The following is a 72089-nucleotide window of genomic DNA, read 5'->3' on the forward strand; positions in this document are numbered from 1 at the left end:
GGTCACAGACCCAGTACCATGACAGTTATTTTTAATTTTCTTCAGAACCATTCTTTTTTCACAGTGTAATGATTTTACAGCATTCGTCTTTAATGAGTGGAACTGGGTGCACAAATTTGAATTTATTTTGGGTTTTTATTCTAATCTAAACAGGATACCTAGTATACATGTAGGTCCCAAATATACACATACATAAGTAAATTTCAGTTTACTTATTTAAAAGGGACAATTGGTTTAAAATAGATTTCCAGTATGGAGCATGAAACTGATGTGCTGCACATAAAGTTTATAGCTGTTCCTAATTTCCAAGCCTTGTCTTCTGTTGGGCTTTTACACTCACATGTAAAATTTTACATTCACATCATCATTTAATAATTGGTGCTGGAGAGTCTGAAATTTCTTTTAACTTGACAGGCCAAAGGGCTATTAACTTCTTGTTGTCATTATCATCATCATCATCAACCTGCTACAGCTTTAAACAGTCATCGCGAGTGATGAGATGGAGGCAAAACTATACATTTGGTGGCCACAAAATCAAAGCAAAGAACTTAGATATTCTGAGGGCTGCAACACGTTCTCACTCCCAAAGCATAACATTTTACGCTAGGTGACAAATCGTCACCATATTACGTTTTCGTCTACCCACCACGTTCCTAGATGACGACCTCGGAAAAAAGAGGAAATATGAGAACCGTCTGGACTGAATCTACACATGTTTGCTCTTTTTCTTCAAATCGCTTAGAAACACGCTATTTAACATCATTAAAGTCCTGGTTAAGGTCAGGAATAAGGTTATGGTCAGGGCTAGGGATAAGGTTACCGCGGGAGCGTCATTGCACTGGATTCCAGCCATAGCCCGCCGCGTACCATAAGAATGCCGAAGGTCTCCTTTCGTGTTCCTCAGGAATGCCGCAGGACGTGACAAAACGTCGACATGTTACTCCTCGGGAGTGAGAACGGGCTGTCTGAGGGAATTAGGAGATTTGACAGCCGATAACTCTCATTGAGTAAACCGCTATGCATGGCACCATTTTACATATATATTTGGGTGATGTGCTCTTAATTTATTGGCCATACCAGCTTTAAATATGATGAAATACATTCTCTGACAATTTCCCCCTTCCAATTACAATACGAGCTGCCAACTCTTGAGCCACGATCGCCCACGATTGATTATAGCGGTGTAACATTTTATTCAACTAGAAACTAATATAGGTAGATCAAAGAAGCTATTTAACATTTTCTATTTAGCTTTAGCTATAAGGACTTGTCCTTTGGGTCACTTGTCTGTCTTTCACTTATCTTGACAATTACTGTGCTGCTAACACTAAACACTCCAAATTAAAGTTTGCCTGGCAAGGAGCATACATTCATCAGTGAAGCTGGATGAAACGTGCTGCACTTTCAAGAGTGAATAATGCCAAAGCAATGAAGCTCTAAGTGGATTTTCTGCCTGCTCCCCTGCATGGCACTCACATCAGAGAGCCCATTTGAAGTGTTTAGTCTTGGAAACATTAATCCCTATAATTTCAACTATGGTGTGCCTCCTCTGTCAGGTACATTAGGTCTGCATTAAAGAATCAGGTAAAAAAAAGCAAAGGAGCCCTGGTGTTGTCTACCAGTAATTAGAATGCCATGCGTTATTCCTTATGAGGTAAAATGGCACTTATTATAAATGAAGGCCTGTCACACTTTAAATGTCTCCACTGAGAAAAACGGGGGTAGACTGGCAGAGACAATGACTAGAGGGAGTGAGAGAAAAGAGAGAGAGGAGGGATTAGCCTTGTAATGTCGCAAATGTCATTGGTTCAAGTCATAAAGACAGGATGGGTAAAATTCCTGTAATATCTGAAATGCATCATTGTATGGGTACTTTTGAAATGGATCAAGTTGTGTCAGTGGTACAATTTGTTTTTTTGTCTGTTTGTTAGTTAGTCAAACAATACTTAATTGACTGTAATTGAATTTGGTGGAAAGCCTGGCCACAAGCCGGAAATGGGACTAGTCATCTGCTGGTGGTGTGGATTTATATCAATTTGTATGTAAAGGCTTTTTAAAAATAATTATTATTTCACTCTCAAGTTCTTATGGCTAAAATGTTAAAAAAAAAAAAAAAAAAAAGCAGATACACAAGTAATTGTGACAGTACTAAGAGAGAAAATAATGAACTTTGTGTGTTGTACATGTGGATGTAGCAATGAGAATTGGTTACAAAACAATTATCAACACAACTGTGTTGTAACCGATTAACATTTGGAGAACCCTAACAACAGCACAAGGAGCCAGAAACAAAAGGGATGAACTGAGTCTTGCTAAGGGGAATAGTGATGTGTCAGTCGCGAACGAAATGGCTCTTAGAGCCGGATCTTTGACGTGAACGACGCGAGCCGGCTCCTTATCGCGAGCCGGCTCCTTATCGCGAGCCGTTGGGTTTTTTCTTGATCGTTGGGGAGGGGCGGTATAGTTCCACTCACAGTAGCACAGGAACAGAGCAGGAGAGAGAGAGAGAAAGAGAGCCAGGGACAACAACGTCACATTAGAAAGGTATAGTAATCATCCACAACTATTTTCAGTTGCGGATGATAAAGGATTCAGAAAGTTTATTCATGCAGGTCCATATGACAGAGAATTTGCATCTTCTTTTTGTTTTCATATTTCAATTTATATTTAATTGTGTTGTGGTTTGCAGTGTTTTGTGTTGTTTCACTTTAAATTTGTTTAAAAGGAAAAAGCTGAAAATTTTAATTGTTAAAAGTTGAAATGTGAATAGTTGGTTTTAGTATTATATGATTTATTTATTACATTTTATGTGGAGTGAATAAATAAAAGTATATTTACGGTGGCCCCTACAGACAAAGCACATACAAACCCCGAAGCATGTACAAACTCCAAAACATGTAAAAACTCCAAAACACGTACAAAAGACAACAGAAGTGCTCCAGGATGCTAGGGGCAGTGTTGAGCTTTTGTTACCTAGTGGCAACACAAGCCAGGAAGTACCAACGACCGGATTTGGTGTGTGGTAGTAACAGGTAAAGGAACATTTTTTTTCAATTATTTTAATATACATGAGTGCTTGTGTATAAATATGCAAACAATACACATATGCTTTCAATTGTGTAATTTAAGAGATCTAGGTAGCTCTGTTAAGGAAGTTCAGTTAACGCTAGAAATGTGTTTTGGAGTTTGTATGTGCTTTGGACTTTGTGCATGCTTTGTCTCTAGGGGCCACCGCATATATTTATATATAAACATATATAAATAAAACCACTTTTTTTACATTAGTAATTCCTTTGTGCTTAATTTTATATTATTGTTAATAATAAATTAATTAAAGCAACAAAACAACCTGAAGAGCCGGTTTGGAGCCGAAAGAGCCGGCTCTTTTTAGTGAGCCGAGCCGAAAGAGCCGGTTCTCTAAAAAGAGCCGGAAATCCCATCACTAAAGGAGAATACAGGGGCATCAGAAAAAGTACAGCCGTCACATGCAGCCCAGTGCCAAGCTACACATGAGCTGGACAGCTCCAGAAAACTGCAGAAGCCGAGCAAAGGAAAGGTATGTGAAGAGGGGCAACCTAGTCCTGAGCTTAGATTGCACCTTATTTGTTGTTTTCTACCAAGTCACTGCAACATGCAGGAAGAGTGGACAAGAAAGTTTAGCTTAAAGCAGGCCTGCAATAAGTAGTTACCAGAGGTGGGACCAAGTCATTGTTTTGCAAGTCTCAAGTAAGTCTCAAGTCTTTATCCTCAAGTCTCAAGTCAAGTCTCAAGTAATGTCAGGCAAGTCAGAGTCGAGTCTCAAGTCACTGGTGTAAAAGTCCGAGTCAAGTCACAAGTCTGAAACTTTGAATTTCAAGTCCTTTCGAGTCTTTAAAAAAAACAAACGAAAAAATAATGTTGCAGTTATATGCTAAATGTAAATATTAGACCATGTAATTTTAAAATCTGTGTTTTTCTCAACACATACAAAATAGTGAACTTAGAAAATATACACAAATTGTGAAATTGCACCTCTTTAAAATGCAGCTCAATTAAACTTAGCTCCAAGAATAATTTTCACCGACAGTTCTGAGATAAGCTGCATGTTATTCTTGGATGCGGTTGTAGGACCAGCTTTAAAATCGCATGACAAAAATATCATACACATTAAAAAAAACTGTATCACCAACGTAGCCTGGAAAACATTTGCTAGTTAGATGAAGTCAGCTATCTCATCTTAGCATATTTATATGCATATTTATAATTATACGATTATACGGTTCTTGGAGTGAGTGCATACACTCATGAAGTTTAGTAACTTCCGGTCACTGCAACAAGCCCAGGTACAGTTTACCGCCGGATGGGTGCAGGACCTTGAAATGCACCGTGTAGAAAGTAAAGACCATCGTACGTATCATAAGTTTACCAGTCTCACAAATCGTCTTCATAAATACACATTCGTTAACCGTTTATTAATATAACCTTTGAGCTCAACGGTAATTAATTAGTAGTGGAAATAATTTCTGGTAGCATCACAGAAATGTAGCAGTGACAATAATATTGTATGCTGTAATCGTACTGGGCAATTAGTGATACAAAAAACCTGTTTTATCCTGTGAATAAAAGTATGTGTTTTTGTCAGTGTACCATAATAACAGAAGCGAAACGCAATATTGTGTCAGGATAATTTACTATTTATGCACAATAAATAAAGGAGCATAGCGCGACAATTTCTGTTCAGCGCCAGACTTGCTTGTAACCTATATCACCAATTATGTTAAGAAAAATGACGCATTAACTACAACAGCAGACTGACCTTTGTGTAAATGCTTGGAGCAGACTAACCTGTGAGCTGGAGTGTTCTGGGACGTTATATTTGATCTTTGAATGGCTGCAATCCAGTCGCCTCTTTGTTACTTCGGAAACATGGCTCGAACAATTTCTCTTCCACGACGTAATCCGATAACAACCGATCTCTTTACCCGTCGGCTTCCCGTGGCTGTCATGCGACCGGCTATTGCAGTTAATAATACAACAGCTTCTTGACATTTTTGTGTTTCTTTTTATCGCTGTGTGACTGATTTTAATTGAAAGCCTGCGTGCGCTAGTACCGCTTGCCACGAGTTCCCAGAATCCTTTGCGGTTCTACCCGTGAATGACGTCACATTTTCAATCTCTATATAATATGCATGTTAAATTTTATATTTGGGGTGAAATATCAAGTCTTTTCAAGTAAACCGGTTCAAGTCCAATTCAAGTCCCAAGTCATTGGTGTAAAAGTCCAAGTCAAGTCACAAGTCTTAGAACATTTTTTCAAGTCAAGTCTAAAGTCATAAAATTAATGACTCGAGTCTGACTCGAGTCCAAGTCATGTGACTCGAGTCCACACCTCTGGTAGTTACTCAAGATTCTCATGGTTCCTCTTCCTGATGTTGCTTTCACTTGGTATAGCTACATCTATCACTATGGCTGTCTTCCTTTGCTTGTCCCTAGACGCTCTCAGGTGGCACTGTTAAAAAAAAAAAAGAAAGAAAGAAAAAAGAAAGAAAACAACTAACAACCAAGCGACAGATGTCAAACAACACACTGTTCAACTATAAAACACAAGTGACACCCGACAGTTATCATTACTGTTGTTTGTAATCTGGACCATTTGGTAGATAATATTCAGTTGGGATGAGACTTCCCTGTTTTCATAATCTGAACAACTGCTGTTAGATTTATGTCAATGTACTTGCGACAAAAATTCTAGAATGTGTTCCACCCATAATGTTTGGCAGTGCACTAGTTTATCAGGTAGAGGTCAGACTCAAAAGATGGACCACATACTACCACAATGATAATCTCTTAGCTCTCAACACATTTCATTTAACCTTCCTCTATTTCTAGAATCCTAGAATTTCTCTTTGCTCTCTTTGCATTGAATGGATCAATTGAATGGCCACTTGGTAGACATCGCATTGAATCTAAGCACAAATGTTACACTAAGACCTTTGAACATCTCAAAACCAACCACTGGAGTTATGTTTTTAAAGGAGTATGTAGCCCATATTTAATTTTAATATTGCTATTCTTTTCTTTTACGTCCTTTAGTCATGCAAAATATACACTCTGCGGGACTTAGATTTACTCCTTGCTTCAACATAGATATATATGAATCTTCTACAAAACATGCATACGATACTACAAAAAATGTATTTTCTCTCACAACCAAAGCATCCTTATGTTGGCTACAGAAGAGCATGAGAGTGCTAAGAAAGAGCGATCTAAGGTCTGTAAAGTGAAAGAGTGTAATAGAGCAGCTTGACAGTGTGAATGTCTTCATTTTCCCTGTATTGAAGTTTAAAAAATGGAACCAATCCTTGCCACCTGGGTGTACCTTGAGCTGTCTGAAAGAAGCAATTACCTGCTCAGGGTGTGTTGAGGAGGCCTTGGGGTTTTGGTCATCAATTAATCACAAAACTGCAAAAGGTGCTATTCATCAAAACCTAAGATTTCTTTTGGTGATGAATAATTATACTAAAAATACAACAAAATACCTGATACCTCCAAATAATCAGCTATAGCACTGTACTCATCTAAGGTGTAGGTTACCAACAAAAGTGTAGGTTACCAACCTTATATTACCAACATAACTGTTTTCTGATCTGCTTGCATTGTGCTTAAAGATAATTTGTGTTAAGGCATTATGAGGTTTGGGGAATTTTTCTGATAGTTACGTTCCCCTAAAAGGTCCAGGGGATGAGGGAAAGTAACAAAAGGTGTCCAGGTCAAAAAAAAAGGAGACAGGGAGGCACAATGGAACTAAAAGAGATGGTCAAGCTGCTGTTACCATTCAAAGAAACAAACCAAAACATCGGTCACTAAACTGAAAAGTAAGTAAAAAAAGGATTTGTCACCAAGCACTTCTCAATGTGTGTGGTGACAATCAGTCACCACACACAGCTCACTAGCTGCAACCACCAGCATGGCTCTCTGGAACTAGAGCTCACTTTTCTCTGGCCTTAAATACTTCTAATTGCTAATGGGAGTCAGCTGTATAAAAAAGGTGGCACCTAAGGCAGGAGATATGGCAGGACACACCGACATGAGGGCAACTTCATGAGGAGGCCCTGCAAGGGCCACAACAGTGACCATCTATAAAGTCATATTTTATCCAAATGTCTTCACTATGATGCTGAACAGCTTAAGGTAAGACATGCATTGTACCTCTAACACTGCTGCTGATCAAATATAATGAAATCTTTATTTTCTTGCTTACACACACACACACACACACACATATGTATATGTATATACACAGCAAATCCAGCATGTCCAAATTAACACTGTCGGATTTGATTTCAACACTATTAAAGTGTCTATATGGGTCCACACCAGAGAGTGTTAATTTAACTCTTTTTGGAGAGTTGGTACGTTAACTCTGATTTAGTGTTAAACACCAAATCTGTCTGGAGTTGATAATTTAACACTTGGTGTTAAGAGTTTATATATTAACTCTCAAAGAGTATTTTAGTTTAACTACGTAAGAGTTATCTTCTAATTCATTCTAAAAAGCGGGAATTTTACTGTTCTGAACTTCTAGACATTTCTTTTGGAAATAAACATTTACTAAAAAGATGCAATGGTTCTTGAAAAACATTTATTCTGAACTGTGCACCACAATTTCAAAACATTTTCTGAAAGATGTAACAGTATACATGTTCTCACTTTCATTAGAATTTTGTTTATCAAAAGGTCTGACATAAGATAAGATAGAACTTTATTAATCCCTCGGGTGGGTTCCTCTGGGAAATTCGATTTCCAAAAAGCACAGCACCGACAGAAGTTACAGTTAAAGAATATTATATATATACACACACACACATACACACACATATATAAATACAGAGACAAATATAAATAAAATATACAAAGGGGATAAATAGAATAAATAGGAATAAAAATAAAAATACAAGTGAATTGCACATTTCAAGTATTGAGGTCTATTGCACCATTGACTATTTACAAAAAGTATTGCACAAGGTATTGTACAGTGAGGTGAAGAGGCACTACAGCTTAGTTGTTCCCTCCTCCTTTGTCCTCCTGTTTCCCCTCCCTCTCCCCTCCAGAGAGGAGTTAAACAGTTTGATGGCGTGTGGGACAAAGGAGTTTTTAAGTCTGTTAGTTCTTGTCTTGGGGAGAAGCAACCTGTCACTGAACAGACTCTTCTGATTGTTTATGGCCGTGTGCAGAGGATGCCCAGCATTGTCCATAATGTCCAGCAGTTTCTTTAATGTCCTTTTCTCTGCCACTGTCACCAGAGTGTCCAGCTTCATGCCGACCACAGAGCTAGCCTTCCTGATCAGTTTCTCCAGCCTGGATGAGTCCTTCTTTGCTGTGCTGCTCCCCCAGCACACCACAGCATAGAAAAGTACTCCAGCAACCACTGACTGGTAAAACATCCTCAGGAGCTTCCTGCAGATGTTAAAAGACCTCAGCCTCCTGAGGAAATACAGTCGGCTTTGGGCTTTTTTATACAGGTGCTCTGTGTTGCATGACCAGTCCAGTTTATTGTCCACCCACAGCCCGAGGTACTTGTACTTGTTGACCACCTCCACCTCCTCCCCCTCTATCTGAACCGGCAGTGGACCTTCTCTGGACCTCCCGAAGTCCACAACCAGTTCCTTAGTCTTTGAGGTGTTGAGTTGCAGGTGGTTTGTGTGACTCCATGCGACAAAGTTCCTCACCAGACTTCTGTACTCCTCTTCCTGATCATCCCAGATACACCCCATGATGGCCGTGTCATCTGCAAACTTCTGAATGTGGCATAATTCAGAGTTGTAGCAGAAGTCAGAGGTGTACAGGGTGAAGAGAAGAGGGGACAGCACAGTTCCCTGTGGTGCTCCTGTGCTGCTGACCACAGTGTCAGACGTGATGTCCTTCAGCCTGACGTACTGTGGTCTGTCGGTGAGGTAGTTGGAGATCCAAGCCACCAGGCAGGGGTCCACCTCCATCCTGTTCAGTTTTTCTTGACGCATACAGGGCCAGATGGTATTAAAAGCACTGGAAAAGTCAAGAAACAGGATCCTGACCGTGCCTTTTCCCCCATCCAGGTGTGAGTGGGCTCTGTGTAGGAGGTACAGGATGGCATCCTCCACTCCGACACCCGCCTTGTATGCAAACTGTAGTGGGTCCTGGGCATGTTGTACCTGTGGTCGGAGGAGGTTGAGGAAGAGCCGCTCTAGAGTCTTCATAAGATGTGACGTCAGTGCCACCGGTCGGAAGTCATTCAGCTCATTGGGCCGGTTCTTTTTGGGGACCGGGATGATGCAGGATGTCTTCCATAGGGCGGGCACTCTCCCCAGTCGCAGACTGAGATTGAAGACTTGTTGTAGCGGCTCCCCAAGTTCAGCAGCACACGCCTTTAGCATCCTAGGACACACCTTGTCTGGGCCTGCTGCCTTTCTGGGGCGAAGCTTCCTCAGTTGTCTCCTGACCTGATCCACTGTGACACTGGGAGATGTTTGGGAGGAGGGGAGGGGGGGAGATGTCTTGCTGCTGAGAGAGGGATTGGAGGAGGGGGGTGTCATGGTGTCAGGAAGGGGGGGAAGCGAGGGAGGTAGGAGAGTGGGGAGAGGACTCTGTAGTAAAGGTGAGGGTGAGGGTGGGGGGGGGGGTTGTGGGCTGGTCAAACCTGTTGAAGAAGTTGTTGAGTTCGTTTGCCTTCTCCACAGTCCCCCCCACTGTGCTTTTCTTGGTGTTGTGGCCTGTGATGGTTTTCACACCATTCCAGACCTCCCTCATATTGTTCCTCTCCAACTTCTGCTCCACCTTCCTCCTGTAGGTGTCCTTTGCTTCCCTCAGGCAGCGTTTCACCTCCCGCTGTGCTGCTTTCATCTCCTCCTTCACTTTGCTCCTGAAAGCCTTCTTCTTCATGTTGAGGACAGCTTTGACTTCCTGTGTTACCCACGGTTTGTTATTAGGATAACACCGTACCGTCTTAGCAGGGGCGACTGTGTCCACACAAAAGTTGAGGTAGTCTGTAAGACAGTGTGTCGCCCCCTGTATGTCCTCACCATGTGGGCTCAGGAGCACATCCCAGTCTGTGGTGTCATAAAAGTCCCTCAGAGCATCATCCTTTACTGGGGTCCATCTCCGGATGAAGCGCGTTGTGACAGGCTGCCTTTGGACGAGGGGTGTGTATTGTGGCTGTAGGTAAACCAGGTTGTGGTCTGACTTCCCTAGTGGGGGGAGGGGGGTGGCTCTGTATGCATCTCTCACATTAGCATACAGTAGGTCAATTAACAAAGACTAACACTGAGCAGTGCTGATTTTCTAACACTGGAAAATAACTCAAAATGTTAGAAATATTCCAGTGTTAGAAAATCAGCACTGCTCAGTGTTAGTCTTTGTTAATCCTCAAAACTGACTAGGTTACTTTTAAACATATAACACTGTCAAAAGTGTTAATTTAACACTCAACAGTGTTGTATTTAACACTCAGAGGAGTGGACCCATGTAGACACTCTCTAGTGTTAATTTAACACTGGAGATTTTGCTGTGTATGTATGTGTATGTATGTATATATATGTATATATATGTATATATGTGTGTGTGTGTGTGTGTGTGTGTGTATATATATATATATATATATATATATATATATATATATATATATATATATATATATATATATATATATATATATATATATATATATATATATGTGTGTGTGTGTTGAATACCTTAGGCAGCAGAAACCCAAGAATGACGAGGAAGAATCATATATGTATGGTACCATATATATGCACAATAAGTGCACTCGTATGATCCTCTTAAACTTACAACAGCTATCCTAAAGCCTTACAACTCAGTTAAAGCATATTCTGGTTTAGCAGGGTAAAAGGTTGTATTCAGGTTATATTTGCATAGTCACTTTCAATCATATTCAACTATTGTGGCCTAACAGGACCACTACAGCAGCACCTGTAAGTTAAGTGTGGAGCAGCAGGGAAGCAGAGAGTGTTCCAGAAAAGGAAACAAGAGGCCCGTAGGACCAGTGTTTCTCTATGCAAATGCTGTAGTCCTGAAGGGAACCCCGCCGCTGGAGATTAACTAATCAAGGCACTGGCAGAAAGAGCTGATGTGGGAGGAAAAGTCTTTTTTGATTAGGAGGCTTCCTAACTGAGATAACTCACCTGGAAGAATCCCAGTGGCAGCCATGACAAGGCCTGGTGAAATAAATACTAAAAGAGACAAGTTTCGAGTTTCTTTTGTCTGTCTCCTGTAGAAAAAATAGGGTTATGTCTTTTGTCCTTAGGACACTTATTGGCCTTTTCTAAATCTTTATGACTTTTCCCTTCTCTTTACTCTGATGTGTGCCAGCAAGTCAAAATATATATATAAAAAAAGAAACGACTGAAAAAGAAATAGACATATTTAAGCTATTTTCCAGATATAGAGAGGAGAGCTCACCCACTGATCTCACTTCTGCCTTGTGATCTAGCTCATTTTTTAATGTTATTTTAATGGCACTTTCTCCGAGTGTGCAGGTACTATGACAGTAACGACTTAATAAACAGTTGAAATTAAAATGATGCACTAGGGTAGGACAGCAAACAACTGAAATAACTCAATTACAAAAAAATCTTTAGATTCAGTGTCCGTTTACATTTATAACTGTATAATTATGATAGCAAACAAGCAGCGTACCTATTGGTACAAATGAACCATTAATGCACCTCACTATCAAGGAAATACAAACACACTCCTTTGCATTCAAATTTGCAACTGGGTGTGGATTAGTTCCCGCACTAGCTCTTTACTTGTAGATTTTGTAGTGTTTTCATCTGATCTAATTAACACTGGTAGTAATAATAATAATAATACAAAAAAAAACCTCTCTGTGAGGTTCCTTTAGGTGCTTCACGGAGACTTTGTATGCTATTGCACCGTGTTACACTGCATCTGTAGCTGTATCTTCCCTCATGTGTACGGGGATGAAGGACGGAAAGGACGGGGCAAATCTAAAATCAAAAACACGAAAAATCAAATAAAGAACAAGAGTGGGTAGCTGTTTAACTAGCAGCCTGATCATTACTGCAACACTAGCAAATGGTACGATCTGGCAAAGAACAGGAGAACAGGCTGGTGTTAAAGGGCAGGAGTTAAGCAGAGATTAGTTGCAGATATATCAGCTGGTAGTGCATGGGAACAGACAGGCATGCAAAAATTAAGCAGGGAAGGGTGGGGAATTGTATCACCTTCATTTTAACACTCAAACCCTGCAATAGCTGTGAAGGTATTTCAGTTTAGACCAAATCTGCGTACCAGCTGACAGACCAGCAGGATTTGTCAAGCTGCTAAAATATACTACACTACACTTATGCACTTAATCCTCTCTGAATGTGCACATCCTCTTTAGTTGTGCTTAAAAAATGTTTGTGAATTTTATACAAAGCATTAACACAAGATTCAAGACTATTGAGTAATGTGTTTGTGTCCACAGGTGTGCAAGAAAATTACTCAGGCTGTTATTTTCTTCATTCTGTTCTCCACATCTATTATAATTGTATAATCAGAAGAGCTCACCATGTAACTATCTGTGCAGATGAACAGAACTGCAGTGGAGATATAGCTCCAGTGGAAAAATAATATGAGAAAAATAATGTGACCTGGTGTGTTTGAAAAGTCTGAACATACAGTGAAAAATACATATCTGTTTTCCGTATAGGGGGCGAAAGCCGTTTTTGTCACCAGAAAATGGACTGAGTGTGAGCAGACATCAGAGGATGAGTTCTTGCCTACAATCAACCAGTTTGCATAAAAGCTGTCCAAGGGCAAAACTGTTCTTTCAGCATTTTAATACTGAGAGCACTTGATAACGTTTCTAAAAAAAAAAATAAACAGCATTTAATTAAGTATTGCAGTCATTCTCATCAGTTCATAAAGAAATATTGCTGAGGACAGTGCAAGGATAACATGTAGGTGTTTCATTTAATTTTGCTTTTGTCCTTAATTATATTGGTGCACCTCAATTTAGATATTTTACCATAACTAAATTCAAAAAGACAAAGAGGTTTGTTGCTTAAAGCACATTCAGTGTCTAATGTGCAGCACTGGAAAACAGATGTGAATGGAAACTTCTGGTCAGGAGTCAGGATCTTTTCCCTTAACATTTCCCATCATGACTTTAGAAATTCTTTTAAAGTAGAACATAGGCACAGGTTTGGTTTCTTTAGAAATACATTCATTGTGTAAAGGTGTTTTGAAAAGGCTTATCAAAGTGTTCATTGCCAAATGTCTTTTATACTTTAAAAATGCTTCTATTTGGCATTGAAGTGAACAAGCCCCAAATCTTTGATGTTCCCTTTTATGAGCTCTTCAATATTTATATTTATATCTACAATATATAACTTCAATAGCAAACTTCAAATGAAGGTTTTTTTCTTCATATATTTGTTACTATTGCTGTACTATTCATAATTTCAATGTCTTGTTATTGTTGTACACTATCTAAAATTCTAAAAGAGAAAAAAAAACAATGAGGAGAGACCACTGAATAAGAGTGTTGAAACTTTTGACTCATATAAGGTTGTATAATGTATTCATGCATACTGCTATATGGTACAAATCTTGTGGAAACATGCAAATCCAAGTTTTATATTTGAATAAGATAAATGATAGAATTGCAAGCACAACCACTACAGAAAAGCCATTGTTGGTTACATTACCTTAAATTATTATACTTCAAAAATAAGAATAAATGGTCCTGCAAAGATTTTCAAAACATATTTAAATAAATAAACAAAAGGACATTACTAAGAGAAATCTGCATGTTTAATTTCTGGGAAAAATAGCCCAGTAGATTTGAATTATTTATTACATATAAAGAGACCACACTCTCATGCTAGGGATAGTGTATAATTATCTTCTAGAATACTTTTTCATTCACAAACAAAAATAAATTCAAAAATCAGTCTGAGGTGCATTGGACACACAAAGTTTTTTCTTTCCACAGAGACTAGAGATGTCCTTTTCCACAGCTAAATCCATTTTTATGAGGTGTGCAGTGGGAATCTGTATTGTGATGCAACAGCAGGCTAGCGAAAACAATGCAGCCAATTGTCATCATCCTGCTTGTCCCATGCGAGTGTATTCATTCTTCAGTCCAGACTTATCGCATCTCTCCTCTGCTGGTGGCCCCTGGGCCTAGAGCCACTGGAGTTTATAGGCCTGCAGTCTTAGTGCACCTGATTCCTCTTCATGTCCCTGAAGAACAGAGCCCTCCATTTGTCATTGGTAAACATGCAGAAGAGCTGGTGTGTGCTTCACATGAGGGAGGGGGAGAAACAAAGAGGACACAAATATCAGCACATTTCTATTTTCACATAAGCAGACACACCTCTCCCAAGCAAACCGTGGGTTTTAATTCCATTTCCCGAGTTTATTAAAGGACAGAGTGGTGTGTTGTATTGTATCTCACTTTGAGCTTAGAAACTGAGTGACTTTTGATTTACTGAAAAATAACCTATCATGTACGAAGAGGTGGCACAATATTTATGGCATGACTTTTTACAGAGTCATTAAAAATTAATTGACCAACATTATGTTACATGACCCTCGTGGTACTCCAGACAATACATTAAAAAGGATTTATTTTAAATACCCATGCTGAATGGGAATGCTGATGAATGACCTGTCTCACGCACTGGAATGGTGACAAGGAGGAGGAGGAAGAGATAAGGGAGCTAGGTGTGGAAGAGTGAGGGAGTGATCCTGATGAAATTACAGGATGGATTGATTGATCTCCACGGATGAATGTTGCAATGGAGGAATGCAGTTAAAACTGATGCATCTAGATTAGTGTCAGAGGAGCCACTGAAGGACAATGAAAGTCATCGCCAGGAGATGTGACCTTTTCAGCATATGAAGCCCACAATGCACCAGACCACGCTTCATGGCAATAAACCAAGACTGGGGGAAATTTTGTCACTGCCAAGAGGACCAACAAACAAAAAACAAAAAGAGCATATGAGGCAGGAATAAAAATGCAGATGTTTCAATTCATATTCATTAGCATAGTTTGCCATTATGAAGTGGAAATTAATGGTTTCAAAACAACTGGTAACACAGAAAAGAAGTGTGAATCCAGTGATGCAGGCTGTGCTAAAACATGCACCCGTGCACACAGCAGGGTGATAGTTTCCATAGCTTCCCCATGCTTTCCAAGAGGCATCATATTTACATGCATGTTACAGTTTTGCATGAACAGGGTTGTTTCCTGTTTTAGGCCATAATCTGGTTAAAGTGAAAAAATTTAATCCCCACGGATAAAATAAGGAATCACGTTAATTAAAGAGCCTTCCAAATAATGTAAAAAGAATAAAGCACAACATACAACATGCAACAACAAATTCCCTTTCACAGGAAAAGACTGCTGCTGAGGAAATAAGATTATCTGTGTTTTCACAATGATACACATTGTAATAGAATACGAGGACTGTGTTTAGTATGTCTGTTTTATTCGCTGCCATGCAGATTTTACTTAGTTTCATTTGATGCATTCCTGCAGCTGAAGGTGTTTGGTTGCAAAGAATATAATGAGAATATATGATTTATCATTCCAGATATGTTGTAGGAAAACAACTCAAAGAAAGAAACAGTAGATATGTTGACACAATACAGATACCATTCAATCTGCTCCCAAAGGCAATTTGGGAACAGATTGCATATTGAATATGTATAAAAATTTATTTTAGTATCGTCTAATCTAATTTCTTGTTGTCTAAGTACAGTCTTAAGCCACAACTTGATGTGAAAAGGAACTACAGGTATTACAGTTAAACGTCATCATCATAATTATTCTAGCTTCTAATTAGCTTCTAACTTTTTTCTTTATGTTATATTATTTTTCTTTATATATATACAGTATATATATATCTTAAAATGACATATTGTTAAAAATAATTCAGCATTTATTTTCTGTATGAAGAACAGACATTACAAATAATAATGATATACACTGCCTTCTGCAACTCAACAAAGATTTAGCCTGCATGGCATTTTGGTATTAAGTTTCTCTTCATACATGTCTTGAAAATAGACCCGAGGCCTGAAGCATAAACTAGGATCTGAGGCTTAACAAACCTCAGGTTAACTCAAGGTTTTCAGGGTTTTCAGAGGTTTGCTTCTGACCAAAGTTTATTCTCTAAATGTCTGTGGAGCAGATTTTGCCCCAGAAAAGAGATCCCCAGGGGTGAAATCTATTCTCCTTAAAACAGCATTACCACTAGTGAAAGAGTCTGTTGCCCTCAGTGGATTGATAGTAATCGGGTCTAAATCTTTGTCTTGCTCTGTTGAGCATGATTTTTTTTTTAACTGTGTGTTTATTGAGTTTTAAACTTTACACTGACACCAAGATTAAACAAACAACCAAAAAACAACAACACAAAAACCAACAAAAAAACAACAAAAAAACAACAACAACAACATAGCAGTGAGCATCATTAAGAAATACAGATTTTTAGAAGCAAATTGTCTTGTTCTCTTAGCATTAATACGTGACCCTTAAATAGGATATCAGTTTACAGTTGTTAATCTAACATTATAATTTGTATGAAGGTTAACCCTGAGTTAGATTTTCTTACTACAATGCAACAGTATTGAATACCACAAAAGGTTTTCTTGGATAACACATGTAGGATCTAACCCCCTACTTGCCTGGAAAATGCAATATTCATTACTGCATTAATTTGTCTGCTGCAAAATGCTTTGAATTCACCTTCTTCTATATGCTAGGGAGAGAATAATGAAGAGTGAGGTTGGAGTAAATATGCTGATTCAGTGTTTTTCATATTGCCTCCGAGTGAAAATCCTGGCCACTCCCCTTTCCTGTGCCCCTACTGTGAGTGGTCTTACACAACTAAAACAGCCAATTAGCTCCTGTGGAAGTGGTATATAAAGGCCACAAATACAGCATGACTAATTAGGTGTTTTGGTATTATTGTATGGACATAACAGGGTACTGGATAATCACATTTGATAATTTGTTAAGTATCCCTTTTGGTGGGAATTAGTAGCTATCCAATATTATATTAATGTGAGCAAGGGAATATTATCAAAAATCTCTTAGAAGTACACTGCTTTAAACTATGTTTCTCGTAATCCTTTGATCCACTGTATCTCATCAGCTCTAAAAATAAAATGTAAAAAAAATAAGCCATTGGACAGCCCTTAGCTTACAATCAAAGCAGTCCTTCTGAGAAAAGCTATATGACACAAGATAAGGACCTTTGGAATATCCAGCCTGTAGTTAATTCTTAGGGCTTACCTATCCACTGTTTGAAGCACGATATTTGACGCGCACCTGATAATCTCTCTTACAGCATTAGCCAGTGTTTTTTTTTTTTTTTAGAGTGCTCTCTCCATCCTCCTCTCACTTCCCTTGAACATTTCTTTGCTCATTTTCACACAGATCCCAAGGCTGATGTCTGCCACTGATAAAGCCTGATCCACAGTAATTACACAGGGTAAGGGAATTGAATCTGTCTTTGGCTCTAAACTGTGATTTCTACTGTGCCTTGTCCCCCATGCTGCGCCTTTTCTGGTGATGAGACTCATTACAATGCCTGATGCACGTCCCCTTTTGTCCTAAGCAGCACTGTAATCACACAGCCTCTTACATTTCTGATTCTATTCATGTGCTGGGGGTTACATTTCATGAGCTCTAAATTTTCAGAAGCTTGCAACTGACAACTATGGTAAGCAGAGAAAGAATAGTCAAGTTAAAAAAAGCAAAAGGAGAAATCCTATTTTTTTAAATGATCAATAATTCTAGCATCCCACCATTTGTAATAAGTAGTAAACACTAATTTATAGTACTGTAAACAGTGACAACTAATGTGAAACACTGAGGGTGTGCTCCAGAGTCCATTTCTGCTAAATCACTACCTTTTTCTAAAGAGGGAGCTAACGTTTGTGCTAATTATGACTGTTTATGTTCCACCCTATGCTAACACTAGCATAGCTCTCTCGCTATTGTCTTCCCCACCAAAGCCAGCTTCCTGAGGGGTAGCATGTCCTCTGACAACACCAGCCACTGGCCATACCACCAGAGAGTCCTTGTCACCCACAGCAGCCTATGGTCATGCCACCAGATTGTTTTTGTCAGTGGAAGGTCTCCGTTACTGGCATCTTGGCCTATCCTCACTGTCTCCATCACTGGTTTCCCAGTTGCCACCCTGAACTGCTTAATCTTGATCACTTAAAAACATATGCACATTGGATATAAGCACTTTTGGACAGGGCTCCATAATATGACAGCATGGCATTTAGGAATTCCTAAATGCTAATTGGTCATTTGTGAATGTGTGATTGGTCCACTTGGACTTTTTGTGTTTCCTGTTTTTTATTTAAACACAAACTGTTTGATAATCTGCAATGACCCTGATGAAGGCTACAGCTCAAAACACGTTGGTCACCTAATAAAGTTGTTCCTTATTACTTGTCTTCACGTCATCAGATCTTTGTCTTCTCCATGCACCTTGGAAATAGGTGAAGTTTTGCCAGAAAGATTTGTTGCCATCTATGTTTAGGAATTCCTGAACAGCAAAAGTAGGAAAGAACTGAATTTTCATTAAAATATATGCAAAACAAGAACAACTCAAATAGATTGATATTTACACTAGTGTGGAATGGTCATGATGGATGGTCTCTGTGTAATCCAAATCATCATGATTTATACTCCAGGAATCATCAGTGTCTACAAAAATATGTCATGTCAGTCCATCAACCTTTCTAGGTTAGGCAGATTTTACTCTAAAGCCTCAATTATGCTTTCTGTGTCCGCTAGGGTCTACTTGGGCCTGAGTGACATAAATTTTGATAGGATGGTGAGGTTTATTGTGACTGTGCAGTGTTATCTGTGTAGAATTTACTGTACAAGAAATCAATTATCCATTGCCCCCAGGCAGAGGGCTTCAAAGAAGTATACAAGGAATGGCTTCATGGCAACTAGGTCTTTAGTTGTCCATGTTCACAACAGAGTATAACCAAGGCTTAATGGTGAAAGAGATATAAAAATTTTTGAGTATAATATATTTAAGGATTTAAATGATAATTATTAAAATAAAAAAAACAAACAAACCTGCAAACTGAGCATAATTGCAAACACAACACCAAGGAGTCAATAAAGTTGTATTTCGTCCCAAAACAAGCCTTATTTACACAAGTCCACAGAGAGGAGATGAGTCACTGAGATATTATGACATCCACTGCAGCGCAAGTTCCAAAGTCATTATAATTGAAAAGGCAGGGGAAAGTGTCTGAAGGCACACACACGAGGGAGGTCCATGTACCCATTGTGTCAGTCTTTTAGAATAGTGATGCTGGTACAAATTTGTCTTTGCACTGAAAGGTTTATTTGTACATGAATTATACATTAATTCCCTTTTTCCTGAGCCACACTGCCACTGACAGTAGACAGCAGTAAGTGCCAAGTTATACTGTAATTGGTATCTTGGCTATTGTTTATACAGTTTGATCCATTTGGTAGACATAGAATTATGTCAGACTCAGTGTTTGGGTAGACATTTACCTTTCTCCTCTGTAATTTAATGCAGCCATTCAGACAGCTAGAATTACAAAGTCTTACTCCATTATAGTAATCAGAGATTTCAGTTAAAACATGTGTTCACACAGAAAATCTTTAATTTTCACATTAGAACTGCTTCATGGCCCTTGAAAGACTGTCTGAAGAGAGTCTTGAGTGACAAATAAAGTCGATATAGATTTAACGTGCTTTGTTTCTCTCAATATACTAGAGACTTTAGAACCTACCTACTGCTTCATATGCAATGTCAACCTTGAACATATGGGTATGAAAGACATTCAAAATGTACAGGAGAAAGGGAAAAGAAAGGAAACACTGACTTTAATCTGCTCAGTTGAACTGCTGTGTTTTGGGTGCTGATTAAACCTCTGCCAGATGACCTGGGGTTTTTGTTGGGTGACCAATGCAGCACTGCAGCTGTTGCTTTTATGCTAAACCCCTCCGTGGAGACACCGTTGATTGTGGGATTAGCACACAGGTCTCCTCCTCTGTTCATACTTTCACCTCAGCTGTGTTACATGACAATCCAGACAGCTCCAGACCTCAGATCTCTCCTTTAGGCATCATTAGGGAGTACTCGCTCTAACAATCTAATAGCTGGAAATGTGCATACCTGTCAATAAAGGATGTGTGTAGAGTGACAATTCTATGTTCAAAAAGCCACAAATAATATATCGTCTTGATGCATTCTCAATCATCCTGGTAAGTAAATTTCCAAAAGTTGATTCTGTTCATCTGGTCGTCCAGATGAACAGAATCAACTTTTGGACACAAATAATAATATATATTCTCTCTTTGGGTGTGCACTAGGGCTGCAACAATTCGTCGCAATACTCAATGACATCGCCTATAAAAATTTGTCAAAGTGGAACTTTATTGTCATCGCATCATATACTAAAACTACATAAATGTGTTTTTGCAACTGCAATACACTAAAGGAAGCTACGGGGGAAGTATTGACTCTATCATCTGGCAAGACTGCACTTCAGACTAACAAAGAAGAACCAAGAGCGAACAGCTAAACAGGAGGATGGAAGAAAATGTAAAATGAGATTTAACAAAATGTAAAATTTCACAGTAAATCCACGACAGCCTGACAGCAGTGCACGAGCACCAGCACCCTGCCGCTGTCATGTCAACTCTGAATGGGTCAGTTTTAGAGAATTAAGTCAGTGCTTCATGTTGATACCTTGTTTATGTTAGTGTTTGTACTGTAATTTTTATGTTAGCTTACCTGGTGGAAACGTCTTAGTAAGATGCCTGCTAAGTAAACACCATTTCAGTTTTGTTAGCTAATGTTAATGAGTGAAATGTGATAGTAAACCATTACAGTGGCATAGCTACACTGCCTCCTAGTTTATTGTAGTTTTTTTTTCTCACATTAACAATAGCGTTTATTCTGAATAGTAAACCTCTTCCACCTGAAGTTAGGTAGTTAATCTGTCAGTTTGACGATATCAAAAATTAATTATACATAGGGCTTACCTATGTGTGTGTGTGTGTATATATATATATATATCAATCAAATCAAATCACTTTTATTGTCACATCACATGTGCAGGTACATTGGTACAGCACATGTGAGTGAAATGTGATATATATATATATATATATATATATATATATATATATATATATATATATATATATAAGATCAGTTAAACAGTTTAACTGGCATTGAACACTACACCATCTGAGAAACTATGATATATAACCAAATTTGTGATTAGTGACTGTCTTTTTTAATTCTGTATTGTTCTGCTTTACTATGAGCAAGCGTCTCATTCATGAACTGAATCATCTGTAAAGTTAAACTTGTTATTTTGGACTGGAAAATAAAATCTTGGACAGAAGCCATTTTTAGTTTCCTATTTGCACATTAATTTTTTGTTTAAATACTGCTAGTGCCCTAATTTGTATTACCTAATATTTCATTTTTATTCTGACAGTTCAATTGAGTAATGTTAAAAACACATTGGATTATTTTCAAATTTATGTTTCCTGGGTCAGTAGTTTTATTTGCTGTGGGACTAGACAACAGGGTGATTATTAACAGGTGGGCAGACTTGAGAAAGTGAGGTACTGAAGCCTAGAACAGGAGGTTTGCCCACAGGAAGTGGAGACAGGAGTTATTTAAATAATCGTTCACTAATCGACTAATCAAAGAAGAATTTTTAGATCAGTCACTTTGTCGTTAGTTGCAGCCCTAGTATGCACACATATTCAGTTTGGTACAAAGAGGAGAGAAAATTGCAGATGACCCTGTGAAATACATATGGACTTTTGAAAATCTTTAACCTCCTTCACAATAGAATCTTCAATACTATGACTTTGCAAAAAAAAGTTTGTATTCAGAGGCATGTGAACAGAAATCAGCCAAAATAAAAATGCACTATACGAAAAAACAAAACCTTTCAAGCATTTGTTTCTAAACTTTACTCATGCTTGCTGTTCTCTGTCTTCGCATCTGGAAGTCATACATATTTACGTCAAACCATTTTGGCACCATGAAAAACCAATACATCCACTCAATGGCATGCTGCCACTCACATAAGCAAAGGTGCCTGAGCCAATTCTGGAGTTGTGTCTACTTCAAGCAGCTATAACAAGTTTTCTGAACAGATAACCTGGCTTTCCAAGTTTGAAAAGATAATGAATGACCTTGTGTAATGCAAATTGGTAACTCCTTTATTAAGCCTAATCTAATTAAGATCCCCCTTCACACATTATTAAGGGAGGCCAATAAACAAATGCGGGTGTGAGAGATTTGGCATGGGAACATAATCATAAACACGTCTTTAATTTCACAGCAACAGCGCTGTGTTGATTGCTGCCATGCTGCTGGCCATATGTCCTTGAAAACAGACAGTAACTGAATCATGTGTAATTTATTAGTTTTACATTCCACACATAAAACAAATGATATACAAATGATTTCACCAGTCTAATAAGCTCTTAAACAGACTCCTGCAGTGGGAAGACCTCAGTATTGTTCATTACTTATCTCAGTGCTGGCAAAAATCAATCTTTTCTTTTAAAAATGCAGTGATAAAAAATGAAAAGATGCACAGTAGAGCATTTCTTCTCCTTGTGACTTTCTCTCTAGCAACCCCACCCTCCTCGCCTCCCACCTCAACTTTGGATGAGGGCCTCCCCCATGATGCTTCCAGATTGCGCTCGTAACAATGTGACTGGGCCCCAAAGCAGGGATCCACATTTTCATATCTGAGGCCAATGATAGATGAGGCAATCTGAACAAGTAGTGCTGAGAGATACATCAGGAGGTAGACAGCCCCAGATAAAGGAAAAAGAAGACTGGGCCCCCATTGTCACCCTTTCGCCATTCCTCGGATATATAGCGGCTCCCCCAGGACCAATAACTCACATACATATTCAAAAGCTGCAACAGTACTTTGCCACCTCTGGGATAGACTGCTAAACCAAAAAGCAGTCCAGGATTCTGTTTGCTCTTTTCCCTGTTATACCTGCATACCAAGTGGTGAACTACAAGCTTAATGACTGGGCCTCTGTAGGTATACCACTGACAGAATTATGGTTCGTTGTTGGTTATGTGGCTGTTATCCAGTAATGTTTTGCTAAACATGCAGTTTTATGAGGTAGTTGACACTGTCATCAGCTTATATCCTTCAGTGCAATTTAAAACCCTGAATGTTATAGTGATGAATATAAATTATTTATGGCCCAAAGAGACTGTCATTTAATGAAGCTTTTGGTGATTTGACCTGGCAAATGAATCAATGTCTCATCTAATTTATTAAACACACTGCAGGGTCAGAACCTTTTCACCCATTTATCTTTGTCAGAAAGTGTAAGTGCTGAGAAAAAAAAGAACCTGTTAAGTCCTTTTGCATTGTCTCAATGGTGTTGAAGAAGCTTTTTTAAAAATGTAGTTAGCCAACCTTCAACTGTGTACTGGAAATAATTACAGGATAGGAAGCTCCCAGTGTGAGGACAAAAAATCTAACTTTGTAAGGTATGACTTATTTAGTTCCCTCCTGGAAATCACAAACAAGGAGGTAGAGATTTCTGAAATGCTAGCATCAGCTGGACAATAAGTGTACTTTTTACTTGGATATCTTTACATCAAAAACTACTGTAATAAAAACAGTGCCAAAAGTATCAGTCACTGCACTTTAATTTGCTTGCAGTTCGTGTCTGTCTTTGTCCGTTACCTCAGGATGTTTTCTGTACAATGTATAAATCAATAGCAAAATGGCAAAAAATTACATATAATAAATGTATAGTGAAATGTTTCAGGAAGCCAGTTTATTTATGCATGTTCATTCCAACAACATCTGAGCATCTATTCTCAGTCGGCAGATTTGGTGGTCCAATAAAGACTCATTATTAATAAACCAGATACCAGTGAATCAAACATGTCATATGCCCAACACTTCATCTTTAACAATATAACTGCAGTACAAAGTAAAAAAAAAAAAGGCAAAAAAGTGCATTTGGGGGGAAGAATATCACTTCTCTGGACTTCCAAACTCCTCTTCGAAATTGGATCCAGACAATTCCCTGTTTTTATTTTTTTCTCTTCTTGCAATTTTTAAAAAAACACAATTTTGAAATATCCTGTGGGAGACTTCCAAGAATGTCAGCACATGCAATTGAGAAGTAAGCTTTTTAACCCAATTTAAATGGTAAACTGCATTATTGTGCAATAATAATTTGCCTACAACAAAAGGGATTATAACTGATGAAGTAACTGTCTTATAGGAATTAATAGTTATTTTTATTCTAATATTCAATATATGTCTATTAATCTGCAAATGAAGGCATTATTGTGTTAATTGTTAGTCCTATACTGGCTAATGAATCATCACAATATCATTATAAATGTGTATAAAATCAAACACCTAGGCATGCAGAATACTTGGTTGATATCTCTTGATTTTGCCATGTCAAAGAAACAGGCTCTGTATTTTGCGGGTGCCTTATATGCATCCACAGGTGTACCACCAATTCACTCAAATGGACTCTAGTAACCTATCACAAGCTTCTTAAGCTCAGAATGGAATCATCTGGTGTTTTCTTATTAATTAAGGACACAATAAACTTAGTGTGTATATATACTCCTAAATTTGATGAAAGTGATTAAAAAAGACAGCTCTTTCTCTTTATTCTGACATTTAGGGCTGTGCGATATGACACAAATCTCATATCCCGATATAAGACATCTATCGTCCCGATAACGATATAAATCACAAAAATGTAACATTTTCTGTAAATTCTGTGAATCTCGGGCAGCTCGACTTGTGTGAAGTGTTTCCAGCTGGGTGTCGTGTACCTGGAGTCGAGTGTTTTAACCGATGCATGAAACGATACATTTTTAGACATAAGTTGTAACGGCCGCCGTTTTCTTTGTGAGTATTTATTGCACAGCGTGCTGCGGGGAAAAGCCTGTTCTAACGTTTGAGTCTAAGGTTTATTTTTGCGACTCTTTTTTGCTTTTCATCCGTAAATACTCTGCATACTCTTTCATGTGATTCAGTTTATTTTGAAAAGTCTCAACAGGATCTTGAGCTTTATTGTGAAAGGTTTATATGGAAAATAAACTGTCATGATACGTTGTGTGGCAGGCAGGGGAAGGACCCAAGATGCAGGTTCACAGACACGGAGATAAACTCAAAAAACACAGCTTTATTGCTGGCCACGGGAAGCAATACAGAATAAACTAAAACTGGGAAAACTAACGCATGAACTGTACAAGGAACCGAACCACGGGGAGAATTACACACAACATGAGGGAGAACGCGACGCCGAACAGAGGAAGACGCAGACAGAAATACACAGAGGGTTAACGAGGAAAGTGGGAACACACGGGGAACACAGGTGACACAGATAACCATAACGAGACAGGGCGGGGTGAACATAACGCTGACGGGTACAGGCACAGAGGTTCAGACAGGAGGAGAGAGAGCACGGGAAGAACGCAGACATAACGGGCTAGGGAAAACATAGAATAAAGCACAAAGAGAGACGAGGGCTCATAAATACACAGAGGGGCACACAGGGGGTAAGAGTCACGAAGGGAAAACACATGAGGAACAACGTAACAGATCAACCCAGGAAGCATGGCCTAAATAAAGAACAAAATACAAAAATACATGAAAACTAAGAATACTGGGCCCACATGGCCCAGGACCATGACACCACCCCCCCCTAAAGGGCTGGCTCCTGACAGCCCAAACCCGAGAAACAAAAACAGAAAACAACCCACCCAGGGCGGGAGGCGGGGGACCAGGACGGAGGGACCAGAACGGGAAACAAAACAAACAACAGAAAACACAGGAGCGCATGACTGTAGTCAAAATAAAGTTCAGGGGGCCGACCCAGAGCCCACAGGCACAAGAGTTCACGGGTCACACGGTCGGGGGGCCGACCAGGCGGGTGGCACAGGTGGCAGAGCTGGTCCGGAGGCCGGCCGTGCGGAAGGCAGCGGCGGCGGCGAAGGAGACGGAGCAGTTCAGGAGGCCGGCCGCGCGGAAGGCAGCGGCGGCGGCGAAGGAGACGACGGAGCAGTTCCGGGGGCCGGCCGCGGGGAAGGCAGGGGCGGCGGCGAAGTAGACGACGGAGCAGTTCAGGGGGCCGGCCGCGGGGAAGGCAGCGGCGGCTCTCCAGTGTCAGGCGTGCTGGCCATGGCCCGGTGGGCACAGGACCAGACGAAGCACAGGCCGAAGCCGCGACAGACGAGGCTGAAGACTCGGAGGCTGCTGCAGCTGACGAAGGCTCGGAGGCTGCTGCAGCTGACGAAGGCTCGGAGGCTGCTGCAGCTGACGAAGGCTCGGAGGCTGCTGCAGCTGACGAAGGCTCGGAGGCTGCTGCAGCTGACGAAGGCTCGGAGGCTGCTGCAGCTGACGAAGGCTCGGAGGCTGCTGCAGCTGACGAAGGCTCGGAGGCTGCTGCAGCTGACGAAGGCTCGGAGGCTGCTGCAGCTGACGAAGGCTCGGAGGCTGCTGCAGCGGACGAAGGCTCGGAGGCTGCTGCAGCGGACGAAGGCTCTGAGGCTGCAGCGGATGAAGGCTCTGAGGCTGCAGCGGACGAAGCACAGGCTGGACCAGGCGTAGCAGAAGGTGGCTGGATGGGCTCCTCGGGCCCTCCAGCTGACGAGGCTTGAGGCTGAACGGGCCCCTCGGACCCTCCAGCGGAGACAGGTGGCCGAACGGGCCCCTCGGACCCTCCAGCGGAGACAGGTGGCCGGACGGGCCCCTCGGACCCTCCAGCGGAGACAGGTGGCCGGACGGGCCCCTCGGACCCTCCAGCGGAGACAGGTGGCCGGACGGGCCCCCCGGGCCCTCCAGCGGAGACAGGAGGCTGAACGGGCCCCTCGGACCCTCCAGCGGAGACAGGAGGCTGAACGGACCCCTCGGGCCCTCCAGCTGGAAGAGACGGCTGAAGCAGAAGGCAGTCTGAGGCGGAGAGAAAGCTCACGCCATTCCTAGAAGGCTGAGAAGCAGCCTGTACAGCTGACGTGGAAGGAAGCTGAACGGGCTCCTCGGGCTCTCCAGCTGGAAGAGATGGCTGAAGCAGAAGGCAGTCTGAGGCGGAGAGAAAGCTCACGCCATTCCTAGAAGACTGAGGAGCAGCCTGTACAGCCGACGTGGAAGGGAGCTGAACGGGCCCCTCGGGCTCTCCAGCTGGAAGAGACGGCTGAAGCAGAAGGCAGTCCGAGGCGGAGAGAAAGCTCACGCCATTCCTAGAAGACTGAGGAGCAGCCTGTACAGCCGACGTGGAAGGGAGCTGAACGGGCCCCTCGGACCCTCCAGCGGAGACAGAAGGCTGAACGGGCCCCTCGGACCCTCCAGCGGAGACAGAAGGCTGAACGGGCCCCTCGGACCCTCCAGCGGAGACAGAAGGCTGAACGGGCCCCTCGGACCCTCCAGCGGAGACAGGAGGCTGAACGGGCCCCTCGGACCCTCCAGCGGAGACAGGAGGCTGAACGGGCCCCTCGGACCCTCCAGCGGAGACAGAAGGCAGAACGGGCCCCTCGGACCCTCCAGCGGAGACAGGTGGCTGAACGGGCCCCTCGGACCCTCCAGCGGAGACAGGTGGCTGAACGGGCCCCTCGGACCCTCCAGCGGAGACAGGAGGCTGAACGGGCCCCTCGGACCCTCCAGCGGAGACAGGTGGCTGAACGGGCCCCTCGGACCCTCCAGCGGAGACAGGTGGCTGAACGGGCCCCTCGGACCCTCCAGCTAACGTGACGTGAAGCGATGGTGTCGCCGCAGGGTGCCGGATAGGCACACCTGGGAGTCCAACAGCAGATGCAGGACAAACAGTTATGTAGGCCCCTGGCTGGACTAGGAGCTGAGGAAACACAGGCTGCTGAGGCACAAACCCAGAGAGAGAGAAAACAGGTAGAAAACAGTCTATAGGGCTTAACATCTTGGCATGAAAAACCGTGAAGTGAACAGTGGTAGGGACCACCAGTTCAGAGCCAGCAATCATTAGGTTCCCAGAGTCTGCATCAGTCCAAGGTGGCTCGCAGGTTACTGGCCCAGTCTCAGTAATCCTAGGAGAGGCCAACATAAGCTGGTTGGACTTAACCGATGGTAGTGTGCGGCTCAGAGGAGCTGGTTCAACCATACGGAAAACAACAATTGCCACTCGATCCACAAAAACAAGGCTTAGATCATCAGGAGCTAACTCCTGAAAAAACAGTAAACACACAGGTATGGACCTAACCAATGTCACCGTGGTAGCATGACTGTGGTGTGTTGGATGGATGTGTTTGTTGGAACCTGCACCCGCAGTGATCTGTGGCGTCAGAGTGATGACTATATTGAGTGGAGAGACAGATACAGGCAAAACGGTACGTAAACCATTAACTGAAGCAGGTGACACTTCAGGCTGAGAGTGAGTGGTTACAACATTGTTCGAGGCTAAAATCTTATCCAGTGATGAGTTCACAGAGACAGGAGAAAACGGTGTCACATTAACCCTGATCTCAGCCTCCATCTCCTGAGTGGAGGTACTGGTGCAAAACAGTTCAGAATCACCCTGTGTATGACCTTCAGGAAGACAGAATTCATATTGTGACGTTACACAGTCCAGGTTACCATGATCAGCATTTATGTTTTCATCTTGACAGGTTAGAGTGAGTTTATGATCGGCGTTCACCGTTTTCAGTTCATTAAACACAAGAGTAGCAGGGAAAACAGGATCACTAGTCATGTTACACTTTAATCCATGATTTGCCAACTCTGCAATATCCTTGCTTACTGTGGCTTCAGAGGGCCCCGGAGTTGAGAAAACACAGTTCTTGAGGTCAGGCTCAGAAACAGATAGCTCAGACTTGGATGGAACCTCAGACATGGTAAAAGACACAAAAGGAAACACCTTCACCCCACTACTCACACTATTACCCTGAGAATCAGTGGAAGTCTCTTTCAGTCTATGTGTAGATTTTGTGGTCCCTGCAGGATTGAGTGAAGCAGTCATAATCGGCTGAGAAGGACTGTCCCTAGCCTGTGGCTTGGTGAATAGCTCATTGCTAGCCATATCACCGGCTAAGTCTGTAGTTATTTCACATGCCGCCCGCTCAGAGGAAACTTGGCTTGACAGAACAGGTTCACTCACCTCCGAGCATCGGGTGATGCGGTGACGACGCGAACGCCGTTTTTTCTTGGCCGTGGGCCCCGTTAACGCGGAAAGTGGAGCCTCCTGCGGTGACGCAGAGGCTGAGGATGCGAGTGTTGGCGGAGCGTCAGGTGGGAGCTCCTGGCAACTCCGGGGGCCCCCAAAGGCCAGGCGTGTCCCGCGGAAAATCTCACCGTAGTGAGGAGCGAGCCCTGGCTTCCCCCGTTGCTCCTCCTCCAGTTGCGCGCATGCGGCGCTCTGCCGCTCCTCGAGGTCGAAATCCATTACCTCCACAGCCTCCTCGTGTCGTTCAGTGGAGGGCGAGACATGCCGTAGCGATGAGCGACGGCGACGTGAACGCCGCTTCCGTCTTGAAGTGGACGCGGATGGAACTTGGTTTTCTGTGATGACTGGCTCCTCGTCTTCCGACCACATCCGCGCCAGAAAGGAAGCGGGAGAAGAGTAGTCCGATCGAGGCAGCGAGGACGGGCGGCCGGTCCGAGGCGGGGCGGCTGGCGGAAGCTCCTCCTCGGAGATAAGCCAGGGCTTCCAGCGTAGCTCATCCTCCCGATACGCTCGCAACACCTGCTGCCGCTCCTCCTCACCGAAGTCAACAGCCTCGGGCATCTCCGTGCAGGCAGGCGGTGGCGAAGATGCGGAAGCTGATGAAGTGTGAGCCAATGGTGTGTCCGTGGTGAGCCTCACCGTTCCGACTCTGACCGCCACTGGCTCATGAGGCGGCGGGGCAACGGCGCGATGGCACGGCTCTGGTGAAGGTGCACGCCCACCGGGCCGCTGCTGCGGACGGAGTCGGAGAGCGGAGACGAGAAGGTCGCTGACGAGGGGGTGCAGCGTCTCCCATAACCAGGGGAACACAGACACGCACACCCCTACCTGGCGGGCGAACTCCTCCCGTTCCTCCTCACTGGAACAGTGCAGCCACTTGTCGCACAGCGACTCCACTGTCCGGACAATCTCCAGTCTTTGTGTCGCTGGGTCCGGCATGCTCGCGTCGTACTGTCGGTCCGCGGAGGGGTTGTGAACTGCTGGGTCCATGTTGTGTTCGCGTTCTTCTGTCATGATACGTTGTGTGGCAGGCAGGGGAAGGACCCAAGATGCAGGTTCACAGACACGGAGATAAACTCAAAAAACACAGCTTTATTGCTGGCCACGGGAAGCAATACAGAATAAACTAAAACTGGGAAAACTAACGCATGAACTGTACAAGGAACCGAACCACGGGGAGAATTACACACAACATGAGGGAGAACGCGACGCCGAACAGAGGAAGACGCAGACAGAAATACACAGAGGGTTAACGAGGAAAGTGGGAACACACGGGGAACACAGGTGACACAGATAACCATAACGAGACAGGGCGGGGTGAACATAACGCTGACGGGTACAGGCACAGAGGTTCAGACAGGAGGAGAGAGAGCACGGGAAGAACGCAGACATAACGGGCTAGGGAAAACATAGAATAAAGCACAAAGAGAGACGAGGGCTCATAAATACACAGAGGGGCACACAGGGGGTAAGAGTCACGAAGGGAAAACACATGAGGAACAACGTAACAGATCAACCCAGGAAGCATGGCCTAAATAAAGAACAAAATACAAAAATACATGAAAACTAAGAATACTGGGCCCACATGGCCCAGGACCATGACATAAACAAGCTGACACGGGATGGTTTTACCGTCGTTGTTGCTAACGACAACGCATAAAAACAGGCGCTTGTCTGTCTGTAGTGTGGTTATATTAAATATAAGAGAAAGAGAGAACTTTAAGAAATTAATATAGCCACTACAGTGACCATCAAAACGATGAAGAAATATTGCCGTAAACAGTTTATTTTGCGACACCACGAAAGAAACGATAGCGTAAAATGAAACGATAGATGTTTTTATATCATCATCCGATATATATCGTTATATCGAACAGCCCTACTGACATTTAACTAATTCAAAAGATATTTCAATATTTATTTATCTAAAACAAAAAAGTTTACTCTAAATTGATGTTTAACAGTAACAGTAAAAAAATAAATAAATAAAGTGTATGTAAATATGTGGTTTCAACTGTGAATATATTGCTGTGTATTGAAAATTCTCTTGTTTTGCATAGAAATATATTGAACAACATACAAAGCACAATATACAGAATAACATTTTACCTGAGTTTTTTCTTTGAAAGAACCCTCTAATGTCCATTGTTGTGTACATCAGTACATAACTGAAACCGATTTAGAGTGCTTTATTTAGCTGTGGAGGGTAACAACTGAAAATATGAAATAAACACACATGTAAACTAAGACTCTCTAAAAAAAACAGCATTGTTGTTCGGCTTTCATTTCGCCATTTGATTCACTCCAAGAGCAAGTATTGTAATGTGGGTCAAGTGATCAGTTTGATATCAATCTTTTGTGATACACCATCATATTTACATTTGTACAGTGCGAATGATTTGCTTTAGTACCTGGTCAAACTAAAGCTGGGCATACACTGTGCGATTTTTGGCGCATTTTGAGCCGATTTTTCAATCGTGCGACCGTTTTGGTGATCGGCCTGATTTTGGCCTTCATCGTGCGTCGTGCATCGTGTAGTATACGTGAGGTAACGAGAAGCGATTAACACCTCACGACCAGCTCCCGATCATCAGTCGCTTGGTCGGGAGGATTTTCAAACCTGTTTCGACACCCCCACGATCGCCGCAGCCGCTCACACTGCGCACGCGCAAACACATAAACATCGGTGAAAAAGAAAGAGTAGCACAGCAGTGTGATCTGGACACTTGTAGAACTTTGGAAAGCTCATCCGAGCCTTTTCCATTTGGCCTCACAAAATCATCACAACCACAACAACCGTGAAAATAGTTGGATTTACATTGCTACTCAATCACAGCTGCCTGATCAATGTTTTTCATTAGCAATTTAGCAAAGTTGATGGTGGTGGTGTGTGTCTGTGTGAGTGAAAGACAGAGAGGGAGCGACGGATTTTCTGTTATAACCTTCATTTTTATGGACGCACAGTGTGAGCATTCGGGTCGCATCAGAGCATCAGGCCATCTAGTGTGAGACCCTGCATTGTGACCTACGAACTTCTAACCCCTGCGCGTCAATCGTACAGTTCGAGCAGAAGCTGAATAACGCGACTGAAAAAATCGCACAGTGTATGCCCAGCTTTAAGCTCTCCTCTGTCTGCACTTCTCCTACAGGAAACTCGCAGGCAGCAGCTTCTCTCCCCTCGTTCATGTGCGGTGCTCAGTCGCCTAGTGCCTGAGCTCAGATCATACCAAAATTAGGGGGAATTTACACATAGTCGTAAATTCCCACAGTGTGCGCTATGTGCTTCGAATAATACTTTTCCATTTGGATCCTGTGTTTTTCTGTGTCTGTGGAGCTCTGGTTCCTCACCTGTCGTTATCACCTGCAATCCATCAACAGCAATCAGCTAGGTGATAGTCTTCACCAGCACAGCCCTCAATTCACCGCCAGTTTGTCAGCTACCTCATGGTGGTAACTAGGCCTCCTTGTAGCTTGTTGCTTTATCCATACCTTGTACTTATCCTGATCTCTTTCTATGCACAGTTCAGCTGTCAAGACCTACAGCTCAAACTTCTGGATGCTTCACCGATTCATCGCCGATTCATCGCTTCGCCCTGCAACCTCTTTGCCTTGGAAACAAAAATACTCACCACTATCACCTTCCTGCCCTCCTACCTGCCATCTTCTCTGGATAAGATTTGAACCTCTCTCGGCTACCTTCCCTGGAGCCTCATGGCTTTGACCTTCAGGTAAGGTCGGAACCACAGAACCCATCTTATTAGAAATAAAGTTTCTCGGACCCTTGTGAAAATTACCAGCTCAGAGCATTGTTGCTAAAGTACATTAGGTCAATTAAAAAAACAAGACAGTAATGTTTTGAGTATAAAGTCCTTTAGAGTATAAAGAACTTAAATAAACAAAAGTGCACAAGATTGTTTCACTGAGTGGTTTGAAGAATTTGAAAGAGCCGTTGACATGTTTCCAGCGTTACTTTTGCACTTTTGTTCTGTGATTAAGATTCAGCTTTCTTAAGAGTAACCTTGGTCTACTATATAACAAAACTGTATTTCTTTTCTTTTTGTATCATGCTATGAAGCCATCCTGGAGAAGTGGAGTAGATGAAAATGCTTTCCCCTGTCCTATCAGAGTTCAGTCTTCATGCTGGCACCTTTGAGCACATTAATTTCCTTTAAAATATAATGTGTGCAGAGGTATTGATGTTGCTTCTACATTCTTCCAGACTTGCTCCCTTGACAGACAAAGTTTGACAGGAAAGAAAAAAAAGCCATCAAATTATAAAATGAAAAAGCCATCCACCTTAAATGCTTTGGTTCTTCCCCAGTACCTTTTATGGTAATTACAAAATATACAATTGAGTTGCGGCCATCAAATTATTATTATTATTTTTTTCTTCCACTACCATCATGGAATGATATTCCAATTTTATGCTCTAGTACCCTGAAAGACGGCAACAAATAAAAAGACACCCTTTATTATTCTGTATATGATTACATTATTATTTTAGTGGTTACTATGAGATAAAATAATGGGAATGATGGCATAGTATTTAAAACAGGCTTGCTCTAAACATGCTGCAAGATGAAATCATTGTGTTAACAAAAAGACTTCAGAATTACTTATACTACATAATACACTATGTATGCATTAAAATAGTGTGTTTGTGTGGGTGTGTAGCTACTGTTACTAGGACTACTTGCCAGAAGGGGTTGCCACAGCACAGTGGGGGGTGCTGAATGTTTAATTTGGCAGTTTTACACTAAACTTTTTTTTTTTTAATTCAAGCGCACATATTAAACAATTACAGAGAAAACTGACATTAATTCTAAAAGAACAGAGGAAGAAAAAATGAAGAAAGGATATAGTCGGTGTATTTTCATTTCTTTCTATATAACCCCAAGCAAGAGGGTTTATATGACCCAGGTGAACTCATTCAAGACAGTAAAGCGGGGAAAAAGAACAGAAAGACAAAAACATTTATTCAGATTACAATTGCGCTAGCTAGTCTTTTTTTTTTTTTTTTTTTTTTTAAATTAGTCTCTCCTCTCCATATTACCTGACATCAATATCAGAATCAGAATCACTTTGATTGCCAAGTTTGTACAAAAACAAGGAATTTGCCATGGTCATGGTGCAAAAAATATATCAGTAAATAAGTGGTACAGAAATACAATATATGGTATTTACAGTTCAAATATACACATCTATATAATTACCAAAAAGGTGCAAACGTTTGTGGTAAAACGATTGTGGTGTGTAAACTGTCTGATATTTCACCATATCAGTAGCCTGATGGCTTGTGGACAAAACCTGGTGGCTGGGATCAGAGATCATGCACTGGGCCTTTCTCCTACAGTACATATTTAATATGAAATAACAGAGAAATAGCACATCAAAAAGTGCTGTCAGTTTAAAGAATAAATATTCTGCTACAATAGATTCCTAAGGAAACAGTCTGGCTTGATTACAGATTTTCTTTTCTGCAGCATGTCATCCTGTTCTATCCACATCTGTAAATCTTTGGGAAGTGAAAAGGAAGCTTGTCCTTTAAAGACTGGCACATTTACATTTCAGGTCTCTAAAAAACATAATGTCATTATATAAGAAAAGTTTTTCTTTTCCCATATTAACTAATTATTGTGGCTCGTTAAAATCACAACACTGTTGTTTCATATTTATTAAAATCTTTTAATAATTTGGCAACTGTACGATGATTCAGCTTACAAATGATGACACACTGCTCTTTATTGGTTAAAATATCGGTATTGGTATCGGCAATGCTGCTCTTAATTTACTTCTTATCGGAATACCAAGATACAAATACCTATGTGATATATTTATACCTGTATATTCTACAAAGTTTAAATATATAAAAAACAACCTGCCAAAGTCCTCGAGCCTATCACAGTCATAAGTCACCCTAAAATAACTGTCTCTAGGTCCGAAATTGAAAATACACAACTGTGTTCACATTATTTTCTTAACCTAAAATTACATGAGTGATGTTATGAGGACATGCTTTTGAAGATGATTATAAATACCCATAATGTTACACACATACATATACAGTTATGTTTAGGCAGGTGGAAAAAAAAATAGTAATCACTACTGAGTGTTCATGGGTCACAATGTCAAACATTTTGATGGACGTCATGGCTGGAATGAACCCACTGCAAGATGGTCTCTAGTTAAATCTATTTCAGTCACAAAGGAGAAGACATAGATGGAAAGCAGCAGACAAGTACATAAGGATTTTTTTTAGCTCAGAGATAAATCAGATTTGATGTGTGCAAAAGGGCTTTCAACTGAGCAGAGTCACAGACGTCTTTTCAGATTTGATTGTGGATTCACTGTGCATTGGAATTATTTTATTGTCACTAACATATTCAAGAACAAATATTTCACAATTTATAGGTACATACTTACTTGGACAATATTTACGTTTTATTCTTCAAAAAGTCACTACTTAAATTTTCCTAAATGTAAGTAGTGACTTTTCAGACTGGTAGCTTTTGCCTGCAGCTTCCCTAGTGCCATAATAACATATATTATTCTACAGCAGTACCTCAGTTGTATATTGGCCTATAAAAATAAAGGTGACGGTCCTGGTTAATTTGACTTACTTTTTTTTTATTATTTGAAAGAATATTATTTGTCATTCAGACTGTAAGCAGATTCCTCTATGATATGATAAAATACGGTTTCAAATCAAATGAATTCATTTTCAAACTATTCAATTTCAATTTAGTGATGATCATTTTCAAACCAATAAATTGAATTTCAAATTAGGCTAATTCATATTCAGTTTTTAAAAGCATTTATTCAAGTTACAATTCAGATTCAAATTCAAATTTAACTTATTCAAATTCAGTTTCTGATGACACAGATTTCTGCCCATACCGTGAACTCTGTTTTTGGAAGATCAAAGCATAAAGCTGTACTTTAATTCCTTGTACAGTAAAATTTGAATATCTCTTCATATCCGCCCACAAACATACTTCAGTTTTGCATCTGATCAATGCATTTTCTTTTAGTCTGGCTGCTTTGTCGATACTTCAGACCTTGACTGAATTAATGTAGTAGCACGCAACAGCTACAGCAATTTATTTTTTCCTTGCCATTTTAAGAATTTCATGATTTTCATTTTCCTCCCTGCTTTTTGTCCTTGTGTTGTTCACCATTTCCCACACATACAGTAAATTTGTGTGCTAATATGAAAATGTCTCAGTTGACTTTATAACTAAACATTGCATTTACGAAACAGAAGCAATCCAGGTGCTGTCAACATTAGATTAAATATATGGACAAATCCAGAACAAATGTTATGAGCACAAATTACATGTTATTGTGAGACTCCAATTAAATACAGATTCAAATGTGCCTATTTTCTCTAATGCGTTTACATCAGATATGCATCCTGGAGCTCAGTTTAGGTTCAAATGAGGGAGAAAAATGGCATAGGCAGGAAACAGTAAAGGAGAGGAGTGTGAACCTTTAGCTCCATTTGCAGTCCAGTCTGAAAGGCTGCCAATGTGAAGAGCCCTAGCTGTGAATTCCCCACTGAGATGGGCTTGGTCCAGAGGGAATGCAAGCCAGTCTCCAGCCTGCGTTCCTACCTGAGAACAGCTGCAGCCTCCATCTGCCAGCTCTTCATGGTGGCTACCTGAGGGAAGCACGCTCCACCCCTCCATTTCAGAAGAGAGGCAGCATTCTTTTGACAGAGGGAGATTTCAGGGTTTAATGACATCAGTAGGACACTTTCCCTCGTTGCTGGTAAATATGTGTGCAGGTCTCTCTTGTGAAACACACATGGGCACAAGAAAGCACACACACATAAGCAAGCACTTTTAAAAAATCTATTCTAGAACTTATCTTGATCAGGATAAAGTCATAATTGTAATAAGCAGAGCCTTTATATTCAGCCCAGTCTCTCCACTTAATGGGGCATGTGAACACCTTAGTCAGATTTCTTCAGGCTTTTCAAACAGCTTGTGTTGGTCAGCACATGCAGCAACCGGATGCCGTGTTTACGAAGCAAACACCATGGTGCGAGAGGCAAGCATTAGATTACTCACTGAATCAAGAATGTGTTTCGTTTAACACTTGACTGAAAATATGGCTTAAGGTTTATTCCTCTCAGTAAGTAATATACTGAGTGCTGAATTGAATTTCTAGCACCTGTTGTTTGCATTGGCATAAGTCTGTTTATATATATATATATGTACACTGAAAGAAAAGGCCATAATTCAATAGTGGACATTGGTTGCACACAACTGTTTTGCTTCGGCAGAAACTTAAACAACTGAGTTAAATCAACACAACTTATTCATATTCAATAAACCTGTGCATTTTGTGTTGATAAAACGTGATTGAAACATGTTTAGATGAAGTAAGGTGAGCTCCTGGAATATTTTAATCCTTCGCAATTTTGTCATTTTATTTCAACACTATTCAATAACGTTTAGCCCAGTACTACTTGGTCACTTAAATACTACATGTTGTCCTCATATTACATAATGTTCAACAAAGTCTAGAGCAGGGGTAGGCAACCTTTCTGCCATTTAAAATTTCCTCAGAAGTCAGTGTGCCATATGATTGCATTAGCAATAAATTTAATAACGCTATATATGAACAGTTACACAATATATAGAACCACTTGAATTGTATTTGTTTGCAGATGTTGGCAGCTATCAGCGAATAGTTATCAGCTATTTTGAAACAAAAAAAGACTTTTTATCCATAACAGCAAATGAACTGTACAACAGAAAATACAAATGCTATTTATGGTCTTCTCACAACAATGATAAGAAAAATAAACTAAGCCAATATGGCATGTCTGTCAATACAGAGACACACATGTTAATGTGATCTCTGGTCTCCCACTCAGAGATACATGTCTCCGAGTGTCCAGCATTCAGACGGCTACCTGAGGACACTCATGTGAGAGAAAATCTGCTCACACAGATAAATTGAGCCAAATACTGTCAATAAGGCCTCTGCAATGTTCTGAAGACAGTTAAACTTGTCAGGTAGTGATGTCCAGCAGGTGAAAATGCAGCTCCATGAACACACACAGCTGTGGATTCCAGCTGCTTCGATGTTGCATTAACTCAGCCAGTTAATGCGAGACAAATCTAGCTGCTCATTAAAGCTTTCTGGTTTGTTCAGAAAATAAAACATTGGTCCATACGCCTGAAAGTCCCAAAAATGCATTGTCTTGAGTCTACGGATGTATCCGTGTATTTCCGTGGTGCTGATGCTGTGCTGAGCGAACAGCTCCTGAAGCTTTGGAAGTGTCGGAATGTGGAAAGCTAACAACGTCCCTCTTACCAGTAGGCTAAGTTATTTTTAGCCAATTATAAGTTGAATCTGGTAGTTGGGGTTGTTAGCTAAGATACAGTCATTAAGCAGAGGCACAACTAATGTGTCTATGCGAGCTGATTTGCGATGTGCACCGCTGGCGCGGCCATTTATTTTTTGATGCACCTTCTCAGATTAATTTACTGCGTGTCGTGCCCAGGGCTGGACTGGGACAAAAAAACAGTCCGGGCATTTTGACTAGAGACCGGCCCAGGTATTAAAGCCATAAAGCCTTTGGATGAAAACAAACGCTGTTGTGACAGTGATGTACAGTCTTGTTGGTATATGTATGATTTCTATACATTTTACATCAGATAAAAACTTTGGTTGTAAGCTTCAGATAATTATTTAATAACAACCAGACATTTTAAATGAGAATAAGAAAGTATTTCTTTGTGCCCCCCTCTCCCTGTTAATGCCCCACCTGGCCCCCCCGGCAAAACTTTGCTAGATCCACTCCTGCACAGTTACAAGCTGTCAGCTACATATTCAATTCAATTCAATTTTATTTATATAGCGCCAAATCACAATATAAGTCGCCTTCTGGCGCTTCATAGATACAGAGAAAAACCCAACAATCATATGACCCCCTATGAGCAAGCACTTTGGCGACAGTGGAAAGGAAAAACTCCCTTTTAACAGGAAGAAACCTCCAGCAGAACCAGGCTCAGGGAGGGGCGGCCATTTGCTGCGACCGGTTGGGGTGAGAGAAGGAAGACAGGATAAAAGACATGTTGTGGAAGAGAGACAGAGATTAATAACAGATATGATTCAATGCAGAGAGGTCTGTTAATACATAGTGAGTGAGAAAGGTGACTGGAAAGGAAAAACTCAATGCATCATGGGAATCCCCCGGCAGCCTACGTCTATTGCAGCATAACTAAGGGAGGATTCAAGATCACCTGGTCCAGCCCTAACTATATGCTTTAGCAAAAAGGAAAGTTTTAAGCCTAATCTTAGAAAAGGATCCTGGTGTTATTTGTCTCTCAGAAACAGTTCATAAGTGGGGTGGCTGTAGCTCAGGTGGCAGAGCAGGTCAGCCACTAATCAGAAGGTCGGTGGTTCAATCCCAGGCTGCCTCCTGGCTGCATGCCAAATGTCCTTGGGCAAGATACTAACCCCATGTTTGGCTACTGGTGGTGGTCAAAGGGCCCGGTGGCGCCAGTGTCTGGCAGCCTCACCTCTGTCAGGGCACCTGTGGCTACAATGTAGCTTATGTAGCTTACCATCACCAGTGTGTGAATGACTGAATGTAGTGTAAAGTGTTTTGGGGTCCTTAGGGACTGAGTAAAGCGCTATACAAATGCAGGCCATTTACCATTTTACCATAACTTCCCTTCAACTCATTCATGTCACCTAAAAGGTAAACCTGTTTCTCCATCACCTGTTCAGCTCTGATGATTCAGTAAGGACATCTCCTGGTTTCATCTTCATGTTTCCCTCTCACCAGATATACAAACCGATATCATGACCAGCAGGTTTTACAGCTGTGGCTCCAGCAAACCTCAGCTTATACGAGAAATTTATATTAAATAAATTCTAACTACAGCTGATCAAGCTTAAACGTGCTGCTGTTGTTTAGCGCGACATTTTTGACAGGTTAACCCACAATAAATAGTAATAGCATACACGTGGTGTGTATGTCGTTGTCTGCCTCTTATAACTCCAGTGATTTTCCTGCAGTTCCTGTGCGATCTTGTGAATTTCATGTGTCCAGCAACTAACCACTCTTTCTAGATTGTATCATGTCATCTCAACAAGAAAATTAAGTTGTTAAATTTCATACAGATCATACATGATTTGATTTCATTCAAGATAGAAACATGACATTTTTGTGTTCAAATTACAAGGCAGACCTTTTTAATGTAACAACCACCCAATTTACTTTGTTCGGTATACCAAAAAAAGTAGAGGCGGCTTCTCGACTTGAATGAGATGGATGCCTTCCTCAAACCACGATCCAAAGCGTGCAAGAGATTTAACATTGCTATATTATTGACTTACTTCACTCGAATATGATGTGAACAATTTAATCTACCCTCTCTGCATATAATGTCGTTTCTACTTAACTTTAAAGCATGAGGCAATTGTGTTAAATACACGCAAGATGCTTACATAAATCCAAGAGATGGCCAATCCCTTTTTTTCAGTGTATATAGCTGCATTGGGGAATGTGTAGCTATATGGGATCAACAAAGATCACATCAAATAATTTGAAGAAAAAATGTCAAACAAATTCACCTAAAACTGAAAACAAGTTTGATTTGTGTGCTTAAATCAACACTTGCTAAGTCATTAAAAACCAAAACAAAAATAATATTTAAGAAAGATATTCTGTTGCTCAGTTTTTAATGATGCTCAGTTTTTCTCTTATGGCTCATGCATGGTCATTTTGGATAAACTGCTGGTCTGATGGTAAACTGATGGGAGATTAGCATGCAAGGCAAGCTGCTGCTGGCTCACCTTTCACAGCTGTAGGATCAGTTACGATCTGTGCTTTGTGTGAAAACGCAGCTAACATCAAGTAAACAAGTTTCAGTGATTTATCATCTAACAGATGAGTTTCCATTTGTTAACTACCTTGACCAACATGTGTGATGTAGAAAAGATAAAACGTGAAAAAGTTGTTAACTCATTTAATATATTAACAAGTAAAACTGACCATGATGGAGAGGGGACGGTGGCTCGGACCATGTTCCTTTATCAGAATACACTGTATTTAACCAGCTGTACACTAATGCTTGAAATTCATTTTTTATTAATCTTTTTAATTCCCTATGTAGATATTTACCATTAACCATATCGTACACTGTTCAAGCTTTTGCAATTCACTTTTTCTTTTTGTTCTTAATATATTTTATATAGAAAAATCACGATGTAAGAATGTGAAATTCATGAACAACTGGGGGGGGGGGGGCAGAAATGTAGTTTTCAGGAAAGACACTAGAAATGTAATTCATAGTTTAGATGCTGAAAATGAAATAAATTACAGTCCCGATCAAAAGTTTAACACAACTTGAAAAATGGCAAAAAGTCATATTTTGTTTCAGTTAATGTTGTTTTTAATAAATTGCATGCTCAACAAATGTTTTGTCTTCTTGTAGCATGTTGAAGCTCTACTTGGAACCTTATTAAGGTTCAACTATGCAAAATGTGATTTTTTTTGCCACTTTTTAAGTGGTCTTAAACTTTTGATTGGGACTGTGTAAAGTATTTAAAATGACCTCAACCTTCAAAATATGGAGCAGTAATATACACTTATTTAATGCAGATGTGGAACATTTTTTTCTGCAGAATAATTATTCTTAGGTTGTAATTTTTATGCAGAATTTTTCACTAATACAGTTTTCTGTGTACTGAGGTGTTTCATAGTATTCTATTGCTTCTTTTCCTAAAGGGATGTTTGAAAAATTCCTCCAACACTTTCAATTTTCAGCTAGTAATAAACAAGTTTTTATTAATATAGTAGATATTTAACTTTTGAAGTAATAATATTTTACAGTTGTGGTGAAGTGAATTCTGTTTTTTTCTTACCCCTCACAGTTCAAGTACATGATGCTAGCTAGGGTGGCCGCTATAAGGAAAAACAGCTCTAGCTGCCATTTATTCAAAGGGAGTGTAGGCTGTAGGTCTGCTGTTTACCTCAACTGTCAATATGTGTCCATGTATATTTATTCTGAAAGCTGCTGTAACTTTGTGAAAGGAATCTGATACAAGTAGATGTTTCAGTGAAGCTAATTCCTATGTGAGCTAGTGAGGTGAGTTGCTGTGGATAGCCTAAACTTTTGTGTGTTGCTATTTTTTTTTCTGCTGTTAGCCTTTAATAGGTGTTCTTAGCCAGTATTAGTGAAACTTTATTCAAAATGTATTTATTTAGTTCAATTCAATTTATTTGTGTAGCGCCAAATCACACCAACAGTTGCCTCAAAGTGTTTTATAGTGTAAGGTAAAGACCCTGCTCTTTTGGGGGTTTTTTTCTAATGGATTAATTTTATGTTGTAAGAGAATACATCAATTAGTTGGAAGATGTAATTACACACTAATCAGTGTATAATTATAGGTAAAGTATTATTTTATCTAAAATCAAAAAATGACTGACTGTACTTGTAAGTACTGAAAAAATTTAGCATTAGTGATGCTCATTAAATCTTACAGAGCCTGCAAGGGAGCAGGGAAATATATCCATCTATGACACTAACCCTAACCTTATGACACTCTTTAAGTATATTTACCTACATCTGCCTAAACACACATTAGTTTTCAGTATTTCAATTTTTACCTCAATATTTGATATGCTATATTCCAATATATCTAAAATAAGGTGTTTTATAATTCCATTCTCTTTGAATATCAGTTATCTATTCCATCCATCCATCCATCCATCCATCCTCATCCGCTTTATCTGAGGCCGGGTCGCGGGGGCAGCAGCCTAAGCAAAGAGGCCCAGACCTCCCTCTCCCCAGCCACCTCCAGCTTATCCAGGGGAACACCATGGCGTTCCCAGGCCAGCCGAGAGATATAATCTCTCCAGCATGTCCTGGGTCTGCCCCGGGCTTCCTCCCGGTGGGACATGCCTGGAACACCTCACCCAGGAGGCGCCCAGGGGGCATGCTTGTCAGATGTCCGAACCACCTCAGCTGGCTCCTTTCGATGTGGAGGAGCAGTGGCTCTACTCTGAGCCCCTCCCGGATGGCCGAACTTGTCACCCTATCTCTAAGGGAGAGGCCAGCCACCCTTCGGAGGAAGCTCATTTCTGCCGCTTGTATCTGCGATCTCGTTCTTTCGGTCACTACCCACAGCTTGTGGCCATAGGTGAGGGTAGGGACGTAGATCGACCGGTAAATTGAGAGCTTCGCTTTTACACTCAGCTCCCTCCTCACCACGACGGACCGGTGCAGCGTCCGCATTACTGCAGCTGCAGCCCCAATCCGTCTGTCGATCTCCGGCTCCCTTCTCCCATCACTTGCGAACAAGACCCCGAGATACTAGTTATCTATTCCCCTTAGCCAAAGTAACACACCTCATGCCTTTGATAGGATTGCTTTTTGTCTGGGGTTATGGTGACATTACTTAACAAAATGAGTCACTGCTAATTGCAATGAATTACCTCTGTGTTTGATACATTAGTAAAGCCTCGGTGTACACAAAAGGTCCTGCATTCTGTTATGCGGACCACCCTGAGTGATTGAATAACACAGTAAGTCGTATTCATTGTTCTTGTTTGACACTTAGACTTGAGAATTCATTTCTGGGGCTTATGTACACAGGATCTTGTTTTATTATGTGGGAAAATGAAAGGGAACATTTTGAATTGCTTAATTTTTAATGGGGTAGGGGGTTTCCAATTTAACACCCTTATCCTGTTTTAGTTTTAAGCTTCCTATCACAACCTTCATCAAAAGAAGAATTTTATTTCACTTGTATTTGTCATCATGCAATCTAAATAGCTGCCTACTTTGTCCTTATTAAACCTCAGCATTTCCTGATTTATGTTATGATTCATGATTTATATAATGCCTCTAGCTACAACTCGCTATAAGCTTTTTACTCCTCAGCCATGAAAGGCTGATGGGGTATTGCCATCACCCTGCTGAGCGAGTGGTCAGGCAATGTGGAGTCCCAAGTTTGTGAATATGATAACTTGAGAACAAAGCGACATACAATAGGAGCTTCAAATTGATACCATAGGTGCATCTACTAAAAAACTTGGACAAGTTCAAAATTCAGTGACCTTGGCCTCAAGGTCAGAGGTGAAGTCACCTGGGATTTTGAAAATGATAACATAGGTGTATCCTCAAGGAGGCTGAGGGAAACCATTGCCTGTGACCACTATTTTTCTTTTTGCCTTTGCCACATGCCTAGCCTCCCAGTACTTCTGTCTACTTTTTTATCTAACTAATCCCTTGCTAACCCCTTCCTTTACATACTTTCCTGTACTCTCTCATTCCGGCATCAAGCCTCCTTCCTCTGTCCAGAGAGTACACCAAACATCTTCTTGACAGTTTCTCTCATCATACTATTATATTTCCAGTCATCTTATAAGTCTTCCCTAACACCCACGGCCTGTCCCAGTCCCTCCCTCAACTCTGTGCAAGATTTCTTTTTCTTCAACTTGCACCATTTAATGCTTACCTCTGTCCTCATATCCTTCCTCTTTATTTCCAGAGTTGTTGTATAGACCACTATCTGAAGCTGCTTAGCTACATTCTCTTCTGCCACCACCTTGCAGTCTCCTGTCTCTTTCAGATTGTAGATCCAGTCCGTCTTATGTGTGCGCCTTCCTCCACTCTTCTTTTGTGTCATCGTGTATATGTATATACATATATATACATCATATATATCTCCTTTCCTGCTTATGATTATATAAATAACTGAATACTTTACAATTACCTTCACGAGTTATGAAATCAAAGGAGTTTTGCAGTCTTAATACTTTCAGTTAAAGTCAGTTCAAAACTGAATTGTTTACAATGTTACAGAACCCATTCTTATTCCATTTGAATAATAAATGTGTAGGATCTTCCCTCTGGGTTAAACGAGACACCTGTTCAATATAGGAGTGAATAACTTGTATGGAGCAGACAGCACCATGGGAGATTTCATCCTTATATGAAACTTCACTAAAATGGTCTGCATTTTCACTTGTCACTTATTTCCCCATATATTCCTTCCCACAACAACAACTTAATAAATATGTGCCTGCTGCTTTTGTTATGTATGAATTAATGCCTGTGACAGACTTTCACGTTCAAAGTGTTTTGTCTTTTTTGAGTGTGCACATGCATGGCACTAGGCTTCACTGGGACAAAATTACAATAATGTTTTCTTCTTAGATTACTTCATTTCACCTTTTCCAATTCAGCTCAGTTCAACTTTATTTATATAGCACCAAATCACAACAGTTGCCTCAAGGCCATTTTTGCCTTTGAGTTGTTTCATGTCCATACTTAAGACAGCTTCCCATGGTGGATGTCTCCCAATCACCTTTCTACTAACAGCAGGTTCTCATTGATTGCTAATAGTTAATACCACAGACAGCAGGGGGCACAGCTGCAAACAACAGATTTGTTGTGCTTTTTTATATTGAGAAAAAAAAAAATCTTAATTGAATACACTGCAAAAAACAGTTAAACTGAGGAACTGAGTCCTGCATGTCATGCATTTAGCAGAGCTGTATCCTTCCTTATTTACCTTTGCTGCTCAATTACAGGCTTGCCTTGCAATTGAGCATTCCATGACACATTTGCCACTTAAAATCTGACATCTAGCTAACAGCCTTCATTTTCTCAGCTAAATTGACAACTGTTACTACCAGATTTCATAATCTCTTATTAGTTAGTATTGTCTGATAACTCTAACAGTTAGTAATCTGTTTATTTAGAATGCAGTCTTTTGCTGAGAAACTTTGGGTCCCAGAAAAAGACTTGCAGAAGTCAGTATCACTTTAACATGTGCTACCTAGATATTTATTTTGGTAATTTTTACTTAATCCTATACAACAATGGCATTACCAGATGATATTTCCCCTAGCAGAAGAATAAATGCCAGCACATCAAAACTAAATAAATAAAAATGAAATGGCTTCAGGAACAAGACAAACAGCCCAAGGCAATGACCCAGCCATCAAACTCCCCAGATCCCAAAACAACAGATCATCTGTGGAAAGCAAGAAAATAAGCTTGATCCACGCTCTAAACCCACAGTCAAAAGGACCTAAAGGATCCACTGATTATGTCCTTTCTGGTAGAGCCACGGGATACCCCTATCCTAGTCAGAGTTGTTTTAGTTGAGCAAGAGAGCTCAATTTAGAATTTGTCACAAAAAAGTGGTCATACATTCTTTATTGTAAGCTGTAAAAGTGCACAAACACACTGTTAAATTTGTCTCCTCTTTTTCTAGGAATATTTCTAGTGAAAACGTGAAGCTTTTTAAATGACAAGGTCGGAAACCAATGTACTAGAGCAGAGCAGACTAAATGGTGAATGGGTCATCCTTCAGTAACTATACCAGCCTCCCTCAGCTTCTATCTTGACTTTCAAGGTGGAAGCAAGGGAGCCCTACTCACCGTTGAAACATTCTTCTAATTTACGTCTGCCAGCACCAGGAAATTGAAGTCAAAGGTTCACTGCCTCTTGTGCCACAAAAAATGATCTGTTCAGGACCAATGTGTAAAGGAGAGAGGGCAAATTAACCTGGACACTTATAAATGGGACACAAAGGGGATAGAGTGCTTTTAAAAAATTCATGCAACCTAGTGAAGTTGGTGTTGTTGGCTGCAAGTTGGGGTGATAGATTAAAGCCAGTGATTTATCAAGTGTCGTGTAATTTGATGTTTTTATATGGTCCTACATGGCTGCTTGTTGTGGCATTGTCAGCTGCCAAATCCCCCACCAGAGCTTAACCCAGAGGGCATTTGATTTAAACTTATTGAAATAAGATAAGAAAAGATAACCTTTATTAGTCCCACGCGTGGGAAATTTTTGTTACAGCAGTAACTCTAAATTAATATGAGTTAAATTTAAAAAATGGTTAAACCAAATGTCACAATGCCTTTGATAAAACTGTTCATGTTTTTAGCAGTTTTTTTTCTACACAGAATTTTTTCTCTTTTTTAAGTGTGACTGGTTGTGATTGACTATGACTAACATCATCTCAACTCTTGACATTTTTCACAGTAAAAGAAAAAGTATGAGAGAAACCTACAAGAAATAAACAAAAAAAATTGTTTAGGTTTGGTCATTAAAAGGCATAATTTCCTGCCCTTTGTACTATAATATTGTGTATTTTGATAAGTAAAAGTGTGTCCTCCTTTTAGGTTCATAATTTGTTCTTTGCATTAACTGTCATCAGTCATCATTCAATAGATAGAAGAAAAACCAGACTTTTACATTTTCACAAGCAATTTTTTTTTTTTTTACTATAATCTGTGCTCCATATTTTCCCTTCTGCCCTGTAGGATATTGTGTGCTGTGGCCTTTACCAAGCTTAATTTTCCTCCCTCTCTGTCTGCCTCTTTAGCTTGGCCAGCGGCCCAAAGTGTCTTGTAATCCTTGATCTCTGAGGTTCAGTGAATTACCACACACCTAAAAACAGCCGACTCAATAACGGGAAGATTATCAGGACTTCTGACGATGTCAGCAGCAGCAAGAGCATCTGCTGCAGCTTGGGGACGGAGGCCAATCACTGAACGCAGATACTTTCATAGCCTGAACACTTACCAAAGCCCCCTTCCAATATATGCAGCAGAGCAGCCATGGATAGGAAAGATGCAAATAGTGATAAAAAGGGTGTTCGGGCAGCAACCAGTTCAGAACTGTTCGAAATTCAGTGCAGAGTTGTCTGTGTTTATGTTTTATCCTTGATCTTTAACCAGCTTAGAAATGATTGAAAGATTGACAGATCTCCTGTCTTTAAAGCCCTCTTGTACTTGTTTGAATACACTTGTAACGGCACTGTGGTAGTCTTGGGTTGTGTTAACACACAACAGTATGGTTTAGACTTTGTTTGTGAGAGAGAGTGTATCAAATTAACCACTTTCCTAAGCACAAGCCATGAAAACCTATAAATCCAGCTTCCATGGCCCATTTGGCTCCTGGACATATGAGTATTGTTTTAGTCAAATAGTTCTGTGAAATTGCTGCTGTTTTTGTTTCTTGTGCCCTCTTGCTCCAGGAAAATGTTTCTTTTTTGTATTACTGACTGAAATAGCATGAAGGATGTATACAGTTTGCTTTTTTTCTTCTTTTGCAATTTTAACTCATATTGTATTATATTATTTATTTACTTTTGTTTTTTTATTTTGCAAAAATACTCAGTTATAGGTCCACACGTATGCCCTGAAGACATCCCAATGGTGATGTGAAGTGATATGCATATGGAAATGAAATAGCATTTATGCAGCACTTTTCTAGTGTTACTGACAACTCAAAGCACTTTAGACTATAAATCGCATTTAACCATTCATTTATACAGCTCTTTGTATCTATTAACATCACCAATTAACCAAAGATGCTAGTCTTTGGATTTGCTGGAGTACCAAGAGAAAAACCATGCAAGCCTAGGGCAAACATGCAATCATATGCAATACATTTGATATGAGTCTTCATTCAAATTTCAGATAGGGCATTAACCCAGTTTACCTGAATGGCTAAATTTCAATCCACTGGATACTTGCTGACACTGCATGGTGAGACCTTTTTGTGGGGCTAAATGTTTGGAGAAAGCTGGAATTAAAGGAACACCCACAAAAACAAACCAAAAAAACAAAACAAACATAATTTTAAAGTTAATCTTGTGCCTTTGCAAGATAGTAGGTCCTTGCATTTCTATAACATATAAATCTTTAGCCCAATTTTTTATTGGTCACTCAGGCCTGAGAGGACCAGAAAGATCTGTTGGAGGAAAAAGAAGTTGGGTTAAAAAAAACATGAGCAACTTTTAACTAAGAGATAGGACCAGTAGATTTGATAGACTTGATGCATATTATAAACAGTACCAGTAAAGCCTGTCCTTGCCAGTGGTGAAGTGGTAGAGAATATCCCTAGGGGACTGAAAGTGGTGAAGAAAGTGAATTTTGCCTGTTATGCCTATTTTTCTATCACAATAAGGAACAGGATTGTTGGACTTTTTTTTTCTACAGATCTGTAAAAGGTCCACAACTGTTGGTTTGGCTGGTGTGCAATTTAACAAAGTTTTATTTATTTATCTGTGTATTTTTAAAATTTCACTCAGGTTGCACTGCGATATCTTTGAAGCCTTGTTTACTTCAAAGCACTGCTGTGCCTAAGTACAACCTGTAGTGTAAGGCAGGATGGGTTTGATTATAAAGTTTAAAGCTTCATTTGCTATTGCCAGTGTCCACTTCTAAATTGTATGCGTGCTATTCAGTACTGTGTTGTAATATACTGGTTGCTGTTATTGGCTAGATTGATTGGGAGATTAGGGAGTGCTGTTTTTTTGGTTAGGATAAATCAAGAAAATCCAATCAGAGGCATAGCAGAGCATTTCATATCTTCACCATTTAAAAGCTTCAACATTGAACCCATTTAAAATCAACACAAAACAAAAAAACAGAGGATTTACTAGTCCTTATTATAGAGCCATTTGTAGCACAATGCACCCTAACCTGTATGAAAGTAGTCCTTATAGCCTGGATGTCATTTGGAATCCTATGAAGACTGCAGTTAGTATTTCCTTGACATTCCTATACAGGCTATTATAAGTCATGTTACTCACACCAGCTACCAGAACACTGGATCTTTAGAGTCTTATTATACATTTGCAGTTTTTAATTTCCAGAAGATTACAAAACATTAGTACTGTAAAATAATTTCAGATTTGCCTTTGTTCATCATCAGGTTAATTTGTCCATGTCTTTTGACTTTTTGATTGAAAAAAAAAATTCATGTTTTTATGATTATTATTCATATCTATACAATGTGATTTATATTTATCTGTGCTGTCATACACAGCCAAAACATTTCCCTAAAATCCCAGTAGCAAACCATAAAATATTCTTGATTGCAAACTTTGCACCTCTGTTTTATGAACATCCCCTGAAGTTAAGTTAAAATTACTGGCTAATTTTGGTGTTACCTAAATCTGCAAGTGTAGTCTTAAATAGCACACTTTATCATAAAGAGTGTTTATCTTTTCCTGGATGGGCTGCTTGCAAAGTGGTGGAATAAATAAAGAAGACACTTCTTCATGCACCATTAGACCACCCATTAAGGCCTTATTTAGACTGTAGCTTTATATTCATATTCATAAAAAGGAAAACAAACCAGATTCAGAATTACAGTTAACAGTTCATGACATTAGTGATTGCCTGGTTTTCATTTGAACTACCTTTAGGTAAAGGTCTACATTTTTTGGTTGAAATGTTATCATAAGACTTTTCCAGTGACAAAAATATAAGTTGATTATGCTCTTAAAAATTCTTATCATATAATTACAAGCTAAGGTCAAAATGTTGTCAAAAGAATGTGGAGTTACAAAACAAATGGTCAAAGCCTAACAGCATGAGATTTAAATGTGACAGGGAAGCTGTTGCAGTTTTCTTTTTTGTGAAGAATGGCAGCTGTAGTTGATAAGTAAACAGACAAAAACAGTGTTTGTGGCAAAATACAAAGCCAACAAAATATTCATCATGTTTTCTGATATTTCACAGATATTTGGTTTAGAGGGTCTTTTATTCTCTACAGGTACGGTTCTTTTCTTTAAAGAAAAACGAAATCAGTCACAATACTGTGTTGTTTTATGTCCACTAAACTCCTGATAGGCTTTATTATTCACAGCATAGTTTCCACTCGGAACTGCTTCCTAAATTAAACATCTTTTCGAGCATTTAGTGCACGTGGACACGATTACAAAGAAAATTAATCAATCCAGTGAACAGTATAACACTGCTCACAAGAGGAAATACAGCTTGTAAAGTAGTGGATTTGTTGCAAAACCATTAGCTGGTGATTGTCACTCAATGCATCTATGTCATTTCTTAAAACAGCCCACATCTCAATCTTATTCTTCATGTTTGTGTTTTTATTCATCAACAAGCAGCCTGACAGCATCTTCTCTGCTTATTTCCCTCAAAGGGTCCTGGTTCTGCACGCTTGAAGAATCACCTTGCGCCGCAAAAGCAGTAACCTAGCTGAACTTGTCTGTCAGTCAGAAAAATAGACTCTTAGGAGATATTACGCTTCTATACCTGGCTGCTCATTGACTTAGAGCTGTCAGTCTGGATCCAGCTGCTACGCATTTCATTCCAATTTATCAGAGAAGCACTCACCCATCCTTTCACTTGAATTGACTGTTCTTTTTCTAACTGATGGAGACACGAAGGTGATTATAGCTTTGTATTTACTGCAAGATTTTTTAAAATGTTTTTAAAAAGCTCACGTGATGTCACTGTAATCATGCACTAAATTTTCATAATAGATACTACAGACAGGCACATTGCAGCCTGTGCATATAATGGAGTGCTAATTACATACAGCCACTCTCTGCAGTATTGCCTCACTACAATATGTGTGTGTACATGTGATATCACAATAGTATTTGGCAACAAAATGGTAAAAGAACACAAAGGCTGAAAAAACAAAGCATATAACAAGTACTTTGTCAGGGGACTGGGTCTCTAGCATTTTGGGTTTATTTTGTATTTTTGACTTCTGTTATGGTGGAGTAATGTTAAGTTTGTGTGTTATTATTTAGTTAGGATTTAGTTTAGTCTAGTTCATGTTTGATCTATGTGTCCTTATTTATTAATCTTTTCTTGTTTCCTGTGTTAGTCTGACTTGTCCTCTTTGTTTAACATGCTTGTGTCTCCCTTATCTGTTCTCATGTCTTGTGTTGTCATGTCTATGTCCCACTATGTTTCCTGTTTTATTTTGAAAGTCTTGTGTTTCCATGTTCAATGTGTTTAGTTTGCCTCCCCTGTGGTGTTTGGTTTGTGTCACCTGTGTTCAGTGTTGGGAAGGTTACTTTTAAAATGTATCCCGTTACAGAATACAGAATACATGCCCCAAAATGTATTCTGTAACGCATTCCGTTACGTTACTCAATGACAGTAACGTATTCTGAATACTTTGGATTACTTAATATATTATCATGCTTTTTACAACAACGTGAATGTACTATTGCTGTGTGATTTATTACTATTACTCAAGGTCCGCGACTCCGAACTGTAGTAAAGGGACCTCTGACTAATACGGCGGGGTCCCTGTCGGCTTGTAGCCGAAAAATAGCTTTACTTTGTTGTGTGGGTCAACTTTTCTTGCGAGAGACAGAGAGAGGCGTTGAAAGGCTGCTCCAACGGAACTTATTGTTTTCGGAGGAAAACACGAACACGGTGTACAGTCGAGTCCTAATAGCTTACTTACAACTGGGCTCGTCAGGCACTCTTCTTGGCTGAAGTGGTTATTATTATATTTACATGCTTCCAGCTCCCGTTTTTCCTCGACGACAACTCGTACCTTTCCACTCCCCTTTTTCTCCCTCCTCGCGCTCACAGACACATAACGTGTATGGCAGCCCATTCTCCCTGCAACACGGACTACACTGCCCATGATGCTACATTCTTTAGAGCTATGCTTGTAGCATTCTGCCTGTTAGCTTAGCACAACAACAACGAAAAGGCGCTCTCTCACCCAGGAAACACACAGTCTCAGAGAGAGAGAGAGCGTCGCCCTGTAACCATGGCAACCGTAACGCTGCCGCCTGGAACAACAGAACGTAGCTGTCAAACAAAACCTAAACAGTCCTGACCCGCGACAAAATGAAACAGGAAAGTACCGCAGTGTAATCCATTTATTTCAACAAAGTAACTGTATTCTGAATACCACCTTTTTAAACGGTAACTGTAACGGAATACAGTTACTCATATTTTGTATTTTAAATACGTAACGGCGGTACATGTATTCCGTTACTCCCCAACACTGCCTGTGTTTCCTCAGATGTTGCCACTTCCCTTATTACGCTTCTGTGTATTTAAGTCCTCTGTCTTCCTCTGTGCATTATCAGGTCATCTGTTTGTATCACTTCATGTCATGTAAGGTCTCAGGTTTTTTCATGTTTCTGTTCAGGTTCATGTTTTCTCTGCCTCAAGTCTTGGTTTTTTCATGGTCCTGCTCAGATTCATGTTCTCATGTCATAGTTTTCATAGTTAGTCTTAGCTGTTCTAGTTTAGTTTTGCCCCAGTTTGCCTTGCCTTTTTTTTTTTTTTTTTTTTTTCGTATTAGCCAAATAAAAGACTCACCTTTTGTTATATCTTAGTTTTCTCTCGCCTGTGTCTTTTGGGTCCGCTCCACAAACACACCGGCCATTCCGGCCGTTACATATTTTTTGGCAACTGAAATTACAAACACTTATTAAAGCAAAGGGAGTGCATGCACAGGTATACTGAACAGTGCACTGTGCAAACTGTAGTGTTTACAAAGATCAGTTAATTGGTATGCGCTAGCTACTAAAATGCTTTGCTGTCAAAACAGCAGAAATGTAAACCTGAAATCATTGCTGATTTAATATATACTTGCCAAACAATTAGAAATATGACCCATACTGGTAAACCCTTTTTAAATTCATATGTTTTTACTTATGGTTTACACACAACCTGCTGGAAAATCATCCTTGGAAACCACTTCGAAAGGTGCAGTTGTCTTAAGAAAATAATTGATTGGATGAAGAATTTGTCTGTCGCTGTTTATCATAGGCTAGTGCCAACCACTCGATCACAAGAAGATGTACAGGCTGGGCCATTTATATGGATACACCTTAATAAAATGGGAATGGTTGGTGATATTAAAGTCCTGTTTGTGGCACATTAGTATATGTGAGGGGGCAAACTCCTCAAGATGGGTGGTGACCATGGTGGCCATTGAGAAGTTGGCCATCTTGGATACAACTTTTGTTTTTTCAATAGGAAGAGGGCCATGTGACACATCAAACATATTGGTAATGTCACAAGAAAAACAATGGTGTGCTTGGTTTTAACGTAACTTCATTCTTTCATGAGTTATAAACAAGTTTCTCTTTGTTCACAGCCATTGACATGTCGAAGAGGTTAACACGTGAGGACTGGATCGAAATTGTGTTGATATCTGTTGAACGCAGTAACCGGGTCATTGCAGCAGATTTCAATGCGAGGATTTGCAGAATGGGCAAAACAAAAATTGGAACAGGACCCTCAGTTCATGCAGAAGATTTTGTTCAGTGATGAAGAAAACTTTTATGTGAATGATGAAGTTAACAAACAAAACCACCGCTATTGGTCTGACACTAACCCACATTGGATGGATCCCTCCAAGACTGTTGGAACAACAAAAGTGATGGTTTGGTGTGGGTCCATTCTTCATCAATGGAAACCTCAAGGCAACTGGATATTTGAAATAGTGCGCATGCGCCAACCAGTGTGCAGCCTGTTACAGTCTCTCCTGCTTTTCTCTTAGTTTAGCTTTTTTTTTTCTACGTATTCTTTTTTTTTCCTGACTTGTATTTTCCTCCGTTTTCTATCTCTTACTCAATCATGTGGATTGAGAGAGTTTTTGTTCTTCTGGTGGCCGTGGAACTGTTACTTTTATCAAGGAACGGGACCGCGGCACATCTCCTACACGCACACGCACGGACTGTTTACTCCAGAGATCAGCTGATCGCCCTGATGCCGGCCGGTTTGCTGGCCAGGCCCGCAGAAGTACCAGCTGAAATTTGGAGGAAAACACATCGGGGATGCAGAGGTCAAGGACAGAAGAGAAGAAAAAAGGTGACGGTGAGACAGCGGAGGCTCGAAGCGAGGAGGAGGTTTAAACCGTGTCTGCCGTCTATCGTGATGGGTAATGTGCGATCATTGGCAATTAAAATCGACGAGCTCTCAGCACTGGTACGGAGTCAGAGGGAATACCGAGAGTGTAGCCTGATGTGTTTCACCGAATCATGGATGCACCAGGACATTCCCGATGAGAATGCTTCCGTGGAAGGCTTCCACACTGTTCGGGCGGACAGGGACAGCATCGCTAGCGGTAAGCGGAAAGGAGGTGGGCTTGCTGTTTTAGTTAACAACCGGTGGTGTAACCCTGCCAACATAACAATCAAAGAAAGGATTTGTTGCCCGGACACTGAACTGTGTGCTGTTGGACTCAGGCCGTATTATTTACCCAGGGAATTCTCTCACGTCATCTTGGTGGCTGTTTATGTACCCCCCTCTGCTAACCCCACAGCTGCATGTGACACTATCCACTCTGCCATAGCTCGGCTACAGACTCAGCACCCGAGTGCCTTTATTGTGATCTCGGGTGACTTCAACCATGTATCACTGGACAATACACTACCAACATTCAAACAATATGTGGACTGTCCCACCAGGGGAGAGAAAACTTTAGACTTACTGTATGCTAACGTCAAGGATGCATACAGCTCCTCCTCCCTCCCCCCACTTGGTAGGTCAGATCATAACCTGATTCACCTCACCCCCCGCTATGTGCCAATTGTGAGGAGGGAACCTGTGACCACCAGGACTGTCAGGAGGTGGTCAGAGGAGGCCTTAGCAGAACTACAGGACTGTTTCGAGGTGACCGACTGGGAAACACTCTGTGAGCCTCACGCCGAGGACATCAATGGGCTTACTGAGTGTATCACAGACTACATAACTTTCTGCACCGACTCCATTGTTCCAGCTCAGACTGTTCATTGTTACCCAAATAACAAGCCATGGGTGACTAAGGACATCAAAGCCCTCCTCAACAACAAGAAGAGGGCTTTCAGAGGGGGCAACAAAGAGGAGGTGAGAAAGATCCAGGTGTTACTAAAGGACAAGATCAGAGAGGCTAAGGACAATTACAGGAGGAAGCTGGAGTGGAAACTCCAGCAGAACAGCATGAGAGAGGTGTGGAGGGGCATGAAGACCATCACTGGATTCAGGCCAACCAACAGCAGGGGAACTGAGGGAGGTGAGAATAGAGCCAATGAGTTGAATCTGTTTTTCAATAGATTCGACACCACAGTGTCTGCTCCTACCCCCACAACCTCACCTGTAGTCAGCCTGGAATCCAGAGCCACACCACTGTGCCAGCCTCTCTCTTCACATGGCGCTGTTGCCTCCTGTGAGATTCCTGACACCCCTCCCCCACCCATCACCTTCACTCAATACCAGGTTGAGATGCAAATGAGGAGACTTCACTCAGGCAAGTCTGCTGGACCAGACGGAGTGAGTCCCCTTGTCCTCAAGACCTGTGCCCCCCAGCTGTGTGGAGTCTTTCATAAACTGTTTATGCTGAGTCTGAGTCTGCAGAGGGTCCCGGTGATGTGGAAGACATCATGCCTCGTCCCTGTACCAAAGACGCCACGTCCCAGTGGCCCCCAGGATTACAGGCCCGTGGCATTGACCTCCCACATCATGAAGACCCTGGAAAGGCTCATCCTGGACCAGCTGCAACCCATAGTAAGACCACACCTGGATCCCCTTCAGTTCGCTTATCAGCCTCGTCTCGGAACTGAGGACGCCATCATCTACCTGCTCAATCGTGTCTACACCCATCTGGACCAGCCGGCGAGCACTGTGAGGGTCATGTTTTTTGACTTTTCCAGTGCTTTCAACACCATCAGGCCGACCCTCCTGGGTGATAAGTTAGCAGCGATGCAGGTGGATGCTTCTCTGGTGTCCTGGATTGTTGATTACCTGACAGGAAGACCACAATATGTACGTCTCCCACAGTGTGTGTCTGACAAGGTGATCAGCAACACAGGGGCACCACAGGGGACTGTCCTCTCCCCCTTCCTCTTCACCCTCTACACCACAGACTTCAGCCACTGCACAGAGACATGCCATCTTCAGAAGTTTTCTGATGACTCTGCGGTGGTTGGATGCATCAGCAGGGATGATGAGACAGAGTACCGGGCTGTGGTCGACTCCTTTGTCACGTGGTGTGAGCAGAATCATCTGCAGCTCAACGTGGCAAAGACCAAGGAACTGATCGTGGACTTCAGGAAGACCAGGAAACACTTGACCCCTGTTTCAATTCAGGGGGTCAGTGTTGACATTGTGGAGGACTATAAATACCTTGGAGTACACATTGACAATAAACTGGACTGGGCTAAAAACACCACAGCACTTTACAGGAAGGGCCAGAGTCGTCTCTATTTTTTGAGGCGACTGAGGTCCTTCAACATCTGCCAGAAAATGCTGAGGATTTTCTATGAGTCTGTTGTGGCCAGTGCGATCCTCTATGCTGTTGCATGCTGGGGGAGCAGGCTGAGGGTCGCAGATGCCAACAGACTTAATAAACTGATCCGTAAGGCCAGCAATGTTGTGGGGATGGAGCTGGACTCCCTCAAGGTGGTGTCGGAGAGGCGGATGCTGTCCAAGATAAAGACAATGTTGGATAACACCTCCCACCCACTCCATGACATGCTGGTCAGTCACAGGAGCACGTTCAGTGAGAGACTGAGATTACCGAAAAGCACCACTGAACGACACAGGAAATCATTCCTGCCTGTGGCCATCTCCCTGTACAACGCATTCACTTAACACACTGTTTGCTGCTACAACTACACATGTTTCTTTTCCAACTATTTATTTATGAGTGACTTATTTATGTATGTATGTATATATATGTATATATTGTACTATTCTTAGTTAGTGTATTGTCTGTCTTGTCTTAATGTTGGTTTAAAATGGAGCACTGTAACAAAAAATAATTTCCCCCAGGGATCAATAAAGTATTCTGATTCTGATTCTGATTCTGATTCTGAAATTGCTACATGATGATGTGTTTCCCTCTTTATGCACTGAAGCTGGCACGTTCCCTGAGTTTTTCCAGCAAGATGGTGCACCACCACATTATGGGTGCCAGGTCCGAGCATTCCTAGATGAACAGTTTCCTGGAAAGTGGATTGGCTGTCGTGGGCCAGTTGAATGGCCCCCAAGGTCTCCCGATCTGACCCGCTTAGACTTTTATCTTTGGGGTCATCTGAAGGCAATTGTCTATGGTGTGAAGATGCAAGATGTGCAGCACCTGAAACTACAGATACTGGATGCCTGTGCTGGCATTTCTCCTGCGGTGTTGCTATCGGTGTGTGAAGAGTGGGAGAAGAGGGTTGCATTGACAATCCAACACAATGGGCAGGACATTGAACACATTTTATAAGTGGTCAGAAACTTGTAAATAACTAATGAAAGAATAAAGTTACGTTGAAACCAAGCACACCATTGTTTTTCTTGTGACATTACCAATAAGTTTGATGTGTCACATGGCCCTCTTCCTATTGAAAAAACAAAAGTTGTATCCAAGATGGCTGACTTCTAAATGGCCACCATGGTCACCACCCATCTTGAGGAGTTTGCCCCCTTGCATATACTAATGTGCCACAAACAGGACTTTAATATCACCAACCATTCCCATTTTATTAAGGTGTATCCATATAAATGGCCCACCCTGTAGACAAGAGCTCACAAAATTTGTGAGCTCTTGTCTACTGCTTTAAATTTACATGGATCATTTGTGGAATGTTTTAATTACTGCTATGCAAATCTTCCATTCTGCAAGGATACGGAGGTGTTTTATTACAATATGTAACATAAAATAAGTTTAAGCAGACATGTAGGCTACCATAGGGTGAAGTGATTCTGCAGTATTAAAGCATAGTAAAGCATAATAAGCAATTGGAGTTAAAAATGAAGTCACGGAATCAATGTATGGACAGAAATGTATTATAAACTTTTGACTCATCAAAGTGGCCACCTTTGACAGATATAACAACTGAACACACCCATGGCATTCTTTCTTGCTAAGACATCAGAATAAGGCAAAGAGGTGTACCTGGGCCATGAAACATCAACTGGAAGAAGGTATTATGGACTGATGAATAAAAATTTTAAATCTTAAAAATGGAAGTTCTGCAACAGATATACGAAGAACTTTCTGAAAAATATTTTTGTATTGTATTTCTATTGTAGAAATGGCTTTCTTGCTGCAACTTGTTGAACCTGTTAAACCTGCAGCTTGCAGCCTTCTCTTTAACCTCCTAAGACCAGAAGTCTTCTATGGCGTGCATTTTTAATCTCTCTTTGATATTTGGGCATATTGGGATGCGATGAATGTAAAAACAAAGAATCACCGGATTTTTTTATTTTTTTTTTACCTGATTTTTGTTTCTAAGAAAAATGAGAGCCACATATGAAGACATTTGTTCTAAATGTTGATAAAACAGAAGCAGTATAATGTCCTCGTAAGTGGTTATCAGGCCCTTGAGGAGCAAAATTTAGTATTTTGGTCTAGACAACCCAAAATGTGATGTCCAGGATGCCAGGTCCTAGGAGGTTAAAGTTGAAACTGAGACTTAGTTACTATGACCACTATTAAAGCTGTGCTTGAATCTGTTGCCCTGTGAGCCCCCCCATATGGAAAAGATATATATAAATCTTATAAAGTTTGTATCTGTCATGTGTGAAACTTGTATGAAAAGCATATAAGAGTGAAAACAGATATAAGATCCCTTGAAAAATTATATAATGAAACTTGTATGTTTTGGATACTTACTAAAACAATGTATGAAAGTAATGAGAAAGTGGCCACTTTCATGAGTAAATCATGTAAGCCTTATATGATTTACTCATGAAAGTGGCCACTTTCATGAGTAATCACATATAAGTTTTTACTATTTCTTTTCCGTATGGGCCTGTTCACGCAAGCTGCTAACTCTCAGAAACTCTCAGAAAGGCTTTGGGCCCACCAGACCCCTTAACTTTCTTTCCCATTTCTCTATAGGAAAGACCTACATACGAGTGTTATGATGTTTCTTTTCCATTGTTAATTGCCCCTTTCTTACAATTTTTGTTGCAACACACTATTTTCTGAGGTACAATACTGTTCAACTGATGCTCTGTCGATAGTCTGTAGTGTTGAGTGGCTTCTATTTCCTCCTTTGGCCAGCTTATTATCCCTGCAGGGTATCGGATGACTGGCAGGATAGAGATGTCTATTGCCCGGATCTTGTTTTTGCCATTCAGCTGAATCCTCAGGACTTGCCTTACTCTCTGCAGGTATTTGGTTGCTGCTTTCGTAGTGGCCTCTTCATGGCTGTCATTTGCCTGTGGGATTCCAAGGTACTCATAATTATTCTCAATGTCTGCAATGTTGCCTTCTGGTAGTACAACCACCTCAGTTCTCACTACCTATTCCGTTGTCATTGCTGCAGATCCTCATGGTATGGATCAGTGAATTGGTGTCGTGTTCACTCCTGGTATACAGCTTGATGTCACCATTAGACTAGATGTTGAGTCTTAAAGATTCCTTAGGTTATAGAAAACAAACAAACTAAAAAATAATTAAATTTGAAAACATTCCTCCATTAAACCAAAGGTACCTATAATATTGGGTCAAACTGAACATGGCATGTTTCCCTTGAGATGCAGACACCTAAAGATGCTTGGAGAGATGAAGACTGTTGCACAGGTAGTCTAGCTCTACCAGGATGACATGTCCATAGGCGAAGCTGCATAATCTCAAAAGTAGAGATATGAACACATACTGTACTACAGGAGGAAACCTGAACAGGCCAGGACTGTAGAAGTGTATCAACTGAGCCCCAGGACCAACGTCCGCTTCTTTGTGCAAGAAGGAGCAGACTAAATACTGACACTCCTTTAAGCTGGTTTTATGGTCGAGCAGAGGATGGTCGCTGTCTGCTCCACTCAAGAGCCTACACATTTGTCTTTAGTGAGCTTTGTTCTTTGATGCAGGCAGTGTATAAAGGCTGTTTTAATACTGGTTAGTGGGCCTGTGACCCCAGTAAGGACCCAAGACACTCAGTATGCTTGAGATGGTTTTTATTTACAATTATGTGTGTTTTTTTTTCTTTCCTCATCCCAACAGCTTTCCAGCTGTCTCAACCAGTTCCTCTCTCCCCCAGGTCCCAGTGTCACTGAAAAAGGGAGAGCGTAATTGTTGAATTTCTTTCAGCTCTGCCCCTTAAGCCCACTGCACCACGTCTCCTCTGCAGCAGAGCCGCAGACCACGCCTCTGCCACAGGGCCACTTTTGCTCTTGTTGTTGTTGGTCCATGAGCCAGCTGTGGAGCGAAGTTATAGTATACAAAGAACTGAAGCTAAACCAAGAGTTAAAAACAATGAAAATTGCGGACTGCAATCCCTGTCTGTGCTTTTTATGCTTTAATTTATGATATTTGAAATTTTTTTCACAGTTCTCCCAATCCTGGTGAACTCCACTATCATTCTAAAAATGTGTCTGTCCATTTACACTATCGAAAGTGTACATGGATGGACACATTTGCTGAACGACAAATCTCTTGTTAGGAGGACTGCTCAAGGCCCAGGACCCTGTAAATCTACTGGCATTCCCCAGAGAATACCAGAAGTGGCTGGTCCACCACTGGAATTCCATTCTCTTCACAGATGAGAGCAGGTTCACGTAATTAAATCGGAAGATAACCACCAGCTGCCTGCTCAAAGTGTTTTTCTTCCCTTTATCATCTTTTCTAGGGTTTATCTTGAAGAGGCATCTGTTAAGTTAAATACAGAAAACTACCCAAAACAAAACAATTAACAATCAGCAGCTAAACACCCTTTTAAGATTAGAGAATAGAATACAATAGAATAGAATAGAATACAATTGGACATGCACAACAAAATTATGGGTGTTCCATGCCAACTGTGCAGGAGTAATAAATATACATACAGTGGGGCAAACAAGTATTTAGTCAGCCACCGATTGTGCAAGTTCCCCCACTTAAAATGATGACAAAGGTCAGTAATTTGCACCAGAGGTACACTTCAACTGTGAGAGACAGAATGTGAAAAAAAAAATCCATGAATCCACTTGGTAGGATTTGTAAAGAATTTATTCGTAAATCAGGGTGGAAAATAAGTATTTGGTCACCTCAAACAAGGAAAATCTCTGGCTCTCACAGACCTGTAACGTCTTCTGTAAGAAGCTTTGCTGTCCCCCACTCGTTACCTGTATGAATGGCACCTGTTTGAACTCATCATCTGTATAAAAGACACCTGTCCACAGCCTCAAACAGTCAGACTCCAAACTCCGCCATGGCCAAGACCAAAGAGCTTTCGAAGGACACCAGGAAAAGTATTGTAGACCTGCACCAGACTGGGAAGAGTGAATCTACAATAGGCAAGCAGCTTGGTGTGAAAAAAATCAACTGTGGGAGCAATCATCAGAAAATGGAAGACATACAAGACCACTGATAATCTCCCTCGATCTGGGGCTCCACGCAAGATCTCATCCCGTGGGGTCAAAATGATCATGAGAACGGTGAGTAAAGATCCCAGAACCACACGGGGGGACCTGGTGAATGACCTGCAGAGAGCTGGGACCAAAGTAACAAAGGTCACCATCAGTAACACACTACAACGGCAGGGAATCAAATCCCGCAGTGCCAGACGTGTTCCGCTGCTGAAGCCAGTGCATGTCCAGGCCCGTCTGAAGTTTGCCAGAGAGCACATGGATGATACAGCAGAGGATTGGGAGAATGTCATGTGGTCAGATGAAACCAAAGTAGAACTTTTTGGTATAAACTCAACTCGTCGTGTTTGGAGGAAGAAGAATACTGAGTTGCATCCCAAGAACACCATACCTACTGTGAAGCATGGGGGTGGAAACATCATGCTATGGGGCTGTTTTTCTGCCAAGGGGACAGGACGACTGATCCGTGTTAAGGACAGAATGAATGGGGCCATGTATCGTGAGATTTTGAGCCAAAACCTCCTTCCATCAGTGAGAACTTTGAAGATGAAACGAGGCTGGGTCTTCCAACATGACAATGATCCAAAACACACCGCCCGGGCAACAAAGGAGTGGCTCCGTAAGAAGCATTTGAAAGTCCTGGAGTGGCCTAGCCAGTCTCCAGACCTCAACCCCATAGAAAATCTGTGGCGGGAGTTGAAAGTCGGTGTTGCTCGGCGACAGCCACAAAACATCACTGCTCTCGAGAAGATCTGCATGGAGGAATGGGCCAAAATACCAGCTACTGTATGTGCAAACCTGGTAAAGACCTATAGTAAACGTTTGACCTCTGTTATTGCCAACAAAGGTTATGTCACAAAGTATTGAGTTGTATTTTTGTTATTGACCAAATACTTATTTTCCACCCTGATTTACGAATAAATTCTTTACAAATCCTACCATGTGGATTCATGGATTTTTTTTTTTCACATTCTGTCTCTCACAGTTGAAGTGTACCTCTGGTGCAAATTACTGACCTCTGTCATCATTTTAGGTGGGGGAACTTGCACAATCGGTGGCTGACTAAATACTTTTTTGCCCCACTGTATACAGTCTAGAGTAATATATATGAAACAAGAGGAAGCCACACAGTACAAAGGCACACACTGGAGAGCAAAGTGCTCTCCAATGGGGATAGGAATGACGGTGGAAGTGTGTGGAGCAGGGGTGGCCTCAAACCGAGCAAAGAAGGTGTTTGGGTTCTCTGCAAGTTTGAGGCTGCTGTTGGGGGTTGGCAGGCTCTGTCCTTTGTAGTTAGTGAGGGTTTGAATAACTCTCCACAAGTGGCAGAGGCTGTTGTCGGTGAGGAAGCCCTCTATCCGCCTGTTTGATAGTCCTCCTCAGGTTGGCTCTGGCAGTGCTGTACAGGGAACTGTAACTTAGCCTGAAGACGGAGTTACAAGTTCTGATCACTCGTCTTCCAAGGTTTTCGATTAGAAAAATCCCAGATGGTTTTAGTCACTGTCACATTTTCTACACAACACTTAATGTAAAAAAAGGAAAGACTGAAAGGATCCAGGTCCTGCTGTTCAAAGATGGACCAGTCTGTCAGATCAAAACAGTCCTGTAGCTGGAGGAGAGCATCATCTGGCAATGTTTAATGACTCAGGTGCTTGGAGGGGTCTGTTTCCTGAGGTGGGTGTAGGCAGGGATGAGGAGCAGAGAGTGGTGGATGGGTTGTCCAAGGTAGGCATGCTTGATCTTAATGTACACATGGTCCAGGGTTCTGCCCCACCCCCAGGTAGGACACTTAACATGGTGGTGGAATTTAGGGAGTACAGATTTTGAACATGCAACAATATGGGCACCTTCATTGTGAAATTATGTTGAACTTTGATTTTTACAGTTTTTTGGGGTAGAAAAATAAATCGGTCTTCCTACAAAAAAAATGAAAAAATGATTTATTCACAATTTTTTGTGTTGTTTAGAGAGATTTACAAGCTATTTTCGCAATTATATTTCTATTTCACATATTTATGTATTCAGGTGAAGGACAATTCAGTAACATTTTCATGATAAACTCTGTTAAATTACAGTTTTAAATTTTTTTTGTTTTTTTACAGTGTAACATAATAGACACTTTGTTATGGTCTGTGCCAGCTTTCAGTTTTCCCTTCTTTTTTCCTTTCTCTCTTTTTCCTTTTGGCATTCTTACTCTCAGGTAGAGTTGTGGGCTAGCGTGTTCTCATGCATCCACCTATGGCTCCCTCTGCCTCTAACCTGCTTTTGTGTTTTCCTCCCAGTAATTTTATTCTCTCATTTGTTCTACAGTTGCAAGTCAAAAGGCCATAGGTCTCCGTGTTCTTGGATTCCTGTAACTTTGAAGTGTTTACTGGACACTGCCTCTTAACCTTACATTTGCAAAACAGGTGGTCACGACATTTGCAAATAAACTGACTTACATGTAACTTACCTGCCTGCCTACTCTTCACTAAATCATTCTTGTCTTTCTTAGAATTCTGCCTGCCAGCTAGCTGACCCTGTTCAGTAAATCAACAAGTGAGTCTTTAAACTCAAACTACAAACTTTGCAAAATCTCATCATACTCACCTTATTCACTGCTAGCATCTTTTCTCTTCTGGCACATAACTTCCAACCCCACTCATGTAATGAAAACACTGTCCCATGCAATTCCCCTTTTTTGGCAATAAACCCTTTAAAACTCCTGTCAGTTTTCCGGGGTCCAATTTGCAGTTAAATATGACAGATTTGTACTTGCAGCCATTTCCCACCAAGGTGTGTTGTTAGGTCAACATGGATAAGTTCTCACTACAGTCACTTTGCAGTGACAATAATTGGAGTGACTGTTTGAAAGTCACATGTCAAAGATGATACCAAAAGAATAGTTCCATCTAAGCCATTAATTCTAACTTATCCCAGTTTCCCATTGCCAAATCATCAGCTCAACCATCTATAACAGAATCTAGCCCAGTAGCTTTGCCAGAACCCCTCCTGTGTGACGCAGCGGGCCTCACGCATGCGTTTTTTGGAGGTGAGTTGGGTCTCTGCAGGGGTTTCCTCTTACAATGCTCTCTATTTTTCAGTTACTAACCTCAAGCATTTGTCAGTGACTACTCCAAAATCTCACATGTAGTAGGTTTACTAGAAGACTGGACACTCCAGTGGGCAGAATGTAATCTGGTGACCAGCCCAAATGAATCTGCCATCTATTGAGTGCTTTTGATTATGAAAAACTTACAAAACACTTGAGGCCAGTTTTACTAACACATTGGTCAAAACTGGGTAAAACAAAGTACTATCAGTACTTACAAAGACAGCACAGTAACAACATTGTAAGAGGTGGGAACTTAAAGGTGAAAGTAATTAGTTATCTCCAAAATACAAAGCATTTAAACTGTAGTCTGGCTAGATAATCATTATTACCTTGCAGGTTGAACTTTACTTTCAGTTACCATGCCGGGACACAAAATATAAAACCTGATAATCTTCTCGAAGTCTAGTCTATCCTCTCCAGAAACCATCTGAAATGTGACCTGGTTGAGACACCCAGGACACAGGAAGCACAGAGGTTGAGCGTCTTATTCACCAAGCTCATTTAACTGAACCTGAACCTGACTCTAGTTTAGATACCAGGGAAGATGTGTTAGTTTCCCAGAGACAAGCAAATCTGTTACAGCCTGTTCTGTCCCTAGCTGTCCCTTGTCACACATAGCTCTTGATTTTGTATTTGCTTTTTCTGCTTCAGAGGGTAATATAGTCATTCTATCATCGACAGATTTCCTTAGCAATACATTTGATACCTAAACTACTCACAGCCATAGAAATAGTAAACCATGTTTTTTTGCTCACATGGAGTCCCTTCATGTAATTGTCTCAGATAGAAAGCATCAGCTGTTTTCTCATATTTGGCAAGCTTTTAGTGAGATGCTTGAAGCTAAAGTTAGTCTTAAACTCAGGTTTTCATCCAAGAGCTTGAGGTCGCTTTACACTGTGTCATTTCATCAAAACCCAGCCACTTGAAGCTCCCATCTGCTCTGGAACGAGTATCCATATGATGTATTGACCTCATAAGTAACTGGTCTCTCCATTTGAGATCTCCCTTGGTTACAGGTACAAAATGTGAAAGTCACCTTATTACCGAAAAATGGAAAGAAACAGAACAACTTCGAAAGATCTATAGTTACAAACTAAATATTTTATTGCTATTACAGCTGATAGATGTGTAAGCATCAGAATAGCATCATTTTTAAACATCTCACATGTGTTCACACTGAAAACTAAAAAAAAATTTCAGTGGTACAGTCAAAAGTGTTAATGCATTGTATTAGTACATAGAAAATAATCACATGCCCGCTTTAGAAAATACTGATTTTTGTTCTACAATAAATTAAGCCCTCATTTGAGTGTGAGCGATAGGTGGCAGGGACTGTGCCCATGGAGCACAACCAGGATCAGCTCAAAGCATTTACACAGGTCCACCCTTCTATGTGCCTACTTCTCCCAGGAGGGCTGGTAAGGCACTAAATGGCAGTTCAGAGTACCCAACCTTCTTGGAGTCACTTTTGGATTGCTGAAGAGTATTTTATCAGAGTATAGTACTTTGCCGTCCTCTGTTCTTTGTGGGGGACACTCATGTGGGCAACAACAATGTAACCTGGAGGGGTGTAACTGGAAGGAATTACCTGCTTGATCCGAACCCAAGTGGTGTTCTGTTATTGGACTTCTGTGCCAACCACAGATGGTTGATGCTCATAACGCCATTTTGGAGCATAAAGGTAAACTGGTACACTTATGTACCATTTTGGTACATAAGTGTACAGGCATTTGGACACACTTGGTCATAGGTTGATGAGTGATTTTGTAATCTCCCCAATCCCCCTGACAAGCTGTAATGGAATTATAGTCTGGGGATTAGGGGAATAACTCGTCCATCACTGGTGTTGATGTCACTGAGGTTGTTAAACCACTCTTTGGTGTCAAATTCCTTGGGGTGGATGGGTTTTCCGTTGAATTCCTCTAGGCTCTGGATGCTGTATGGGTTTCCTGCATGGGAATTTGCCCACCAAGTTTAAATGTGGTTTGTGAGCTTAGGGAAGTCATTTAATGACATCCCTTGGGGTATCCTGTCAGGGGTGCTTCAAGAGTATGCAGTGGCTAGCCAATTGCTATTGACTATTTGGTAGATAAAATGAGTTGAGTCTGGGACAAATTGCTACCCTTAGTGGAGAAGTTTGAGTATCTAGGGGAGTGAATGGGGTGAATAGACGGACTGGTGTCCCATTAGTGGTGATGCGGACACTGTACCAATCTGCTGTGGTGGAAAGTAGAACAGAGTGTAAAAGAAGCTGTGCTTTACCTGTCGATCTACATTCCTACCCCTACCTTTGGTCGTGAGCTCTGAATAGTAAGCAATTGAATGACATTTGTATACAGGACACACAGCAAAAATAAGCTTCCTCCAAAGGGTAGCTGCTGTGCTTCCACATCAAAAGAGCAAGTTTAGTTAGTTTGGGCATCTTACTAGGTTGCCTCCTGGATGCTTCCTGGGTAAAGGCTTTGGGGTAGGATGCTACAGGGTAGACCCAGGATACACTTAGAGATTATATCTCATGGCCAGCTTTAGAACACCTTGGTGTTTCTGCGGATAGCTTTAAGAGGTTTCCAGGGGGGTGGGATGTCTGGGCTTCTCTGTGTAGAATGTTGGCCATGTGACACAAACCCGAAGAAGTAGCAGAAAATGGATGCTTTTATATTTTCCACCAAAGAACTGTACAATTTTCATCATATATTTTCTTGCAGAAAATATATTTTAATTTAAAAAGATAACTTGAGTTGTCCAATTTCATCCCATAACCAGAGCTCAGTAACCTCCTATGTAAACATTACAAAGTATTAAGTTGTGAAAGGTAAACATTGCTTATGGAGCATGTAGCCACACATCTGAAAGCATATTGATTTGCTCTCCTGATAGTTAGACTGTAGTATAACATCTGTTATCAGGCGTTATGGATGTTTTAACCTCCTATGTGTTAATTTCCAAAGAGAAGTTAACACATAGACTCACATAGCACATATGGATATTTTTTTGCCATTACACATGAGGCAGTCAACACATTTTCCATGGCCATACTTATCTTAGATAATGGATTTGCCATATTAAATTTGGCGTTCATTCAAACTGATTTTTAATCACCATATCTCAGTCAATTTTAGTTCATTGTCTTTTTTGATTAATATTTGCCTTGCTTTGATTTCAGTCCAGCCTTAATCACTTTTGTCAAACAACAGACATTCTGAGATAATAAGAAACAAATGTGCTGAATATGAAGTCTCACTATTTGCATCTGCATTTGTAACTGGACAGTGTTGGAGTTCTAGATCCTGATAGTACAGGGTCTGTGTGGTTAGATCAATAGATAGGCTCTTATGAGATTAAAATTACCTAACTGCGAAAACTGAGTGTAACCCATGTGAAATACAGGGCTGCAAAATCCCTTTTTGTAATCTAAGGCTATAGCCTGTTATTGTCACAGGGGGGCGCTGTGATGCAGTCTTGTGTTCTGACGACCTTGCGTCTAGTGCGCAGGAAGTATTACCTCTCTCTTCCTGTGAGATCTTCCCTCTGATGGCGGTCAAGTACGTGTCGGAGCGCATGGAAAAAGTATCTTGGCCCCGAACTCTGACCACAAAGGGAATAACGTCTGTCAAGTTATTTGTGTCTGAAAATCCCGATTGGTTTTTTTGAACTACTAGAAGGATTCTGGAGAACCACTGACGGCGAGAACAGCCCAAATGAGATCCTGGATGATCGTGAAATGGTGTGGCCAGCCATGCGATCGGATTGTGGGATTTGCCTGAGAAACTGATTCAAGCAACCCTGGATTACAGATAAGCCCTATGCACTACTTTTCCTACCCGGATAATAGGGTTTGCACACTGACAATTCCCCTACAGTACACCTGTTTGGGTTTTCAACGACTTTAAGGGACAATTCAGACTGGACAATTCAAACTTCACAACAGGAACACTTTAATCTGTTTCATCCATTCCCAAGAGCTCTGATACTGTTCAGTATAAATCTTCCATTTAAATGTCTTTATTTTGTTTTGTTTTACATGTATTCACCTTTAAAAATGCACTATTAGCGTGCAATTTGGGTTATTGTGTTGTATATGTGTATAAATGGTACTGAGGCAATAAAGGTCCCAGTTATTCACTTCCAAGCCAACTCCTTTTGTGAGTCTCCAAAACAAAACCTCCTCCTGAACCTAGAAAGATGTCTAGGGTCTCTATTTGAAGTGAGAGTGTACTGGTCCTGAGTAGAGGCGCTACACAAAACGTGGCGAGCCAGCCAGGAGGTTTAATTCCTTTTATTTTGGAAGTTGAGCAACTGGTGCTTTCATGCCTTTTGGGTCAAATCATTACAATTGTCCATGACATTCTGGGTTGGAGCAATAAGACAACATGGATGTAATCCAAAGTGAAGGTGTCAAAGTACCTAACTCTGTCCTAGTAGGAGGGTTAACAGGCGATGAGGTTGACAATGAGGTTATTGATTACTTAGGGCAGTTTGGTTCTATTGGAAGAGTAATCAAAGTAACTAGCACAGAGGCACAGTTTAAAAACACAGCCATTGTGGAGTTCCAATCAGGTGAACCAGTCCAGTTCCTTAAGGATAGCTTGCCTTGCAAAAGACAAAGCCGTAACCCAAGTGTTGTCCATCATATCCAGCTTCTGTCTGCGCTGTATGCTGCAGACAGGGGTTCATGTTTAACCCATTCTTACCTAACTGAACTGAAAGGGCTTGCTAAACTGAGTGGTGCAGATTTTGAGAAGGTTTTACTAGATGAGCTGGCCAGAATGAAGAAGTCCACTGAGAGTGATCCCGCAGTTGGACCAAATGTAACAGTGCCTAATCAGAATCTGCAGCTCACTAGTGACACAGACCAAGATGAACCAGCCATCATAGAGCATCAAAGTCCTCTTAAACTGGGCAGTGATTTAACCCACTTGCCTGAGCATGACTCTCACTCATCCTCTCCAAGTGTAGAAGTGACTCCCTCGCACAGAAAAACCACTATCTACTTACCACCTGAACAGCTCACTACACCTGAAGTACAGAGAGTAGTAGTTGAGCATGTCATTAAGAACAATGAAATGCCTTCTCAAGGTCATGCAAAGCTCAGGCCCTTCTCGGGGAAAACCCCTTGCTCTACTTTCGAAGCTGATTATGATACGTGGCGCAACAATGTTGAATTCCACCTCATAGATTGTACCATATCTGACAAACATATGGTAAGGAAAATAGTTGAGAGCCTTCTTCCACCAGCTGCTAACATTGTAAAGCACCTTGGTCCTAACGCTTCTCCCCATGACTATCTCAGCCTTCTTGACTCAGCGTATGGTACTGTTGATGATGGGGATGAGCTTTTTGCCAAATTCCTGAGCACAAACCAGAACTCAGGTGAAAAGCCTTCTGCCTATTTACAGCGGTTGCAGATAACCCTGAGTAAAGTCATTAAAAGAGGTGGCATCACTACAAATGATTCAGATCGCCAACTGCTTAAACAGTTTTGTAGAGGTTGCTGGAACAACAGCTTGATCACAACCTTGCAGCTTGAGCAGAAGAAGGACAAGCCACCTTCATTTCCAGAGTTGCTCCTCATGCTACGTACTGAGGAGGACCGGCAAGCGGCAAAGTCCAGCCGAATGAAACAGCACTTAGGCATTTCTAAACCTAAGGCACATTTGAACTCCCTTGAAGTAGGAGAGTATGTCACTGATGATACAGACGTATCAGCTGTTAATGATAGGCTAGTGCCTTTTGATGCACATAAGTTAGAAAGGAAACTTGCAAAGCTACAAGCCCAAGTGGCTTCACTGAGAGCATCAGCTATTGACAGCTCAAGCCAGAACTCTGACAAGCCAAATAAGAAAACCAAACCTAAGTTCAAGATTCTTCCTAAAGAGAAATCTGACCCAAGTGAGACTAAGCCCACTAAGAAGCCACGCCCATGGTACTGCTTCAGGTGCGGCGAGGATGGTCATATTGCTCCCTCTTGCAGCAATGAACCAAACCCTGAACTAGTTGAAATGAAACGTAAGGAGTTCAACCAAAAACTACAAGTCTGGGAGGAACAGAATATGTCAGCTTTAAACTAAAATCAGTTTCTGGGGAGGGACTACCAGGAACTGAAAGTAATCATGAACGTCCCAAACCGGAACCTCAGAGCAAAGTATCTTCTCTCTCTCGTGCAGCACGACCCCAGATTAGGTTACCCAAGGGACTTGTAGGACAGAAATGTACAGCAAATGTTACCGTGTCGGGAGTCAATTGCAGTTGTCTCCTTGACACTGGGTCTCAAGTGACCACAGTGTCCGCTTCATTTTACAACACCAATCTTTCAGAACATCCCATTCAGCCTATCAGTGGCCTGGATGTTGAGGCTGCTAGTGGCCAAAATGTTCCTTACTTGGGATACATACCCATCAGCCTTAAGTTTCCAAAAAGCTTTATTGAAACTGAGCCTGAGGTTTCTAGCCTTGCTTTAGTAGTACCTGACTTACGCTCTAACTGTGACTTGCCTGTGCTGATTGGGACAAATGCACTTGATGTTCTGTACGACGAATATTGTCAAGGTAAAGATCCCAATGATTTGTCGTCGGTCTATGGCTACAGGCAGATCCTCCGTACACTCAAGGTCAGGAGAGAGATAAACCTAGCCGGAAACGATGGCTTTGTAACTCTTAAGGGCAAGGTGCAACACGTAGTACCAGCTCAAG

The 72089-nt window shown here is 41.1% G+C and overlaps 1 protein-coding gene and 1 long non-coding RNA gene across 2 annotated transcripts; one reads left to right on the forward strand and one right to left on the reverse strand.

The window, feature by feature from the left end:
- The first annotated feature begins 7061 nt into the window (after positions 1-7061).
- LOC113026580 (uncharacterized) lies at positions 7062-18264 on the forward strand. The gene is made up of 3 exons (XR_003272939.1): positions 7062-7170; positions 17438-17492; positions 18019-18264. It is a non-coding gene; the product is annotated as an uncharacterized LOC113026580 (long non-coding RNA).
- On the reverse strand, positions 14247-30234 carry LOC113026571 (uncharacterized). Its single transcript, XM_026175504.1, has 2 exons — positions 29180-30234; positions 14247-14289 (listed from the first exon to the last, which is right to left on the reverse strand). The coding sequence occupies exons 1-2, from the start codon at positions 30182-30184 to the stop codon at positions 14257-14259; spliced, it is 1038 nt and encodes a 345-aa protein (XP_026031289.1). The 5' UTR covers positions 30185-30234; the 3' UTR covers positions 14247-14256.
- Between the last annotated feature and the right edge of the window lie 41855 nt (positions 30235-72089).

Source organism: Astatotilapia calliptera, chromosome 1, assembly GCF_900246225.1.
Source record: "Astatotilapia calliptera chromosome 1, fAstCal1.2, whole genome shotgun sequence".
NCBI lineage: Eukaryota > Metazoa > Chordata > Actinopteri > Cichliformes > Cichlidae > Astatotilapia > Astatotilapia calliptera.

Coding starts and splice junctions, on each gene's coding strand:
- LOC113026571 (XM_026175504.1), bottom strand. CDS start 30,184: ATGCCGGACCCAGCGACACAAAGACTGGAGATTGTCCGGACAGTGGAG. Junction 14,290..29,179: donor GCATCACCCGATGCTCGGAG/GTGAGTGAACCT, acceptor CCTCATGTGAAG/CACACACCAGCTCTTCTGCA.